Source organism: Haliotis rubra, unplaced genomic scaffold (genome assembly GCF_003918875.1).
Source record: "Haliotis rubra isolate DU_JTF1 unplaced genomic scaffold, ASM391887v1 Scf953, whole genome shotgun sequence".
NCBI classification, from domain to species: Eukaryota; Metazoa; Mollusca; class Gastropoda; order Lepetellida; family Haliotidae; genus Haliotis; species Haliotis rubra.
The window spans coordinates 147,819-205,673 of NW_025767694.1; the positions used below are offsets into that span (position 1 = coordinate 147,819).

General features: G+C 41.3%; 1 protein-coding gene across 1 annotated transcript; it reads left to right on the plus strand.

Moving 5' to 3' along the window:
• The first annotated feature begins 5,626 nt into the window (after positions 1-5,626).
• LOC124264981 (splicing factor 3A subunit 3-like) lies at positions 5,627-55,599 on the plus strand. The gene is made up of 17 exons (XM_046699763.1): positions 5,627-5,854; positions 10,669-10,716; positions 11,707-11,759; positions 17,198-17,303; positions 18,226-18,298; positions 19,578-19,669; positions 19,898-19,980; positions 21,424-21,496; positions 37,583-37,648; positions 39,209-39,277; positions 40,662-40,729; positions 42,648-42,758; positions 43,336-43,567; positions 44,438-44,548; positions 44,911-45,001; positions 54,391-54,446; positions 54,998-55,599. The coding sequence occupies exons 1-17, from the start codon at positions 5,759-5,761 to the stop codon at positions 55,073-55,075; spliced, it is 1,506 nt and encodes a 501-aa protein (XP_046555719.1). The 5' UTR covers positions 5,627-5,758; the 3' UTR covers positions 55,076-55,599.
• The last annotated feature ends 2,256 nt before the right edge of the window (positions 55,600-57,855 follow it).

Genomic DNA, 57,855 nt, shown 5'->3' on the forward strand with positions numbered 1-57,855 from the left:
TGGATGGACTGTAGACGGCTTAGACAATGATAGTAGGGATGAAGAAAGAGAATGGAATGAAGAAAGATGGATGGTAACACCATAATGAAAATATGGAATGGACAGGGACAGCCAGACCATGGATGGAATGGAAAATAGTGGACAGACAATGACATAATGGAATATGGAATAGGACAGCAGAATGGATGGAATAGATGAAATAGAAAAGGCTAGACAATGATGGAAATAGGCCAGGACAAATGAAATAGTGGATGGCCAGACAATGGACAGGTGGATAAATAGGAAGAAGAATGGACAGGGATTTGCCTGGACAATGAATGGGATGTAAATAGTGGACGGCAGACAATAATAGGAAGAAATAGTGGATGGAAGGACCATGGATGGAGGGGAAGGAATGGAATAGGAATAGTGGATGGATGGAATGGAAGGAGGAATGGAACATGGAGAAGGAATGGAAGGGATCCCGGCCAAGATCAAACGATCATAGACGCAAATCAAAGAGGACGACGGACAACGACACCCAACAGGAACGACACGACAATGGATGGAATGGACAACATGGCCAGAATGGACCCGACAACGAACCCAGGACACAGACACACCAACAGGACGGCCAGACAACGACAGGACAAAAACAGTGAGGCCAGACAACGACAGACAGCCGGACAACGAGCACAACCGGACGGCCCCGGACAACGAACAGTGGACGGCCCGGACAACAGGACGGCCCGACAACGAATACGGCGACAACGAATGCACAGACACAGAACGCCAGGACGGAATGACAACGGCCCGGACAGGACCCAACGACACACCAGGCCAGACAACGACAGGACACAGACAACGACAGGACACAGACCATGGACAGGACAGACAGGACAGACCCAGTGGACGGCCAGACAACACAGGACAACAGGGACGGCCCGACCACACAGGACACGACAACGGACCCATGACAGAATGGACAACAAAGGACGGCCAGACCATGACATGATCCGAGACAGAACAACAGGAACGGACCAGGACAATGACAGGGCAACACAGGACACAGGACAAATGACCGGACGGCCACAACGGACACGCCAGGACCACGACAGGATCTACAGACCATGACGACAGACACAGACAACGACACAACAGGACGGTCAGGACCCACAGACAGGACGTGGACGACCCACGACAACACAGACAAAAGGACGGCCCGACAACGAATATGGACACATGGACGTCCAGATCCAATGAAGGACACACAACACATGACACAGGATCCAACAGGATGGATGGCTGAGGACTGCATGACAGGACGTAGACGGCCAGACAACGAGGACGGCCAGACAATGATTATAGTAGGATGTAACAGTAGGACAGACAGACAACAGACAGTAGGACAGTAGGATATAGTAGGATGTAACAGTAGGACGGCCAGACAATGATTATAGTAGGATGTAACAGTAGGACAGCCAGACAATGATTATAGTAGGATGTAACAGTAGGACGGCCAGACAATGATTATAGTAGGATGTAACAGTAGGACGGCCAGACAATGATTATAGTAGGATGTAACATGATTATAGTAGGACAGCCAGACAATGATTATAGTAGGAGTAACAGTAGATAGTAGGATGTAACAGTAGGACGGCCAGACAATGATTATAGTAGGATGTAACAGTAGGACGGCCAGACAATGATTATAGTAGGATGTAACAGTAGGATAGGACAGACCATGATTATATGATGTAATAGTAGGATATAGTAGGAACAGTAGGACGGCCAGACAATGATTATAGTAGGATGTAACAGTAGGACGGCCAGACAATGATTATAGTAGGATGTAACAGTAGGATGGCCAGACAATGATTATAGTAGGATGTAACAGTAGGACGGCCAGACAATGATTATAGTAGGATGTAACAGTAGGACGGACGGAATGACAATGAATATAGTAGGATGTAACAGTAGGACAATGGCCAGACAATGAATATAGTAGGATGTAACAGTAGGACGGCCAGACAATGATTATAGTAGGATGTAACAGTAGGATGGCCAGACAATGATTATAGTAGGATGTAACAGTAGGACGGCCAGACAATGAATATAGTAGGATGTAACAGTAGGACGGCCAGACAATGAATATAGTAGGATGTAACAGTAGGACAGCCAGACAATGATTATAGTAGGATGTAACAGTAGGACGGCCAGACAATGATTATAGTAGGATGTAAGGGTAGGACGGCCAGACAATGAGATATAGTAGGATGTAACAGTAGGACAGCCAGACAATGATTATAGTAGGATGTAAGCCAGTGATTATAGTAGGATGTAACAGTAGGACGGCCAGACAATGATTATAGTAGGATGTAACAGTAGGAGGATGGCCAGACAATGATTATAGTAGGATGTAACAGTAGGACGGCCAGACAATGAATAGTAGGATGTAACAGTAGGACGGCCAGACAATGATTATAGTAGGATGTAACAGTAGGACGGCCAGACAATGATTATAGTAGGATGTAACAGTAGGACGGCCAGACAATGATTATATAGTAGGATGTAACAGTAGGATGGCCAGACAATGATTATAGTAGGATGTAACAGTAGGACGGCCAGACAATGATTATAGTAGGATGTAACAGTAGGACGGCCAGACAATGATTATAGTAGGATGTAACAGTAGGACGGCCAGACAATGATTATAGTAGGATGGTAGGATGGCCAGAGGATACATGATTATAGTAGGATGTAACAGGCGGCCAGACAATGATTATAGTAGGATGTAACAGTAGGACGGCCAGACAATGAATATAGTAGGATGTAACAGTAGGGCAGCCAGACAATGAATATAGTAGGATGTAACAGTAGGACGGCCAGACAATGATTATAGTAGGATGTAACAGTAGGACGGCCAGACAATGATTATAGTAGGATGTAACAGTAGGACGGCCAGACAATGATTATAGTAGGATGTAACAGTAGGACGGCCAGACAATGATTATAGTAGGATGTAACAGTAGGACGGCCAGACAATGATTATAGTAGGATGTAACAGTAGGATGGCCAGACAATGATTATAGTAGGATGTAACAGTAGGACGGCCAGACAATGATTATAGTAGGATGTAACAGTAGGACGGCCAGACAATGATTATAGTAGGATGTAACAGTAGGACGGCCAGACAATGATTATAGTAGGATGTAACAGTAGGATGGCCAGACAATGATTATAGTAGGATGTAACAGTAGGACGGCCAGACAATGATTATAGTAGGATGTAACAGTAGGACGGCCAGACAATGATTATACCATAAATATAGTAGGATGTAACAGTAGGACGGCCAGACAATGATTATAGTAGGATGTAACAGTAGGACGGCCAGACAATGATTATAGTAGGATGTAACAGTAGGACGGCCAGACAATGATTATAGTAGGATGTAACAGTAGGACGGCCAGACAATGATTATAGTAGGATGTAACAGTAGGACGGCCAGACAATGATTATAGTAGGATGTAACAGTAGGACGGCCAGACCATGATTATAGTAGGATGTAACAGTAGGACAGCCAGACAATGATTATAGTAGGATGTAACAGTAGGACGGCCAGACAATGATTATAGTAGGATGTAACAGTAGGACAGCCAGACAATGATTATAGTAGGATGTAACAGTAGGACGGCCAGACAATGATTATAGTAGGATGTAACAGTAGGACGGCCAGACAATGATTATAGTAGGATGTAACAGTAGGACGGCCAGACAATAATTATAGTAGGATGTAACAGTAGGACGGCCAGACTATGATTATAGTAGGATGTAACAGTAGGACGGCCAGACAATGATTATAGTAGGATGTAACAGTAGGACGGGCAGACAATGATTATAGTAGGATGTAACAGTAGGACAGCCAGACAATGATTATAGTAGGATGTAACAGTAGGACGGCCAGACAATGATTATAGTAGGATGTAACAGTAGGATGGCCAGACAATGATTATAGTAGGATGTAACAGTAGGACGGCCAGACAATGAATATAGTAGGATGTAACAGTAGGACGGCCTGACAATGAATATAGTAGGATGTAACAGTAGGACGGCCAGACAATGATTATAGTAGGATGTAACAGTAGGACGGCCAGACCATGATTATAGTAGGATGTAACAGTAGGACGGCCAGACAATGAATATAGTAGGATGTAACAGTAGGACGGCCAGACAATGAATATAGTAGGATGTAACAGTAGGGCAGCTGGACAATGAGCATAGTAGGATGTAACACTTGGACTGCCAGACAATGATTATAGTAGGATGTAACAGTAGGACGGCCAGATTATAGTAGGATGTAACAGTAGGACGGCCAGACAATGATTATAGTAGGATGTAACAGTAGGACGGCCAGACAATGATTTTAGTAGGATGTAACAGTAGGACGGCCCAGATTATATGATTATAGTAGGATGTAACAGTAGGACGGCCAGACAATGATTATAGTAGGATGTAACAGTTGGACGGGCAGACAGTGATTATAGTAGGATGAAACAGTAGGACGGCCAGACAATGATTATAGTAGGATGTAACAGTAGGACGGCCAGACAATGATTATAGTAGGATGTAACAGTAGGATGGCCAGACAATGATTATAGTAGGATGTAACAGTAGGACGGCCAGACAATGATTATAGTAGGATGTAACAGTAGGACGGCCAGACAATGATTATAGTAGGATGTAACAGTAGGACGGCCAGACAATGATTATAGTAGGATGTAACAGTTGGACGGGCAGACAGTGATTATAGTAGGATGTAACGCCAGGAAGGCCAGACAATAATTTTAGTAGGATGTAACAGTAGGACGGCCAGACTGTGATTTTAATAGGATGTAACAGTAGGACGGCCAGACAATGATTATAGTAGGATGTAACAGTAGGACGGCCAGACCATGATTATTGTAAGATGTAAGATTAGGACGGCCAGACAATGATTATAGTAGGATGTAACAGTAGAACGGCCAGACCATGATTATAATAAGATGTAACAGTAGGACAGCCAGACCATGATTATAGTAGGATGTAACAGTAGGACGGCCAGACAATGATTATAGTAGGATGTAACGCTAGGACGGCCAGAGAATGAGTATAGTAGGATGTAACGCTAGGACGGCCAGAGCAAGGTTCATGTATAGTGTTAGGAACAATATTTTTCAATCAACTCTTATCATGTTAACTTATTATAATAAATAAGTGCTTATATGTATTTGATTGGGTAAGATTTTTCCGAATCAGCGGACCCAATATTAAGAACTAGTCCGACTGTACAACCCCAAAACATATAGATTGCAAAACATTGAGTTATGACCCCGACGTGATTTGAACACGCAACCTTCTGATCTGGAGTCAGACGCGCTACCGTTGCGCCACGAGGTCTTGCTACCAAATGGAGTGAAATTTAAGACATGAAATTAGTATTTAAATAATTTCACAGAGTTTCTGTTTGTTTCAATTGAAATGTTTTTGAAAATATGTTAGGTTAAAATGTGGGGCTCGTTTATTCCATGAATAGGTGTAAAATGTATACGAAACTAAATCCTGGTGTCATTCACAGCTCTGCTTATTTTTACAACGTATTTTCCTTGCATCGACATTAGTACGCGCCCAAATGCTTGTACATGCTGATTGGATCTTACTTCCGTGGTGTCGAGAGTAATCATCCATCGTCTCGACGATTGTTATAATACACGTTTTGTACGGTCAATGTGTTGTTTTGATCATGGAATCCTTACTAGAACAACAAAGACGATATCACGAAGAAAGAGAAAGATTGATGGATGCGATGACGAAGGAGATGCTGCATCCAAAGAAAGTGGTAGGTCTAAACACCGATCTACTGTGTCTTATTGATCTTATTAGACAATGTTGTATCAATGCCATTTTTATGATTTAGTAGTAGAGTTAACATTGAAGTTTACCACGCCGATAACTGATAACGGGTGATAACATCAACTAACGCTCGAAACAAGGGAAACAAAACTCCAGCTCGGGAGGATAATCAACCAAGAGAATTATCTTGAATCCTCTAATTTGATCGGGTTATGCTTACCAAAATATTTCTCCTTTAACTCGTATGAGTGGTGGTGGTGGTTGTTTAACGCTGCCCTCAGCAATATTCCATCTATATGGCGGTCTTTTGTGTGTAAATGTGTACGTACAGTTATGTGCTTCACAACAATTAGGTCTGTATTATTATTTTTGCAACAATGAAATTAAATTCAGTTAATGTACTCAAACCTACTTAAAAACCTATCTTTATCAGACAAATAGCATGTAATACAACAATTATTATGTCATTCAATAACTTGAACGACTATCAATGACTGTAATAAATTTTGTATAATTATTTTCATAAATAAACACTTCAGATGCATTTTTGTGTTTCATGCCGAATTTTCCTTTCCGTTTTCAGGCGGTCACCTAAGTGAGTGCCCCCCTCTCAGGCAGTCACTTGTCTCGCATACACGTTACATCCTCTACTGATTATACACAGACTTTCTATTATTGTGGGCTCTCTATTATTGTGGCACATGAAAAGAAGGTAGAAGTGCCAGCAAGTGCTGGAACATTTTGAAACTGGTTAGGCTCCTATCGCCTAAGCATCTTGCACCAATCAAAACTTACTTTGTCAAGGGTAATCCTGCGACAACTACAAGGTGATCTGCATATTGTAATGTCCTAAAAATTAACAGGAAGTGATGTATTGTGCAACTCAACACTGCACACGTCAGTGAATTCTATGGCTCACTATAGGCTGCAACATATTTTATTTCTGTTAATGTACCCTTGTATCCAAATGAATAGAATTTTCAATTGTTTTTGTTAAAAATTAAATTACGTTACTAATTCTACTGACAGTACAATTTGTAAATTGTAATATTAACCCCCTGGATGCCACAGGGACATATATGTCCTTCCCCTTCAACCCTCAATTTCAAGTCCAATAAAAATCAAAATATCCCACGCACACAAATACACTTCACAGTTTCGAATTCTGCGGGAAATTTCCTGTTTCTTGATACCATCCACTATTATTTTAGACAAAGCTCAAGTGCTGAAAATGACCTTTCAAAATAGGCTTCATCGAAAATGTCGCCATTTTTGACACAGTACGAAATCGCGATTCACAGCGTTATTTGCTGTATGTTTTGAAATGTGAAAATCGGATAATTACTGGGAGTATTGAATTTAAAAATAACATATTAATGAACACTGATATCACTTTTACATGAAATCGCTAATGATAATTCTGAAGCGTTGCCGATGAATCTAGAATCGGTTGGGATGTTTTCGAAAATACACTTACGAACGCGTGAGAGCTCTTTCCGCCATATTGGATAGTGTTTACAAAATCACGCGTTTAGCGAAGGCCAGTATTGAGGCGCCTATTACATCGCATTATATTTCATATTCAGCTTCAAAAATGCATCAATGAATTCCCCATACATTTTAGAATCAAACTGCAACTGGTCTTTGTCACCAATGCCAACTGTCTAGATAAAATGAGGCGAAACATATTGGGTGTGAAAGCGAGCGGCTGTGCTTTCGAAAGACTGCGCTGGTTAGAGAAATGTAAACAAAGACAAAACCTATTTTACACTGTGTAACATTTTCTGAAATTTTCCAACATTCATCCGTCTATTCATTGCTTGCAATGGCTCAATACCTTTGGAATATGCATGGAAAGAGTATCTAGCAAGAAATAGGAAATTATAAATAGATACAATGCAATGATTTGATAATTCATAAAAATTGTCAAAGTTTCCGTGCAGCGTGACGCCATGACTGGCCTTAAAATCCGCGAGAGCGACAACGGTAATTATCTGCATTTCTGGCTTTTTCTCTTACTTATAGTGAAAGCGATAAAAACATATAACAATACACAGATAGTCAGAATCATTCTGATTACTTACATGTCATATTTATGTACAAAGCGATCCCTGAATCAATAGAAGGGTCCTTGCAAAATCCTGTGTACCCTTGTCAGCAAAGCCGCCATTTTGTAAGAAATCGGTCAGCGGTAGTGATGTCATCACGTCAACATTGTTGTACATATTAGGCAATTTCTTTGAGGTGAAGGTCGGTTGAACAAGAGTAAAGACAATCGCCCAATCCTTCCGATTACACTGTCAGTATTATGGTGTATTTTTAGCATTATAGTTCAGATACTTTTCATGAAACTGACTTCAGTATCCACATTTAGCCTTGTTCAATATCATATCATCTACAGCATATAGGGTTTACGGTGTTTTATTCTTTGAAAGTTTTTGATTGTTTGCATCATATTTACATAAGAAATTGACATATTTAGTGCAATACACCATATTCTAAACCTTTACACAAGTGTTAGGCGATCAAAGCGTAGCCATAATTGCAACTACTTTAGTTCCTATTCAATTTATTTGGACTAATATTGCAATTTCATATGAACTGGTTAATGAAGCGGTGATTTAATTCAACCTTATATGTAAAACTGATAATATTAATGAAAATGATTTATATATGGTATGAAATGTATATGCACACATATTTAAAGGAATTGTCTTGTTCATTGCATAAATTTGTGTCGTTTTATAGACAAAAGAATAATGCATATTGATTGGCCAGGTGCGCGTTTGTTGGAAACGTTTTATGATTCTCTATCATTGTTTTCGATAATATAATCAATTCATATTCGATTAAATAATATTGCGATGACAGGATATCAAACTCTAACTACATTTATAGGAAAATTGTTGAATATATATATACCATCTCATATACCATCTGTGTAGTTCCATATATAAAAAGCTATCTTTTTGCATCTTTCATTGCATACGTATGAAGAGAAATAGCTACATAATCATAAACAAACAAATTTCTTATCCCAAACAAAATATTTGGGTGTTGAGAAATATTATTTTTATTTATGTTAAGTTGATGCCAAACAGGTGCGCATGTTGTTCACAATAACATACACTGTCAAACCGTCTAATTGATGATATATTCAGGACACTATTTAAATGGAAAAATCAGTCATTTTATGTTTTGTTTATAGAGTGTTAAATTCTGGACGTAGAAGCCGAGACCTTTATACAATTAATGGAAATTAGGTGAGATATATACTAATCAGCATACCAATGTCGTCCTTTTCCGACGTCCCAAAAGCATAAAACAAGCAATGACGTCAACTTAAATGTTGTGATATTTTCAGCAATTTCCTTACATTTGAAGATATGGCTAGTATTCTGGTAATAACAATGCAAAATTAGTCAAATTACATCTACACAAACAGGAGAATATGGGAATCTAAGAACTAACTTATATATCGGATAGGGCCATCCAAATCGCTATTACCTGCTTTCACATGTAAGACGTTGTCATTTTTCTTGTAAATTGTGAAACTACCAAACTGCATCCGCTCACATTGGGGAACTTTGAACTGTGATAGTTTGGTTCACCATAAACATAAAATAACGAAAATATAGCGTCCGTATCCACAACAAATTCTCTCCAAGTGATCTGAGTAACATTGACCTAGTGTTACGAATAACGGAGTTATGCCCCTTATCATTATCGTGTATGACCTCTCTGTCGCCGCGTTTGACGTCATAGAAGAAAATCCATTTTGACACTTATTGTGAGTCATTTTAATGTTGAGCGTATAGCGTTATGCACAAGCAAATAAACCCAATTCATATACACTTTATGTCGTTCAGATATCAGGCTGTATTTTCTTAGCTCACACTTTCCGTAAAGATGCCACATTAATAAATTCATAGCACAGTGCTTTTATCGGTCTTGTGATAAAAAGCGGAGAAATTTACTGTTTTTAACGATAACAAACATTTGGACAACATTTAGCAGTGTCTATTTCTCAAACTACCAAGGTAGTGGCACTTATATTTATACCAACGGATAGGAAATTTAATATTCTACATTTCTGTGTAATTTTATAGCCGTACGTAGATCCAGGACCACGCAAGCGCAATTCTCGCACAACGTTCACTTTTCAAACCGTATGAAAATGTGCGCCTGAAAAAAAACTCGGCAGCCAGGGGGTTAAAACTATTAATATTTGTTATTTGTTGGATGTAAATGTTTGACAGTGTTATGTGCTTGTACCGCGTCCCATAGCAAAATATAGCAATACCGTGATAATTGACAGTTGCTTCAATTTCCGGGTCAAACAAGGCAATCTGGATTGCCACAATCATATTGGACAAGTGGAGACTATATGCCACATTATTTAAAACAGAAATGAAGATTAAACATTAATCAATGTTAATCAACTGAATATGTATACTAAAATGCCAAATGTCAGCTGGCATTCATAATCCTGACTGCGATAACTACTCCGATAATAGAGGGAATTACGATACTAATCTTTTCTTGTCATCTATGAAACTTGTTTCGGACCACCAAGTGATCCATCTCTGAAGCATTTGTGCATTTATCTATGTTTTATTTTTAATTTGCAGTGATGAGTATTGATGTCTTGATTTTTCACCCAGCAATGTACCTTTGACCTCTACCTCTTCCATTCTGGAGTCTGCATTTTCAAATCTTCCAGAACTCTTGGGTTAATGGATGTTCATATTTTGTCATCGTAATCATACACATTATGCTTTGTTGTTGTTTCTGTTACAGCTGAGGGAACAAATAAATTCAGACCAGCGCCTGAAACAACTTATTGATGTAAGTAGATTTACTCATCAGTAAATCATCAGTGTTTGGTGGAAGGTTTAACCCTGTTAACCCCTGAAATTTCAAACCAATTTATCTTGAAATTTCAATCACAAATGAAAAAGGCAAATGGCTTTTTCATGCTAAAACTAAAGGTTTCCCTTCCAAGTTGAAGTGTAGCTCTTTATGGCCATTTGCTATTTCTAGTTTGCACATCAAAATGCTACATTGAATATATTGATGTATTCCAAGGTATACCGAATGTTCAAATTAATATCTGAATATATTATCATGATTATCTTGATAAAAATAAAAAAGCAAAAGGTATCCATACAATTAGCAACAAAGCTTTGTATTAAGCTGATTGCAAATGACATTATGTTTAGGAAACCTATCATTAGAATTATGCTGTTTTTGTTTAGCCCAGTAGCTCTGTCAGCAGTAGTCCAATGTTCAACTGTTATAGGGATCAAATCCCCTGTCTTAAAGCTCCAGCTATAGCAGTTATATATGTATATGTCAGGGTAGAGACTGCGATCGCAATCTCTACTGGTAGAATCTCTGATTCTACCAGATCGCAGTCTCTACCCTGACATATACATTGCCATCTAAAGTAAATCTTTGATAATCTTTTGAGCTAGTTGAATATATTCAAGGCTCATATGAGGCTGTTATTAGTTAATGATCTAGTGATGGAGATGGTGACTGTTTGTAAATGTGTCATGGATACATAATGTGAAAGAATGGAGGCATAATGATCTGGATAATCAGCAATGGTATTCATGAGAACTGGTGATTGATGCTTCATGGCAATGGTGACAGATGCTTTTAATATCGCTCAAAGGTTTTCATTCTCTGTCAAACCACATTATTATCTCAAGTCATACATTAAAATATTGTCTTTAACAGGGATCCTCTTGAAATATTCCAACTGCTTTGTAAAGTAAACTCACAAACCTAATATGTACGAGATTTTTATCCATGTTTCTTTATATTTGTCAGCGTTATATGGACTGCACCAGTGAGCTGAAGGAGCTCTATGAAGACAAGGATGGGTAAGTAAAAAGGGGGAAACTTGAAACACAGACTTCGAATATTTTGTAATGTAGGGAACATAAAGCCAACTCACCATTATCATGATTAAGTCCAGCAACCATAATTAGATTACCACTCTTGATGCCAGGGAATGAACCTTACTTGACAAAGAATGGCTACATGTAGCCATGCTTTGACGTGTTAAAAGTGATATTTGTTGTTGTTTGACTGTTGATAGTATTAAATTTCAACAGAAAGTTTTTACAAACAAAATATGAAAACAGTATGAAACCTCAATTGTTATAGGTCAAACTGTTCTACACATAAAAAATATATGGCTGTAGCATATGAAATTGAAACCTCTGCTGAAAAATCAGACATGAAATATGTCAGTGTTAACAATATTGATAATAAAGCAAATTTCTCCATACCAGCAGAGCTCCAGATAAGATTTGATTTATGTGGGTACTGTACCCACTGTATTTTTTTTGAGTGGGTATTATGAATGTTGAGTGGGTATTTCATTTTCCGTTACCCACTGCTTTCAAATATGTGAGTATTCCAGTCATATTACTCACCTAAGTATTACGTCATTGAGTACGTTTACTAAGCAGGTATGTTCTGCCTTATGCCATACCTAATCAAAACCAACTTAAATATAATGGAAATGATTTCATAAAAAATCACTCATCCTATACTGACAGTACAACACTAGTCCTATACTAACAGTACAACTTGATAGCAATCGATGTCTTTTTCATTACGCAAGCGGTTTTTATAAATATATTCCGTACGCATTTGTTTTAACCTTTTTGTGTATTTAACATTTTAAATGCGTAATTGGTACGCAACAAAAATTTTTCGATGCGTAAATGGAAATTTTCTATGCATATTTTACCCGGATACGCAGCTTATCTGGGGCTCTGCATACCAGTATGGACAGCAGCCATATAGCTGGAATATTGCTGAGTGCAACATTAAACAAGCAACCAACCAACCTATACTAGTATGAACAAGAAAGAGAAGGGAGAAACAATTTAGCCTTCTGATCAACTACAGTCATCCCTCGCAATAATGCTCTTCGCGATACCACGGATTCGGTTAAACCGCGGGGTAATCCGTGGCTCCCATAAAAAAAGTTGCCCAGCGATCACACATCTTCACATCATCGAAAATAGCTCGTCAACAAATCGGCGGTTGAGCTCTGGTTAGTCATGTTGTAAACTAGTGAAAGTCAGTGCGGATGGCAATTAACAGTGTTTATAGTACATATCCATGTTTTTTCAGATGCTTAAAACATGATGTGTTTTCTAAATAATAATCAGATGATCAGCAAACATCGTAATAACTTATTAAAGACAACTTTATCACAAAGACATGCCATCAGCCGAGTACTTACAATGTTTGCTGTGATGCAACACACAGCGTCATTGCGCGGGTAAACACCGTCATCCGAGAACGTATGATGTCAGAAAACACATTTTATTTGATGAAATTCAATCCCATTTTCATTCATTAAAACTGTTTACAGTAACAACAGAGAAACTGTGAGTCAAATGGCATTACCTCATTCCATACAACGTCTGCTTACCGCATTCGTGAATTCGTGATAGCACCAATTTCACATTATTCTCAGCAAGCACGAACAGATTACAGCCTCAGCGGTGACTTGTCCAACTGTCTCCTACGTAAAATGTATCCTGCCAGGTAGCCCAAAGTGCTGAACCTATGTTAATTACGTTAAATATGTTCGTAGAAAACATGCATTATACCTAGACAATAGCAATATATACACAAAGAACTTAGTTAAGCACCCCCTGACATATCTCACGTTTGAATGAGCCCCGATCCTAACCCTTTGGAGCATACCTAGAACATGGTTGGTCATTGTGTGCAACAAAGGGATCCTCCTGTACAGAACCGAGCACAATTGGAAGCTGTTTTACACGAGGAATGATGTAGACTGCCCCTTCAGAGGATCAGGAGGCTGACAGGGGTTATGAGGAGGAGAGTGCTGGCTGGCATACAGTCACATGGAGGTTACACTCGGTACAGACCTTGAATCGTGTAAGACACGCAAAATGACATTTTGAATGTTCACATTCACCAATAAATTCAACATTAATCATTTCAGGGCCATGCTTGTACAGACATGGTTTTGTATGAAAATCAGTGTGTTTTTTAAATGTGCAATTATCATCATAAAATCAACATGGATTCCAATCATGTTGTCGTTTTTTATGTGTCAAAAGATCATACGGGTCAGAAAAACTCATGTTTTTCCTTCGTGGTCACCGAAAGAAGTTTTATGTACATGTGGAAAACCTATCATCGCTAAAATACAGAGGGTGCTTAATTAAGTTCTTTGTGTATATAATATCTCTGTTAAAATAACTGCTTGAGATATAAATTATTCTGAAAATGGAATAGAAGATCTTTGATGTTATATTTTCGGATCGTTTTTAACTGAATCACTGGTACACTGGACCAAAACATCTCTGCACAACTGATTGCTATTTCCGGCTTAGTTGAATAACAGGTAGCATAACACTAACAGGAACAACAACTGAATTATCATGTTTGGTGATGTTTGATTGCAAGTTTCCTGTACATCCATCTATTTTCATTTACAAAGTTTTTTTGTATTTTTTACCTCCAACAATACGATATAGTTGTGACTGGGCACAGTACACTAAATAGCAGTTTTGTTATGTCCATGAAAATTACGATTTTACTTGGCCTTTGTTCCGCGTTATGTAATAGTTGTTTTTTTTGTTTTTTTTTATAATTTTTATTCATTCCAGTGGAGCATACAGGATGGTATAATGACATTTGACGAAATACAGTAGTAGACAAACATCTCAATGAAGCATGCAGGGTGATATTTAAGTATCATTTGGTGAAGTAGTAAGACCTTTCAGTGGCAGGGTTGATATTTAAGTATCATTTGGTGATGTAGTAAGACAAACTTTCAGTGAAGCATACATGGTGATATTTGAGTATCATTTAGTGAAATAGTAAAGCAAGCATGACATATGCATCAAATATTAAGAGGGTATAGTCTTGAGCTAACACATATTACACTTGATTTTCATGGAAAATCATTATACAAAAAATAGTGTAATGAAATATCCGTGATGACCTAGTAACAATTTAATCCGGCCAGAACAATACTGTATATAGCATGCTACACTTATATAAATAAGTATTTTAATTTGAGATGTTATTTCAGTTCATAGCACACAGTATAGCTAGATATAATATAATAGGAGTAGAGCTTTTATAGTAGTTATTAGCACTTTATAGTAGGTATTGTATCATATATTTATCTAAGAAGAATACTACAGTTTCAATTCCTTGGGCCATTTTCTCTGGAACTTTGTCATGTTATTATTTTTTGGCTATATATCTTTCAATTGATAGAATTGTTTTTAGTGAGTTTAGAAATGTGTCCAAGGATGGTTTTCTATCATTAATACTAGATAAATATATGAATCTTTTTCCCGCAAGAATGATATTATCAATAAAAAGGTAGCCAGTGTTAATCCCCAGTAATATAGTAAATTTTGTAAATAGGATATTAATATTAACAGTGTTTTTAATATATGTACTTAAGTCATTCCAAAAGTCTGGACAATATCACATGAAACATACACATGTACAATGTCCTCAGATTCTTTTACAGAATATACAGTGATCATTATCAATTATTTTCATCTTTACTAGTTCTTTTCTTGTGTAGATAGCTTTGTGAATGAATCTGTACTGAAAATCCAAGAGTTTAATATCCTTAGTACATTTTCTATAATTTAAGAAAATAGCGTCCCAGGGTATAGCAATATTTATCACAACTTCCCATTTTCTACACACATCAGGCAATCTATCTGATTTGATCAATTTGTCGTAAAATATTCTACAGCCTTTTGAAGGTGTAAGAGTTAATATCGCTTCATTAATACCAAGATTTTGATTTTCTAGTTTATAGTCATTTAATGTGGCTTTCCATGTATTGGGAATACTACTCAAAACTCTATTGTAATCCAAAAAAGGTACCTTTAACTTTAAATCTATTCTTAAAGTCATCAAAAGATAGTAGTCCATCAGAGTTACATAAGTCTTTAATCTCAGTAACACCCTTATTAAACCAACTAGAGATAAACAGAGAAGAGTTAACAAATTGATGGTTTAGCCACAACGGTTCATGAAGTATTTTCTCATAGTCATGTTGATCAATTTTAAAAGATGATATATACGCGTTATGTAATAGTTACTATAATGCAGGTGTCTAATAACGCGGGGGGGTCATCCATGGCGAGGGATGACTGTACTTCTTATCTACACTATGAAGGAAAGGAGAGGCCCACTCCCAATTGGAACAGCTAACCTTTCTACTGAAGTTACAAAAAATGAGTGCATACCAGCACAATCAGACAGTAAATTCTTGAACATGGAGCAAAACATTCTTAGTGATTACCTTAAGATTACCTTATCTCCTTAAGTTTTAACCTTATGCCTTTGCTAGGGTTGAAGTCATGTTGCACAAATCTACCTTACACTAAGCTAGCCTTAGTCCAGGTGAAAATTTAAGGTTGATCCGACCCGACCTCAGTGTGACTAAGGTTGACGTTGCAAGTGATTTCAACATGGTTACATTCTTGTATAAGACAAAAATATTATGGATGTAAACTTCATGTACATCACTAGTATATATATATCCTGTATATCTGTTAGTTAGCATTCACCTGACGAAGGGGCAAGGAATAGCCCAGAAACGTTGTGTATACAATAAAGAAGAAGTTGACATCCATAATATTTTGTCTTATACTTGAATACCAACTTCTATATGCCTCTCAAGAACCTCGGCTATGTTCTTGTTGATGTGTGAGGAAACTAGTATCATATGTTAAAGATCACATATATCAGTTTTTCATCAATTCCCCAATGATAATTCTGAAATGTTGCTGATAAATCTAGAATTGGTTTGGATGTTTTCGAAAATACACGAAGGGTGAAGTGAACTTTCTGCCATATTCCATAGTGTCTTGAAAATCTCGTTTTACCAAGGCCGTTCATGAGACCCTTATTACATCACATATATTTCACACTCAGCTGCGACAAATACATCATAAACAGGTTAGTGAACAGCAATTTTATTTAGTTATATGAGTAAAGCTGACAATATTACTTTTAGATTTATTATTGTAAAAGAATTCTAAAAAATATGTAAGGCATTCCAATAATGATCGTTTGTTTAACAGCTTTTATATTTGGGTGTCCAAAATTATGAGACAGATCATCAGAGTTGGTCTGTTGATTTCATGTGACTGCAAGATTTGGTTTTGTTGCATTTATTAGATTTTGTGTTAGTGAGCAATTCATTGGTCTCAAATGAAATCAAATGGACTGTCATGTTTTAGTTACCATTTGTTACAGTGAGGATTTCATGTTATCACTTCAGGTTGCGTAAAGATGAGATTCAAGCTCTTGCAGGACCCAATGAGTATGCAGAATTCCGGGCTCGCTTAGCAGCCATAGATCGCTTCCATTCCCAGCATCCAAATGAGGTATTGTTCATTCTCAACAGGATACTTCTATCATGAGATGTATGAAAGTATGTTTGCCATTTCACTTAACTACTTTTTTCAGCAGCCTAATGCATGTAGTGGTTATATTGTTGGAACACACAGGTAGAACAAGCCCTGACATTGTGAATACAAACCTTGAAGAAGGAGGCAGGCAAAACAACCGGAGAAGCTTTTACATCTCTTCCTGCTGTAACTGCAGATTTATGCACTCAGCTAAATGAGAATTGTCTAGATGTACTTCAGAGCCTGTAACCATCCCCAATCTGACTCCACCTCGATGCTCTCAAACACTGTTTTCAAACACTTGATTAAAAACAACAAGTTCACTTGCACTCGGCTTCAAGGGCAAGGGTTGTTGAGCTGATGTTCTTGGCTAGTCTGGCGATTATTCCACTCTCAATTTATAAGGGGTGGTTGGTCAGATGTGAAGTGAACCTCAGTTAGAACACATCATGTTGTTATTTACTTTAATCAGTATCCAGCCAACCTTAAAAAAATCATCAAGACCACCCTCAACCCAAGAGACTAACCACCACATCAGCGTACCATACATCAATACAACCAGCCTTCATATCGTTAGATGAAAGCCACCATAAATGTGTTCCTCAATTGCATGAACACAATTATCCTTTGTGTATATATTCTCCTTGTGCTTAATGTTGTGTATCTGGGATCAATTTTGTTACATCCAGAGGGGTAGCCTAGTGGTTAAACTTTAAGCATTCCCTTGTCGTGCCGAGGAGGTGGGTTCCATTCCCCACATGGGTACAATGTGTGAAGCCCATTTCTGGTGTTCCTGCCATGATATTGCTGGAATATTGCAAAAGCGGCGTAAAACTAAACTCACTCACGCTTAGGGCAGTAAAGGTTTAATGATTGAACATTCTTGTTATTGTTTCAGATCAGTGTCCCAATGTCTGTTGAGTTTGAGGAATTGGCAAAGCAAAGGGAAAATCCGACTGAGGAAACACAGAGTAGGTCTCCGAGTCTACAATAATGTACTATAACACTATGATGATTCTTTCACCTAGATTATATAAATGTTTGAACTTTGTATACTCTACTACATGTATAACTTTTGAGTATGTGAATATTTAGTGTTCTGCAAAAAAGATCCACATTAGAATGGAAGAGTGAACCCCAGTTGTGGGGAATGCTAGAGCTGCAGGATTGTCTAACATTTGTACATTCAAAGATATTATTGGTGCTAACAGTCTTCAGTTGCTGCTGTTATTGGTTGGGTGCAAATGCCTCCAACCTCTTAATCAGACCTCTGAATTTGTCTCTCAGGTGAAATTTCTCTCTATCTATTCACTTAGAATATTCAAAATGAACTTTCAGTCAACGATACTTCGTCTCTTTGTATTTTGGCAATTCCAAATGACCAATGAACATAGCTGTAGCAAATTAGGAGCCATGTGACCATGTGGTTAATCGGAAATAACCGCTTTTATACAGAAATAGAGTTTTCTATAAATCTCTAATTTAAACACATTCTGTGTTTTTGCTGTTCAAAAAAGTTAATAAACTCATACACTTTCAATTCAAAACAATTTTACATGTAATAAAGCACACTTGTACTCGTTTAGTTCATGATTTCGAATTGCAGAATCGGAAAATCCATTCCGTTTTAGTAACACCCATTAGCTTTTCATGGAATTTGGCGAGAGACGTGTTCAGTAACAGTACCACAAGTGCTGAGCGCTGAGCATACGTTATACCGTCTTAGTAATCACTATGCGAAACCATGCGCGCTTTTAGACGCTGGCTCGACAGTGGCACTATATAGGACCATGTTTCCTCCGTCTGTCACTAGTACTTCATTTCCAGACATGGTTATACATGACGAAGATCTTTGATATGAAATGTCATTTACTGGAGATTAGAGTACCATATTTGCGATGCAAGGACCAATCTCTAATAGAAGCAAGTCTCTAATAGACGGAGGAATGGTCATCGTGATGCTCTTGAAATCATCTTCATCCCCCAAATCATCTCGCATCCTTCTCACTAAATTTACTCAGGTGCCTCCAATGGTGCCACTTTTAAAGGCTTTTCTTGTTGACTGTTGACTTTATGCCTAGGTGAGTTACAGTGACTTGTTTTCATCCAGTGAAATCCACTATCTTGATTTTGTGCAACTGTCACTAACACAGTTGTCGTTCTCACCTCTAATGGAATCTGGGTCCATGTTCCCTGTGCTCAACTGTTTCTATAATCGACTGTGATAATGTTATGCAACATGTGTTACAGATGCAGTTGAGTTCACTGATGAAGAAGGATATGGTCGTTACCTGGACCTGCATCAGTGTTACGAGAGATACCTCAACCTCAAAGGTATTGAGGTAAGTGGCACATTACACGTGTGTGTGTGTGTGTGTGTTGTGTGTGTGTGCGTGTGTGCGTGCGTGTGCGTGCGTGCGTGTACACAGTTGATTATTTTTATCCTGCTGTGATCATAGCAAAGAAGTTTTCGCTAACATGTTATGATTATTTTTATCCTGCTGTGATCATAACCAAAAGAAGTTTTCACTAACATGTTATAAGTGAATGTGTACCAATTGGTTTTTCAGAAAATTGACTACATCACATACCTAACCATATTTGACAGACTATTTGATGTTGCCAAGGACAAGAAGAATGCTGCATACAAAGAGTGAGTTTTCTATGAATATTTAACAGTCGTAACGCAATAGCCTAGCCAAAATATCTACTTTGACTTTCTCAAGTTTGTAGACTGAATTGCAGAAGTACTTCGAAGACATCAGTGTATTCCTGAATCATGCTTTTGACATGCTAATGATCAAGCCACACTTGATGGCATACAAGTTCTACTTATGGGAAGTGTGTCATTTGAAAGTGGATTCATTTTTGGTCAAATCATCACGTATGAGTGACGGAAAAAGGTCTACATCCTGTGCATTTTGACATTTTAGCAATGAACATTGGGTTATAAAGACAATGATGGACTACGTGTTGTTAGAAGAGGATAATCCGGATTATGCGCATGAAAGCACACCTAATGAGAAAATGAGTCAAATATATGTCTAATTTCTAAAGATAATGTTTTATTTCAGTCTCAGTTCACTTAGTATATACATTATACATTTTACAGGAATTAACAATAGTTACGTTACACAGTACTACAAAATTTTACAAAATACATACTCTTATATTACTCATTTAAGCAAATACATTTATAATTTATGACAGATGCAAAAGTTGAGGTGCTGAGTCAGCAAACTGCTTGACTGTTAATTGTCCATTTTGAATCTGGTGTCTCATTTCTTGAAGGTTCCAGGTCTGGGTATTTCATCTTCTTCATTGGTTGTCTTTGAGGGATGGCATCGGGGTGAGCCGATGATGCCTTTACCTTCAGCTTCTCCAAGGATTCCTACACCTAAAAACTTTTGATCTTATATATATGTTGATGTAAAGTAGTAGGTCAAGTAAAAAATTAATCGATCCTTGTATTATTGCATGATTGCAACCTATGCTATATAACATTGAGAAAATGTTTACCTTAATGTCGATTTGGACGTTTGGATGAGTGTGGTCATCTTTCACCATGGTGGCAATATCATTCACGGTTAACGCTGTTGCATTGCAGTCCTCTCTCCATTCTTGTTTCCTTTTGTTGATTCTGTATTTGAATCCCAGCGACACATAAATAATAACCACCACTAGATGTAGGAATAAACTTATGTTCAAGTTGAGCATTAGCTATCTCGAAATGGAATGTATACTATCATGTTTCTTCTCATTATATATCCCCATGTAGTTAGATGTGTTCATCATTGATTTATTTGATTGTGATGTGTTCACTTCATAAATAGTGTTCACGAATATTTTAATTATTTGAGTTATTTTTGAGTTAGCAATTGGTCCATCGTCCGTGTGTTATGTTTTCACTTCCATCAACCACCAACCTTGTAACAAGATGTCAGAGGAGATTAGTCATGTGCTAAACTAACACCCAAACTTCAAAGCGTACAGCTTGTTGACGTCCTGAGCCTTATAAAAAGTCCAAAAAGTTGACTTCATGAGCCAACACCTATTGACTGTCACTATGGATGCTAATGACAGACTGCTTTTGCAGGTACCTGGTGTTTTTGTTGGACTACATGGCTGACTACACCACAAGAGTGAGGCCACTCCTGGACCTCAGTGAGGTGAGTTGGCTCTTCTGTTGCATTGGTAGCCCTATCCTACAGTGATTATTGTGTTTAGTAATGACTTGCAGGGACAATTCACTTTTGTGTGAGTCATATGATAAAACATGTAAGAATTGTTCACATTAAAGATTCCTTCTTGTCCTGGTACAGACTTGATTATATCCAGGCCCCTGCCATGTAGCTGGAATATTGCTGAGTGCAGCATTATACTAACATACAGTAAACATACAGTATTTATCAGGAGGCCTGGCACCTGAAGTATCAATGAGTAGCTATAGTTTTATTGGGACATTAATATATGCTGCCTAGTATGTATGAAAGTCTTGTTATCAGCAAAATTGAAGGTAAAAATATCACCCTCAAGGTCAAAGGGTAAAATGATATATATTATTTTCATGACTGCTTCAGAAGTGGTATCTGTTGTCTGAAGAAATTACGTACATATCTTTAAGTTAGGGCATTTGATTGATTCATTCTTTTTCAGAAGAACTTCCCCTTTGAGTGCATATAAGCATTAAAATGTCCATTTAAAATCCTCTGACAGTTGTAACAATATTTTAATAAAAAATATTTACAAAACAAAAAACTCGTATTTTTAACTTATCCTGCACTTACTTACTTCCTGCACTTATTGCTTACGGCTCAAAAAGCGTGGCTTGCCAGACGATGTCAAAAAGACGTAGAACTGCAATCACTTCCTGGTCTCGGCTGCTTCTTCGTCGGCGCATGCGTCACCGGAAGGTGACGTCAGCCACCTCAGATTATTGTTTTTCGCACGCCTCGTTAGACGTGTTGTTTGCCAGCTCAACTTGTATCCTACGGGATTATATTTTTGTGAAGCATTAAAGAACCAATAAACTTTGTTTTTTGTTACTCTTTTAACCATTACATATGAAAGATTTGTGGTTAGTCTTATGCGGAACACCAAATTTATTCTTTAAAAACTTGTGGTTAATTAATACCGAGCGATTAAAAGTGGCCAAAAGTCGCCTGCTTCCCTCTCGCCGCCAACGAAACCACAGACAGGTTACGTAACTCTGTCGCCAGAGCACTGCAGTGACGTCATATGAGGAACGATTTTCAGTTAGTTGTATAGAAAGTGTGTAGCGCTCATCATTTTGCTGATTTCTCGACATCAGCGGCGACATGCCGAATCGTTGCTTTGTCGCCAATTGCTCCTAGGGTCGGGCGATGGTGTCACCATGCACAGATTTCCACAGGACCCGCAGTTAGGTGCTAAATGGGTTATGTTTGTGAGTCTTGGCGGCGTTGCGGAAGCCTGAAAGCGATATCTTACTTGTGTTCAGATCGCTTCACGGAAGTTAAAGAATCAAAACTACTTACTAGTTGTAGTAAAAATACGTATATGATTGATGACCATAAAGATTTTCCATGACACAACTTGTAACATAACGATTTCTTCCTCGAAGTGAGGTTGTGGTCGAAGTAACAATAATATTGTAAGTAGTATTATATTGACACCCACCCGCTGCCAGAGAGAAATTGTTATGTTATACGCTATGTCATGCAAAATCCTATTGGCTATCAATAAAATACATATTTTAGAAAGTAGTTTTGATTTTGTAACTTTCGGTGAAAACAAACCTAAATAGCATTTATCCTCAGACTGGCGGATGTTCCCGACTGGAAGCGGCCATGGAAATTGTAAAGTCTGTTAGAATTGAATGAGATTATAGTTCGCTTCCATCAAGTTAGAAAATCAAAACTACTTTCTACCATGTAGTTAAATATGTATTGGAATCATAAACAAAGCGGATTTTGCATGACACAACTTATAACATAACGATTTCTTCCATGAAGGCAGGTGGAGCAGTCGAAGTCACAATACTGGCGCCGATAAATTTCTTCCTACATTCACATGGTTAATGTCCACTCACCAGTATGTAGATACTAGTCAAGTAATGCGTCTTTTATATTTGGTCTTATAATCCTAATTAGTTTATTATCATACTTGTATGCATTTTGAAACTAAATAAAAAGCAGACGATCTGCTGATACTTATAGTGAATTTATAACAAGAACTGTAATATCTAGACATTTTATAGTTTGCCAATGTGAATCATAATTCGCATAATAACACCCTAGTGTATGTTGTCTGTCTCATTACACTTCACATGAAAACAATGATTCTGCTGAATGCTCATGTAACAAATGAATAAAAACAAAATGCAAATATTAAAATTAAAACAGATTAAAGTTATAGGAACAATATCAGGCCATTACCTTGTTCGAGGAATGTATCCATCAATATCCACAAAACTATTCCAAATGATGTGTCTTTTAACAGTTTAATATACCTAAAAAGTGATTAAATCTTTTCGGGTATTGGTGTATAGTCTCATTGGTCACCCAAGATAGCACACCTGGCAACTAATTGCATAATGTCCTTACTTCTTTCTTTAAAAAACAGTAATTTAGTTAGCCAATAATGGGCAATCAATCAATGTATTGCCGGGTTAATCCTTTGAAAGAAGAACGTTGTTTTTACGCGAGACACCGATCACGACTTACAGTGTGTATTCAGTATAGATTAGTAAATCTACATACATAAACACTACCTTTGACAATTCCAACTGTGTAAGATAAAAGTAATTAATCAATCAGCGTGTTATCGGTTAATCCTTTGATCGATGTTTATAATGTTGAATATTTACTCCAGACACAAGAAATGCCAAATGGGAACCTTTGTCGGTAATCTAAGTGTGTTACCACTAATTATACCTGTTATAAATTCATTAACTGACCATCAAGTGAATGATGACAAATAACATGTGTAGGTTTATACCACCTAACAGCCGGGTTACAACAAGGGAGTATTAATTGCTGTATTGCATGTGAAAACTTATGGGCCGACACTGTTTTGAGAATACAAACAGATTTTTACATGACATGATTAAATATCGAGGTAAAAACACAGAACTGGGATCAATTTGGATCAGTCATTATACAAATAGGGGCCTAATGACACCAATCGATTTTGACAGAATCGTCTATGAAAAACAAGTTGTAACTCAGAAACTAGGCAAAGCAGGAGACAAAAATTAAATGACAGTAGATTGTGAGAACATATAGCTTTCATTTTCCACAACAATTGTCACGATTTCAGGTTTTATACAAGCCTGTAAACAAGATAATTTACCCCCTAAAATGTAGATGAATTCTGCATCGGCCCCCAAAGCTATTCCTCATATGACGTCACAGAGACGCGCCGCTCTGATTGGTTGAAATTTCGTTCGCGGGTGAGAATTGTGCACTGTTGTCAAAAAGGTCGATTTAAGTCAATTAAAGGTCGAAATGAGTAGTTTTAATTACGGGGTTTCATTTATAACGATGCCAGTTAGTGATTTATGTATTTGTACCCCCTAGGGTATATGTGATCTTTAATAAAGACTGACTTTGTGTGTATTTTGTTTTTGTACCTCTACGAGAAGTGTAGGTATTATCTTTCACTTTCTCTTTTTGTTATTCAGTAGTTTTGTGTAGTGATGTCGTTCGTTTATACACGGTCCCGTCATTACACTTTCACTTCGCCATTACAACACTTCGCCGTATTTGATAAGTCGTTGTGTTTCATTTGGTTCAGGCTTATATACTATACCATATAATAGTGGTATATTTATTGTGCCTGTATTATGGTCTCTTAAACTTTCAGTTGTTTTGAGACTTTTGTTCTCAACTATGCTGTTATATTCATTACTTTGTATGTAATGGGTTTTTTATGTGCGTTTACTGGGTTTTCTGCTTCATTGCAGATCTATGTACAGCCAGTTGTATACATTGTCGGTCGGGAAGTCTCGTAAAGACCCTCATCCCGATGTTTGAATTGTACTACTCAATGTACCCCTGGCCATAAATGTGCCAGCTGCGCTTTGCTTTCACCAAAGAGTTTCTCCGTTTATCTCCAGGTTTCTAAGAAGCGCCTGGGACAACAGAGACTAAAGAGTATGTCTACTGACGGCCGGGTCTTGACGCACCACTACGCCTACATCAAGTGTTGTTGCCGCCCACTGTGTCAACGAAAGTGCGCCTGTCACCAGCATTCAGATGATAATCCTCGCCGCTTATGTCAACGGGTGTTACAGCGCTTACCGGTGCTTTGAGCTTCATCGTCGCTTGGACCGTCGGCCTGCGCTTCGGCTTGGCGCCCTCACCTCCTACGCTGTTGCCGATGTTGTCTCCACAACGACCCGATGGGCCAGCAGTTTGCGCCGTCAGACAGACTTCCAGCCAGTGTTCCCGGGCAGGCTTTATGCGTGTATCAACCACCTGCACGGGTTTCCAATGCCTCAGGCGCTCTATGATGCAGACGCCATACTGCCACCAGCAGTTTGATGTATCCACGCTTCAGCACTCTCTTGACTTTACAATCAGGTCAAGCCGGTACATCAGCCTATGCCGCTTTATGCCACCAGCAACATCGGTGCCTCTTCACCTTTCGGCTCCTCCAGCTTCCTTTGCCACCTTTGCCACCGACTTTTACGGCACTCTCTGCCTCCTCCAGCATCGGTGCCTATCCTGTCGACTGTGTTCGCTTCTGTGCCTCACGCCAACGCCTCCCGTTGTTTCCACGCCTTCGCAGGCTTTTAACATAGGTCGAGACCTCGGAGGTAGCGTCTTCTGCTAAAGCGCCATCTGCCGCACGTAGCCATTCCCTTTGTCGCTTCATTCACCGCCTCTGAGAGAGACTTCAGCTAGCAGACTATGAGGAAGACACGGGCTCTAATCACCATGGCTTTGATCACGTGTTTTGACTGGATTGTTGATCGTTTAATAGCCTCAGTCCCTTCACGAGGGACCTGATGTTGCAAAGTCCCTTACTATTTGGGACTCGGCCTTCCTTAATGTTGCCAACACATGAGGCGGTCAGAGAGATTCTCTCTACCCTTGATGAAGATTTCGCGCGGGGTTGTCTCTCAACCCAACTATTAAAGTTTCTAGAGTACGGGGTGTGATGACTATCCTATTCATGGCTTGGACTTTGCCCAGACAGTGACTAAGGTGGATGAGAGGAAATGAAACGCGGTGACAGGCTCTTCCTCTGTCTCCTCCTATAAAGTTCAGGATACAAGGGTCGCTTGCTTTTGGACTTAGAGCTTAAGCTGTATGCTCGCCTCTATATCGGCATTGGCGCCAGCGACTGATGCCATCACTCAGGATCTTAAGGAAATAAACCGATCGACTGGATCATCTCACAACTATGATGCTATGGCAGGGCAAAGTGATCACTGACTGCGTGGAGCACCTTAGGGTCGGCGCTTTGCCAACGTAAGTATGCATTCATCGGCAAGGCTTCCCTCCTTTCTTCATGGGATTCGGAATTTCAGCGGAAATTATTCCACCAACCCTGGTCATCGTCGTCACTGTTTAACGATGCCATTCATGACGTTTATCAGCAGGTGTGTGATTTTGCCAAAGGGGAGACTGCCTTGAAAGCGTTTCAAAAGGGACAACGTCCTTCCTCCACGTCATCCAACACCTGCCAGCCTCGGCGACCGTCTGTTCGGCGTGCCAGAAACTCAGCGCCGTCTCGTGGCAGGGGGGAGCCGTGGGGTAGCCTAATGGTTAAAGCGTTGGCTCGTCACGCCGAAGACCCGTGTTCGAATCCCCACATGGGCACAATGTGTGAAGCCCATTTCTGGTGTCCCCCGCCGTGATGTTGCTGGAATATTGCTAAAAGCGGCGTAAAACCAAACTCAGTCAGTCAGTCGTGGCAGGGGACGTGGTGCCAAGCCTAGATCAGACAGGGTTGGGATATCAGCTGCCGCTGCTCTTCAGAAGCGACGGGCTAAGGGGCAAGTGAAGTGAGGGACACGCGACGACTGGACACCTCCACCTCCAGTCGTCCCCAGTTTATCCTACACCGGTAGGTGGGAGAATAGGGATCTTTTGGGAAAATTGGTCCATCCTAGAGGATTCATACGCCACCGATATATTGAGGCAGGGGTTTTGGCTCCTCCCCTCCACATCCACCTCTGACACTGTTCCTTTCGGCCTCGCACAATCACTCTCAGGTTCAACAACGACCTTCTAGCGGAGAACATAGCCATTTTGTTGGAGAAAAGAGCCATCGAATTACTCCCCGTGATCCCATCATAACACCAGGGTTTTATTCTCCAATATTCTTAGTGAAAATAAGAAAGGGTCTTCAAAATGAGGATGATTCACAATCTGTGCTATTTCAACGAGACTTTCCTGGAACGGCCCCTCCGCGACTCAATGAAGTCCCTCGAATACCTTGCTAAATCTATGGTATAAGCGCCAGCGACTTCCCTCATCAGCCTGGACCTACAGGATGCATACCTCCATGTTTCAATCGCCCAGCGACAGGAAGTACCTGCGCTTTATTTTCAACAATCAACATTTCCAATGGGCTGTCCTCCCATTTGGAATTTCAACGTGACCCGTGGTTGTTCACACGTGACACAACTCCTATTTCCCGTATCTTCATTTTGAGGGGGCATCAATTTCCACTCCATACCTGGACGATTGCCTTATGCACCTGTTAGACCGTCTACTTCTTATACAACAACGGGATTTCACCCTTCATCTGTTGCGCCAACTAGGGTGGCTGGTCAACTTGGACAAATCGGAGCTTGTCCCGTCTCACACTCTGACATTCATCGGAGGCCATTTCCAGACAAACAAGAACCCAGTTCAGATTCCTCTGGACAGGTGGGACAAGATTCAGTCTCTGATTCCACGTGCGCTCTCCCAACCTCTGTCTCTCCGCGAGTGGCAGGCACTCCTGGGATTGTTGACGTCGGCGCAGGATCTTACCAGCAGAGGGCGTCTTCAACTTCATCCTCTGCAGCGCTTTCTTCAACCATTCAACTGGTCGACGATCTCCACATTCTTTTTAGAGTTCGGCATATTCCGGGTGCCGCAATATACTAGCAGACGCGCTCTCGAGACCCGACAGAGTTGCTCCCACGGAGTGGATGCTACACAAGGAGGCCTTCACTCACTAGGTTCTCCAAACATAGATCTGTTTGCCAGCAGCCAAAACCATCAACTGCCAGTGTATGTATCCCCAGTCCCGGATCCAGCGGCTTGGGCGGTGGATGCTCTCAGCCTATCGTGGGAGGGACTTCACGCAGCATGCGCTTTCACCAGTTCTATTACCCAAAGTTCGCGAAAAGTCAAGGAGACAACTTGCCACGACTGATTTTGGTCACGCGCTTGGTGGCTGGGCCAGGAACTGGTTTCCGCTCTAAAAAATCTAGTGGTAGGAGATCCCTTCCCTCTACCCACGCGGAGGAACGTTCTCTGCACCTCACAGCCGCTCTTCCGTGATCCTGCTCCAGACCGATTCAATCTGCACGATGGACCATTTGCAGAAAGCACTGAGTGCTAAGTGTTTTTCGAGCTAGAGCAGCCAAAGCCATTGGCGACAGAACACAGAACTTCTACTAGACATTTGTAGGCTGACGACAAGTGGCAGTCGCTTGAACGCTTTTGTGTTACCAGGAAGCAGGATCAGCTGAAAGTGTCTCCCTCAGTTCATAGCAGACTTCTTACTTTATCTCCGAACGCCCAGGCGCCTGAAGGGAGGCACCATTGCCAACGCATTTGGCGGCAATTAGCTCTGTTTTAGCGATTCCCACTGACAGAAGGATTTCCAAAATCCCAAAATTACAGGCCATGCTTCGCTCATTCCGACTTGAAGACCAGAAGTTGAAGTTTCAGATCCGGCATGGAATCAACACTGTTTTAGACCATCTCCGTGGTGCACCTTATGAACCTTCTTTGATAACGCTTCCCTCGCTGATTTATCCAGGAAGACGGCTTTTCTGTTGTCATTAGCGACCGCGGCTAGAGTGAGTGAGGTTCACGCCCTTGACGCGTGACTAGGATCAAGTTTGACGCGCCGCCGTCATGGTTCTGTGCACTTAGGTCTGTGTTGGGATTTCATCGCTAAAACCAACTACCAGGTCAACCTGATCGCAAGTTTTCCATCCCGCCATTATCATCTATTGTTGACTCTGAAGGCGATGCGAATTACTGTTATGTCCGATTCTGGCGCTCAAAACTTACATTGATCGCATTTCAGCAGCGCTCTGTGGTACAAGGAAACGGTTATTTCTTTCCCCGGTCCCAGGCGTCACAGTCAGATGTCAGCAAAAACACAATTGCCTTATGGTTAAGAACAACCATTCTTCAGGCATATAAAGCGCTGGGCTGGACCCTTCCCACATCCTCTCATCCCCACGTAGATTCGAAAGCACTTTGCTTCGACTATGGCACTTCACAGTTATTGCACTGTGTCATCCATTATGCAAGGTTGTTTTGGCGGTCGGACACAGTGTTTGCCAGTCATTATTTTTGATATGACTGTCAAGGGACGCTAACGATAAAACCACAGAAGCTGACCATTGGTGGTTGCTTCAGCAACTCACCATTCCTCGAAGAAAGTGACCCTCCTGCCTTGTGTTTTCCTTCCCACAGACCACCATGTGGGGAATGAGTTGTTTTTCTTCAGAAACAACTAGGTATGTCAGTTAAGGAGTTATCCTTGTTTTTCAAGTCCATGCTTTTACTGCATTCCTTAAGCTTTCAGCTTTAAAATTAGTGGTTTCTTTTCATTTAAGACGAGTCTTATTTGCGAACTACCGCTACCTGATCGCCACTTCGCTAATTCGCCTCTGTTATAGGCCGCTATCAACACTTCCCGAGCACAGGGTTACGGATTGAGCTGGCTGCTATTACGTAGTGGCCGGCGATCCCTCAGATGACTGCGCCCACCTTCCAGCCTGCCGGATAAAGTGCAGGAAGTAAGTAGTGCAGGATTAGTTTAAAATTTAGTAAAATCTAAATATTTTTATATTTGTATACTTATCCTGCACCTACTTATGCTAAGGGCCCACCCTGTGCTATCAGCTACCTCCCCGCTTACTTTTGCCATCTGTGGGATTTCTGGCAATAATCTCGAGGTGGCTGGACGCCACCTTCCGGTGACGCATGCGCAGACGAGTAAGCAGCCGAGACCAGGAAGTGATTGCAGTTCTACGTCTTTTTGACATCGTCTGGCAAGCCACGCTTTTCGATCCGTAAGCAATAAGTGCAGGAAGTAAGTAGTGCAGGATAAGTATACAAATATAAAAAATATTTAGATTTTACTAATTTTGTCTTGTGAGACCACTCCTACAGGCCCCTCAGCGCCCCGTACAGCCAAGAGCAGGTAACTCTCGCCATCTACCTCGTACCCCACTTTTCATGCTGTCGTTTCTCAGGAAGGACGTGCCTGTGTTCATTCTCAGGAATCTTTCCTTGTCCCTAAGAAGATGAGTGATAAGATTCGAATACTGTATGTATGGTTCCTTTATTTAGATGGAATTCATATGTAGGTATTTTCATTCATGAACTGTTGTAACTTTGCTGGTGGGTCGTCTGTTTTCCTGCCATGTGACAAGAAAGATGGCGGACCACACGCTTTCTTCTCCCTTCCTTTATTATTGTTAGCGCTAGGCTCACTCTATGGTAGGGAGTTTATATATAATTATTTCATATTACCGGTATATAGTAGTGGGGATATCTCAAGCAGGATTCTCCATCTAAGAAATCTTCCTAACAAAAGAGGAGTTTTTCTTTCTAAGAGGCAGGGAGTTAGTGGGCAAAGGTGGTTGAGTAAACCCCTTTTCTTTTTTGCAACTCAAACCCCGTCTCAATTTATCAGTTGCTGACATATCATCTCTTTTGGGTATTTGCCGGAGGTACTCCCAACCCGAGCTTTGGCTCTGGTAGGGGGTGGTCCTCTGAGAGCGTGCTTAACCCTAGCCTCGTCTCGGGGGACAGCCGCTCCGTGCGTGTTCTTCCCAGTCCAAGCTATGGCTCCATTTCTGGACTACTTCCCAGCGCCGACAACGTGGGTCCAGGTCCGTAGTTGTCCGGCGTTCTATCCATGGGACCTCCGAGTGTGCTGGCTGCCTCGACGTCCTTCGGTCAGCCGAGGCTACCTGGGAAACCTGCCTCCACAGGCTGGTTCCCTCGGGCCTCGGCGCCTTGGCATGGGTTGGTCAAGCTGGGAGGTTTGCTTTCCGCTCGGTTTGTCCCTAAAGCAGGTACCGCATGCCAGCGGGCAGGATCATCCCTTCTGTCGGCCCAGACCCCACGGAGTCCCTGTCTTGCTGGTGAAGCGTTGGTCCCGGGTAGGGTGGCTGAAACCCAGCTCCGCATCTTACTTTAGCTTGGGTGAGATGGGTATCTCTCTCCTATTAAGTATTCGGACACGATTTGACCTCCCAGAGCTCAATCGACGGTACCTGATGAGGGGAGGGGTTGTACTTACTCCCGTGGTAAATGACTGCATCTATGCTGTCGCCTTCAGGGGATTCGTCAGGGCACTTCCTAGTTTCGGCTAGGCAAGGATGAGTGCCGACTGAGGCTGCATGCCTGTTGCTCAGTTTTTGCTGGTTACACAACAGGCGCTCATGTCACTGCCCCCACCGGATGACACGTCATGTGCCACACCAGTGTGGCAACTGACGGATGTCCACTCACATCTGGCAGATGATGCTATCAGGTCATGTGTTAGCCAGATAGTGCGCTGACTCGGGCTGCCTGTTGCTCAGTTTTCACTGGTTACGCAACAGGCACTCATGTCATTGTACTACCGGATGGGTTCTACCCTGTTTCTAGGCCACTGACAGTTGTATGCGTGAGGCCGCGGAGGCAGTCGGCACCTTCAAGGACTCAACGGCCTTGTTGGAGCAACCCTCCAATTCTCGAGCAGTCCCTCAGGTGACCCAGCACAAGCAGTCCAACTTTCCCTGTAGGCGGTCGACTTTCCATATTCCTAAGGGAGTGGGAGAAAGTCACAGCCATGGGTTCGGTTACGCTCAGTGCCGAGGTCCAATCGTTGCTTGACGAGGCAACCAATGGGGATTCAGACCTATACTAACCTTAAGGGCTGAACAGCATGATAGAGGTTCCGTCTTTCAAGATGGAGACACTTAAGATCAGTGATCTCATCTGTAGAGGCGGGGATTCGCTCATGTCAATCGACCTCAAGGACGTGTACCTGGATATCCCGATGCTCCCCGAGTTCAGGAAATAGCTCAGGTTTTTTCCTTTGGCATTGCCAAGGGTGTTCACCAAATTCATGTTATTACAACGCAGGTCGTCAGGGCACAGGGCAAGTGTTGTCACTATATCTAGACGACTGGCTACTGAGAGCATATGCCAAGCAATCCTTTCCGTGATGAGTATTTTCACTAGCGGGATTGGATTATCAATCTCAAGAAAGCCGAACTAGTGCCTACACAAGCTCTGGTTTTCTGGGGAGAGAGAGATTCGAGACATGGTGTAGTGTGGTGTCTGTCTCCAAACTGCCTTACAGAGGGTTGCTTTGCAATCTCTCGAGTTCCCCATGGCCTCGACACGGATATGGCTCCAGTTGCTAGACAACATGGCGACAGTGGTCATAGTCTGGCGTGCGCGTCTGAGGATGCGACCTTTACAGCAGGCGTTAGCACAGGTGTAGCCTGACTCGGAGCGTTTTCCACAGTCAGAGTGGCTGGTTCCTCACTTGAAGTGGACAGACGCCGGGAATCTACCCAGTGGGTTTTCCTGGAGACACCGACGCCATCGATATCGAGTCAAACGGATGCCTCGCTCACAAGCTGGGGCGGGGTTCTGGGCGACCTCACTGTTTTCGGTCAGAGAGCGAGTCAAGACTGCACATCAGTGTGCGATAATCTGAGGCAGGGTGGTACGGTGTCTCCGTCTCTCCTGCAGGAGGCGTGGTAGTTTCTGCTCTGATCAGACAAGTTCGCCGTATGCTCTTCTAGGGGCAGTGGTTAAAGCGTCCAATCGTCACGCTGAAGACCCAGGTTCGATTCCCCACATGGATACCATGTGTGAAACCCATTTCTGGTGTCCCCCACCGTGATGTTACTGGTACATTAAAGTGGCATAAAATCAAACTCACTCACTGTTTATCTCCCGGAGGTAGACAAAGTTTGTGCAGATGCACTTCCACGGCGTATACTAGCCATGAGTGAATACTCGATTGGGGAATATTCAGGCTTGCCTCCGGGTTGTACGGGTTGTTACGGGTGGATCTGTTTCCCTCTGGGGTGACAAACCAAATACCGGTGTTTGCTCCTGGATTCCGGATCCAAAGCTCGATTGGACGGACAGGGTTCTGTGGGCATTTCCACCGATACATAAAGATTACTAAACGAGTGTCTGTCAGATACCATTTATCTTACCACGAGTTGTTTTAAAACGTATTTAACGAGCGAAAGCGAGTTAAATACGTTTTGAAACAACGAGTTGTAAGATAAATGGTATCTGACAGACACGAGTACAGTAATCTGTTTCTTACACACCATAAAATCGCACCATTTTATGGTCGAATAGATTCAAATTTCATGTTTTCTCATCGTGGAGGTGCTTAATAATACACAACACAAGCGTTTATGAATGAGTGGCGTCACTTGGCTTCCTAATCACTACTCATCCCCATGTGACCCTCCACAAAAAGGTTTCTGCCACCTCTTCGCATCATCAAGGCAATAGTGATAATGATAACTAGATAAGATCACAGAAAATTAATTAAACCCTCTAAAACGATGATGTTACCATGCAAATGTGGATGATTTTAATTCTTGAAAGCGTAAAATATTTGAGCGAGTGACGTCATCGTTATCGCTTGGTGGTTGTCGTCATCGAAAGATTGTTTTGGATATCTCTGCACATTGGGGATCTGTACTTGTGTACCAGTTTACGTTCAATGTTCTCCCAACCTTTGAGTGTGTGTAATTAGGTGCACCCAGTGTGCTTAAATGAGACATTGCTGAGGTTACGTTCACTATCAATGGGGGACTACTCTTCTTTGCCACATCCTTCTCGTTTTCCCGAGCCAGAAACTGCCACTTGGAATGTAATGGAATTTACGGAGTTTTCAGTATGAAATGTGAGTTGATTACATACTGCATGGTATCAAGACATAAACTTTTCATTATCATGCGTCGGTGGAATATCTTGAGAAATGACTTATGTGTAGATCAACCGTTCTTGTACATGTTCGATTGAATAGAAAGGGCGTGTGCGCCATTTGCACTCATGAAGCCTTGCAAAGCGTGCCATGTCGTACATTGTTTCAACGAAAGTGTGTTTTGGTTCTGATTGTCATGAGTGAATTTCACGATAACATTTGAATCACATAGTATCTCGGAGCTGGAAGTGAGTCTTCATCATGTGTATCAGTGAAAAATGTCATCTTCATCAATGCATCAAAGAAACAACGAGGCAAATCGATCTCACAATGGACAGGCACTGACGTTATCGTGTCAGGTAATTTTGCAAGACGACACATGACACTTGTCTCATCTCTCCAGTAAAAGTACCAGTGTTGTACATTTTGAATATTCGAAGGGAATCAAGGGCTTTATCTCTAACGGTTATTTTCACATAATTGTTTACACAGGTATCACTGATTGTTGGTGCCATTTTGAATTCATGACTAGGAATCAAAAGTTTTAATAAAAGGAATTAGAAAATAAATAGATTCGTGTTATATTTATTCTACTTGTGACTCATTGTATAAATACCTGTTTATGTTGCAATCGTGAAAATAACAGGTAGGGGTAAAGGGGTATTTTTGGCACGAGTAACAGGTTTTTGTTCGATTGAAGCACGAGTAACTTATCAATGAATTTTAATCAGGAAAGTAGTCCGAGATAACCTGACCCTAGGTCATCACCATGGAGTAGCCAATCACGGGATTAGAAATCGATCTCACACATATGTGTGATACCAGTTTTCTCACATGGGTTTCTCACCCACGGGTGTGTAAGAAACCTGATTCCCAGGGTTCCCTCGCAGCTTGTCACCCAACCAGCTCGACTACTGGTACTCCTTGTATATCGTTGGTCAGCGCAAGGCCGGTTTATGGTAATCATCAGGATGCTGGCTCAGCCTCCTGTTCCATTACCCATTCAACCGGAACGGCTATCCCAAGCGGAAAGCCCCACACGAATCCCAGGATTCAGTCGGTGGCTTGGCCACTGTCCGGAATCACCTCCAGGTGAGCAGAACTCCTGCACCAGTTGCAGACAAATTCTTTCTTTTCGCGGAGGGATTTGACAAACGTTAAATGTGGGAACAGATGGGCCTGTTGTGCGCGCGGGTGTGTTGGCAGAGGGATTCTTGATCCCTTTTTTTCTACACATTTAGTCAGAGTATTTGGGGTTTTGCAATCTCGATGAGAAGCCGGCTCCGCCATGTCTTCTGTCAGAGGATACTCCTCAGCCTCTTTTGTCAAGTACCTCTCTACGACATGATACATGTCTTAGATGTCCGTACAACTCTCAAGGCTTATATATATAGGGATAAACAACTGTTCTGCTATGGTTACACAATGCCATTTAGAAAGTGGTCAAACGTAACATATGTCAAACTGTACTGCTATTATGGCGGTGGTACGGCTGGCATTTCGGCGAACAAGCAAGCCATATTTAGATGGCTTGTCTCTGCCATTGTTTGGGTTATGTTCCCAAGGGTTTAATTCCCCAGAGTTGTGGTAAACTCCTTCGGTTTGGGCAGTGACCACATCAAAGGCGTATGCCGTGGCACTGCCCATTCAGGAGATCCTGCTCAGCGGTTATTTTGAGCCATCCGAGCACGTTCATCCACACCTATCAGCTGGACAAACATTCACGTGCGCGTGCTCGGTTTGGCCAGACTGTTCTCCATGCATTGGGCGGAGTTGAAACTCTCTAGCCGTTTGGGCTCTCAAGATTACATCATTCTGCACTTCCTGGTATTGGATTATGTCATTCCTCCTTTTATTGGTTATGGTATTTGGTGGTGGTATTTTCCCGCACTTCCAATTGGCTTGTACGGCGTTGTACTCGCTTCACTCATTATTTCCACCCCACCTCGCTTCACTGGCTAGGTGTATGTTACTGGGAATTGTTGTCGAGTCCCCCATATTCTTCCAAATTGTTGATTGGGAGGTGGGGTTTATTGATACGCTTCTAAGCCAATCAGCGTATGAGCTTGGCATTTCTACTCCCTGCCCTAAACCACACCCCTGACCTGATTGACATCGGCGGTCAGGTGACTGGGTAAGTGTGTTTTGCTATCTCCGATCGGTGGTACATTCCATTGGAGAATGGGTTTAGTTTTGTCAGATAGAATGACACTCCTGACTCTGTGGGAGTCTCTCTTATGCTCATATGTACCCCAAGGAGGACTTCGTCTGAAAGAGAATCGAACAAACCTGTAGAGGTTTCTGATTCTTGTCCTCCTTGGGGTACGGCCACCTGCCTCCCTTCATTCTGTCTGATCACGTTCAGCATGAAAAGTAAGGTACGAGGTAGACGGCGAGAGTTACCTGCTTTTGGCTGTAGGGGGCGTTTAGGGGCCCTGTAGGTGTGGTCTCACAATACAAAAACGAGTTTTTGTTTTGTAAATATATGTATTAAAATATTGTTACAACTGTCATAGGATTTTAAAATGGACACTTTAATGCTTATATGTACCCCAAGGAGGACTTTCTTCAAAGAATCAGAAACCTCTACAGGTTTGTTCGAAGTTTGAGTGAGTAGGTGAAGATCAAGATAGATGTGAAACAAGATCTTGTGTTGGTGTGACATGTTTGTAACAGCTGGCCCATGAAAATGAACAGGTCTTTAAAATGCCCCAGTTAGAAATTGTCATGCAATAGATATTAGGACATATATTTATACCAGAAATGATGTCATTAAAGTGGAAATGTGTATAACTTCTTTTTCAGGTAGCATGAGGCAGGGTACTTTAACTGTGCACGTCTCCAAGTTGGATATGATGTAGCAGAATGGAAATACAGGGACTTTTAAATGTCAGTAGAGGGGCTTGCTTCAAACTTTTGCAAGCTGTTTTTAGTCAGTTATTTATTGTCAAAGCCAGCAAGGTTCACTATGACATCTACCAAGATGTAACAATACTGAGCCTACTGTGATATGGGTTGATACCGAGAGAACATTGCAGACATACAGTTCAGCATGAGATCAAATTTATCTGTTTACCACGTTTATACAGATCGTCAGGTGTGCATGTACTGCTGTATCTTTGCAGGAGGTTGATGGTGTCCAGAAGGAGTTTGAGAAGATCTGGTCAGATGGGATGTTTCCAGGCTGGCCGGTCAGTTTCCTTTTGCTTTAGTAGCCAATCTCAGTCTTCTCTAAGAATCAGTGTACAAACTACACCTTGTCTAAGCTGGTTGGTCCATTTTGGTAATACATTAGTACACAAACTACACCTTGTCTAAGCTGGTTGGTCCATTTTGGTAATACATTAGTACACAAACTACACCTTGTCTAAGCTGGTTGGTCCATTTTGGTAATACATTAGTACACAAACTACACCTTGTCTAAGCTGGTAGGACCATTTTGGTAATACATTAGTACACAAACTACACCTTGTCTAAGCTGGTAGGACCATTTTGGTAATACATTAGTACACAAACTACACCTTGTCTAAGCTGGTAGGACCATTTTGGTAATACATTAGTACACAAACTACACCTTGTCTAAGCTGGTAGGACCATTTTGGTAATACATTAGTACACAAATTACACCTTGTCTAAGCTGGTTGGTCCATTTCTGTAATACATTAGTACACAAACTACACCTTGTCTAAGCTGGTAGGACCATTTTGGTAATACATTAGTACACAAACTACACCTTGTCTAAGCTGGTAGGACCATTTTGGTAATACATTAGTACACAAACTACACCTTGTCTAAGCTGGTAGGACCATTTTGGTAATGCATTAGTACACAAATTACACCTTGTCTAAGCTGGTTGGTCCAATTTTGTAATACATTAGTATACACATTAGTGTTAGCCCAATCTAACATGTAAATTAGTCTTTACATGCCCAGTGTATGTTTAATTTAATATTTGTTGCCCAGTTATTAATTGAGTCTCTCTTCGGATGACTTCATCAAGTGTAATAAATGCAGAAAATATGATATCTTTAAGTTTGACATAATTTCTTGGCAATGTTGGAGAAAGTAGCCATTGACATACCGATAAATATTCTCCTTACCAAATTTTCATTCATAGCATGAAAAATATGTAAAAATGATTTTGACCTGTATTAGACACAACATGAAAGGACTGTTTTACCATGTAAACAATTCCTTGATTGGATGCAAAACAACAGATATGATGTTCATATTAGTGTTGGGAATTGGTTAAAATCTCATAATTGATGATTGGTTCATAACCATCGATCAATCATCGAAAATAATTGGTTAGCATCATTTATAAAATTTGTTACTGCACAAAAAAATAAGGAAGAAAACCATGTAGTTATTTTGGGGTTTTTTGGCAAAATTTCACATCTTTAAAGATGTTAGTGTACTAGTATGTTAGGAACATAAATTTCTTGGTGTCTTTAAGATAAATTCAATCATGTTGGATCGAGCTTGTAGTGCTTATGAAATGTAACATACAAAACCAACCTTGTGAAACATATTGTTGATGAAAACAAGTGTTCCAGAATTGTTTGTGTTCGATTATGAGAAAACATGATCGATTGCTTGGTCGTTTAGTCACTACGACCAATCTTCGATTATTTCAACTAATCAGATCACCACTAAGTTCATATATGGTTTACACAAACAAATATTTCCAGACAGTGTATACAATACATAATGATGGACATACAAGTAATGAAGATGTCTTGGTTTGACAGAAAGAAGCAACAGGAGCCCTCACCCATTCAGGAGCACATCTTGACCTGTCAGCATTTTCGTCATGGGAGGTATGTTTGGAAGGTGGGGTTGTACAAACCCTGTGTTGTTATGTTCTTAGATTACAGAATTGCATAACAGTTGAACCCTTTCACTATTTGGCACTCACTAATCCAGGGCTCCAGATAATTTTCAACATCAGGAGTACGTACTCCTTTATTTTTCAATATAGGAGTACTCGAAAAACTTAAGAGTACATTTAGAGTACTGAATGGAAATTAGTAATCAGTATTCTTGTGTTTCGTTTGGTATATGCACCACAACATTGCTACTCTTGTGTAAACACGTCAATAAACAATAAAACAATACCTTTTCATATAAATACGTCTGTAAATGATTCGTACACCATTGCTGCGGTGCGTATCTGCTACGTTTTCAAAATTATTTCCTATCCTTATCGTGCATATTTTTTATCCGTACATACGTCGATACGGCCCTTATCTGGAGCCCTGCTAATCCCAATCTCTGTGAAAAGTGCGGCATTCTGGGAAGTTGGGCCTTTCATGTTAAAGTGAAACGCTCCAACTTTCTGACATCTTGCTGGCACCTTATAATTATCCCGCATAATCAGCAGATACCAATTAGCATAAGTAATTCACTGGATTTCAGACCAGGAAGAGAGGATTTCACTGACAGCACGGTGGAAACCCCTTGTAGGCCTCCCAGATGATGCTTACCAAAACCTTAAATGGCTGTATGGGGGTTAAAAGTTATAGGTGTTGGGATACATTTTTCCATGTGTATATTTTGAATTCAAAACCTTGATTTAGGCCTAGTGGTTAAAGCTCATCACACCAAAGACTTGTGTTTGTTTCCACACATGAGTACAAGGTGTAAAGCCAATTTCTGGTGTCCCCCACCATGATCTTGCTGGAATATTGTTAAAGCAGTGTAAAACTAACTTCACTCACTCACTCAAAACCTTGATTACACCTGTTACATAAATGTTATATTGTGGCTGTCTTCACAGTCACTTATCTGTTAGCTTTCCATTATTAGTTGGGCTGTAAATGGTATCTTTCAACTGACCCCTTGCATGCAGTCAGAATACCCCACTTCTTTCTTGTGTGTGCTAGATGCAGTGTCCATGGATTGAATGGGAATATGCATGTATGCCTTTCATCCTTGGTCTCTTTTAGAAAGAGTGATACACAAGATAGAGGACTGAATTCACACCAGCCCAGCCACGGTTTGCCAGATTTCTTTTGTTGCTCCATCAGTACAGAAGTTGCCTGCTGACCAATCCCATTTCTTTCTGACATAAATATTGTTCAAAACATGTTACGTGCTATGTATCCTAATACTTATAGTTTCCGAGGTTTGAGGAGTTTCACTTCTCTCAGGAGAGCCATAACATGGCAGCCCTAAGATTCAACTGTGAGTTGTTTGTTGCAGGAATTGGCATCTCTGGGATTGGATCGACTCAAGTCTGCTCTGATGGCCCTGGGTCTCAAGTGTGGCGGGTTAGTAGAGTGGCCCTGTTGTGTAAGGGACCAGTAGTGAAGGATCTGCTAGTTAGTAAGAAACCAATTGAATGCTGTTTGGATCTTGTTGTAATATTTGGACTGATGTTCACCTGCCTGACAGAGGAGTGTGTTCTCTTAATGAACCATCTGTTGTGTTGCCTGTTACTTGTTAAATGTTGGATCATGGTCACCAATGGTCAGTGATTAGCTTTATGCTGATGTGGGAGGGTACGGCCTGTTACATTTTATTTCTGGAACTTGGAAACTGTTTTGTGCTATATGATGAAATTTTACTTATGTATGAAATGAATGTTGAACTTGTGTCTTTGGTGTTTTGGGATTTCTACAAAAAAATTCTTTCCTTGGCCAAAAATTGGACTGGATTCAAATTTATGTGACATCCAGTTCTGGAGAATAAATTTGGAACCGTGTCTTATCTTTTTATGAATCTTTGCATATATGTATCAATCACATGCTAAATTAGTGCAATTTGATGTTTGGGGATTTCTAAAAGTAATATGTTTTTGTGTTTTCTTGTTTTACTTTGTGCATAGTGGTTACAATGGGGACTTGTTTTCTGTTTGTAACTAGTAGGTTAGTAGCCCACTAACATCTGCACACCCTTCGCCATTTAATCCACTCCTGTTCCTTGTTGTTCTGGGCAGCCTCCATAACCTTGGCCCTCCTTGCTTTGGCATATTGTGCAGTAATATGTTGTATGTATTGTTGCATGTTCCGAAACAACCATTCGTGTGATATATATATATAATATACAAAATAAATAAGAGGTAGAGGCATATATATTTCTTTCTGTTGATACTGTATTTGGCAAGTTTGCCCTTACTGGAGGTGATGTCAGTGAAGCAGTAGTGTTTTAAATTTGTTATTAAGCCAGTCACAGCTATAGGACTCGGTTACTGCATCAGACAACATTAGTTGATATTGATATTGATGAGGTCCAAATAATAGAACTTTCTGTTGAGAATGTTGTAGGGAAAATGTAGAACTGCTTCTGTTTTTGTGTATAATGTAAACACCTTTCAACATTTTTATCCCCCGGCATATAGTGTAGGGGCGGGATATAGTCAATGCCTTTTCTGCCTGTCCATCTATCTGTAATCTTTTTGTTTCCAAAAGCGTAACTCAAGAACCGTTTTTCAATGAAAATTGGTAGATAAATCAGACAGAACCTAAAGTTGTGCCTTTTGCTATTTACAGATTCTTGGAATTTATATTTTTCTTCATTTCCATGGAAACAATTTGGACAAAGGGGAGGGAGTTGGATTTTGTTTGCAGAGTACTGCATAACAATTATTACTATTTAGGAATTTTAAGAAAATGAATTCCTGTTTCCATGTCAACAAGTTTGACTTTGACTCTTGTTCAGAGTGGTGTATTTTTATGGACCATATCTCTGAAACTAATGGGTATTCTTTCATGAAACTGTGTGCACATAAAGACCAGGGCCTAGACTTTCGAAGCTCTCTGAGAGCTAAGATAGTCGTAAGTTAATGTTAATGTATGGCACTTACGACTATCTTAGCGCTAAGAGAGCTTCAAAAATCTAGGCCCAGGTTGTCAACTGCTGCCTTTTGCTATTAGGGATTTTTAAGATTTGTTTTTCTGTCCTTTGACTTTGATATTGTTGTGTACCTTATGCACTGACAGATTAGACAGAAAGTCTCTCGTCATCAAGTTGGACTTCAAGTAACTGTCAGATGATTTGTTCTTTCAAATTTGTGGGGGTGGGGGTGTCTTTTGATGACTCTTGTTACATTTGAAAGTGTTTATGAAATTCAGATATGTATGAGTGATAAGAGTTCTGCAACTTATGAAAGACTGTATCCAGGTCACACATGAGCTTGCAGTGTAACTTTCTGATGTGTAGTGATGGATAATGTCATCGGTGTTGCAGTACACTGGAGGAGCGAGCACAACGGTTGTTTAATACCAAGGGCAAGAATCTTGAAGACCTTGACCCTTCATTATTTGCCAAATCCAAGCCAGGGAAAGCTGGCAAGAACAGGTACAGTACAGAATAATTGATCAATGCAGAATATAAAGGTCTCAATGCGGTCTTCCAAAATGTCCTCATAGTCACAATAAACTTGCAAGGAGTCGCAACAATCACAACTAGTCGCAAAAACAATCGTACTACTCGTACGCAAGTCAGTCACAGATGTAGTTGCTGTGGTCTCTACCTTACCCTGATTTCTTGAAAGTTTTTACTCAAATTTCAAACTGAGTTTGACAATTTGAAACAGCTGTATTTTTAACTCAAGTGTTTTTTTAAGATAAAAAAGCCAAAATAACTTAAGTAATCTATCCACCAAACTCAAATTGTCTACTATGTTGTGTGTAATATCGATTTCAGTTTATTTTGGTCATAGTCAAATTCATACCCTGTTCGGTATAAACACAAAGATGTGATTGGTCGCCAAATAGTATGTGACCAGTGCAATCGCTGGTCACAGGCAGGTCTCAGATAAATAGTGTAAATATACCCTTAAAAACAAAATGAAATAGCAATGTGAACCAGTTGTTTCAAATACAAGTAATGATCATGTGAGATACACCTGACACAGTTGTTGCTGGTGTTGTAGGGACTCTGAGCGGCAGAGAGAGATAGCTGCCCTGGAGGCCCAGGTGTACCGCTTTGCCGAGATACTTAGTGAGCAGCGAGCAGCTACACGAGACAATGTGCAGAGCAAGCAGGCCCGCACTGGGGAGGAAAGGGAGGAGTCAGATGAAGAGGAGTTCTCTGATGATTCGGATGATGATGAGGAAGATATTCCCTACAACCCAAAAAACCTTCCCCTTGGTTGGGATGGCAAGGTAAGGCTATTTACAGTGTGTAGTTTGATAGCTCTGCTGGGGTTTTTGTGGAAGGCCTTATATTCATCTGGGCAGTAACTGAAGCTCTGGATGAGATGTACCACTTCTTATACCTCAATCAGGTGTGAGAAAACTGAGCTGTTCTCCCTTGCTACCCTCTTGTCAGTTGATACAACACTATAGGCAGCTTTCTTTGACTTCGGGACGACCTCCTGAATCCTGTCTCTGGAAGGGAGTCACCGTCCCCTGACAGTGAAGCCTATAAATATTTCCCTGTGAGAAGGTCCACTTATGGACTTTCTCCCTGCTGAACATTTCTCAACCACTGTCTCGATTGTTGCACTTGTTAGCACTTGTTAAGGTAATCAGATCTACTGTATATATAGTGTTACATGAAGTGATCAGACTGCACCCTCCATGTAAGGAGCTATTTAGTGGTTATAATGATGCATTGTTAAGATAATTATGATCAAGATTCCACCTATTATGTGTATTACTGGTTTTGAAACAAAGTCTATATATGTGTTAAGTAATGACAGTTTGCTATTGTGTGATTAGGCTTACAAAGTTTAGGCAATGTTTATGTTAACTGAGCTTTTCACTGAAGAAGTTGTAGGATGTTGTATTGTATATGAGGGAATGTCCAGTATGCCCCTAAAGGATTTAACTATAGATGGAATATTGTTAACTTGTTTTAATTGTGTTAAATCATTTTCTCATAATGTATAACGCAACATTTGCTATGGACGAAAATAGTCTTTTTTTGGTCAATGATACGGTCCTTAGCAATTGTTGATTAGGATACCCCCTGTGAGGCATGTCCTCCTCTTCTCGTATAGAGCAATGGGTGATCTATCTCTGTCCTTGCAGCCTATTCCATACTGGCTGTACAAGCTTCATGGTCTGAACATCAGCTACACCTGTGAAATCTGCGGCAACTTTCCCTACCGAGGACCCAAGGCATACCAGAGGCACTTTGCGGTGAGTTGCACACACTCTCTTCTCTCTTGAGACAGTGATCCTCTGTGGGAAAGGAATTATCATACTCAAAAATCTTGTACATAGCTACTCTTTCTGTCAAAACTGTCATTTTGAAGGACTCTTTTCGCTGGTGCATGTTTGAAAGCCGCTCCAAAGCCTCAAGAATTATGTGAGCTAAATTATTTTCAATAAAGCTTAATATCTATTATTGAGACACAGGAAATATTTAGTTATTGTGTCAATCAAAGGAAACCTGAATTTAGTAGGAGCTTCCTTGTGGGATGTTACCTTTTGAAGCAGGGGGAACATTGTGCCATGCTGCATGTGTAAATATGTTGTGAACCTCTCTTGTTATGTTTCAGGAGTGGAGACATGCCCATGGCATGAGGTGTTTAGGCATCCCCAACACAGCTCACTTTGCTAATGTCACACTCATAGAAGATGCCCTTGCTTGTGAGTGTGCTCTTTCCTTTTACTAGTTCAACTGGTCATCAGTTTCACCTTGGTAATAACTTTAATAAATAGCAGCTTGTATTTAGCAACTGAATTTGGTACATGTTCAGTAACTAGTAGAGCGTTTGAATGCTAACGAAGTCACAGCCAGATTTGTTCTACAATATATGAAAGTCAATTTTCAGAATGAATTTGTATCTTGGGACCAGTTTCTGTATTTGAAGAAATGTGATGTAAAGAATTACTACTGGTTCAGTGGTCATCTCTTCAGCTATTCACCAATAATCAACTCTAATAATCACCTGCACATGTCTATTACAAGCATGTGTGACAAAACTATTGGGGAAAAGGTTGTCACTAGATTTTGCATGGTGTATGTCATAAGAATGCTCACACATATTCTACAGAATTGCTGAATTCATTAAAATACCGAAGTAATCACTCAGCACTGGAGTACCAAAAACCTTCCACAATCTTTATCACATGCATCTGAGAAGTTATAATGACTCAAAGAAAATAGTCACTTAGTTTTCAAGAACAATGTTGTCTAAATGTTTTTCCCTGGAATGATGTCCTGAAAGTTTGGTTCACTGAGTTCACATACTCACACACTGCTGTTTAACACTATATGGCGTCTCCTGCAGGGGCTGGATCTGGGTGTCAGTGACTTGATTGATGGAATGTCATAACAGCTATTTCCTATAGTATCAGTCACTGGTTTGTTGTAGCCGATAATGTCCAAGCCAGTGTCATTCGTCATATTTCTTTTCATACTTACTGAAGTCATATTTAAAACCAGCATCATACTTCATTGCTCATCTCTCATTCTCTCGAAATGTTCCTGTGTTGTAATCACCATTAACAGGAAAACACCTTCAGAAACAATTCCCCCGTGCAGACTTACCGGAACCACATGACCAATCCGATTGACTTCTACCTCTCCTCATTTTTGCCCAACAGTATGGTTGGGGAAATATTTTTTTGTTCTGCAATCTAAGCCATCCTATCTAAATTGTCAGCATTACAACCACTCTTATTCACAGTAGACTGAGAGAGCGTTGAGAACATGGGACACGAATCTCTGTGGTCTGCTCAAACCGGATGCTCCTCCGTTCGTGTCTTGCATTGCTTTGAAACGCCTGAACGGTCATGAGAACAACCCGGTCCATTCGTTGGACTCGCAGTCGGACGTGCAGCGAGAGCGACTCGACTACAGACGACTAATGCGTGTCGGCGTCGACACCAAAGACTCGAAGCGGCTGCACGCTGAAACGTTAGCCCAAAACAGGCATGTTGTCGCTGTCATTTTCACCATCTTCAGAAAAAAATGTAAAGGAGATAGTGAGTTTATAGCAATCCATTCTCCAAAGGAAGAGAGACATATGAATAAGGAAGTTAAGTTGGAACTTATTTCTTTTCACTCTCTCCATCACAGGATTCAACACAAGAGTATGTAGAAATTGGCAACAATGAAGAAGTATTCATCTTCAGAGAAGTCTTCTTCCAGCAGTAGAATTGGGTTTCGTGAAGATCACAAGTTATTGGCATGGATCATAGATGGTTTACTTCACCTTCAAGGGATTCATCTCCTGCTGATAATTACTGCATGAAAGGGACACTGACAATACCACTGATGCAGCCCATCTTGCAGGTAGCAAAGAATAGGGCCTGTAGGTCTTGCAAGGAGCTACTTCCGGTACTAAGCTGGTTCCTGGGACCCTTTGTGTGCGCCAACTTCCGATATGTGAGATGGAACCCAGCTTCCTTTTGGTACCAGATTTCCTGTACCATGTGTATATTCTGGTTCCAAATTGCGTGACCACCAAATATGACTTTACTAGAAATGTCCAAGTGTACAACCAAGCTTGGCTGTCACAGCTGTTGACAGTCATAATAGTTGGCTACTTTGAGGATGGTTAGATCGGAAATTTGTTATTCCTGCAAGGATTACCAGTTCCTTACTGTCAACTGACAACCATGAGACCATTCGAAAAAGGCGTGAAACATTTGCAACCGGAAGTACTAAGGTCTCGCGAAGTGCTGTGACCTACTTACAGGTCCTATTTGGAGAATTCCTTTGCAAAGGCTGCAAGAACTCAAATGTTATTGACACCAGCACTCAATCCCGAATGCTTCTTCTTCATCTTATGTAACATTTTACAGAGCTCCAGATGTAGATGAACATTATCCTTTCACATTATATTCAAAGACATAGAAAGAAAAAGAAGTTAGCAAGACTTAGTACTACTACCAGAAGATCTTTCTTCAGGTTAGCAGTGTCTCGTGCATTCAATGAATAAATTTTTAACTTACCTTACCATAGGTCTTATGCATATTACCTTAAGCTCCGCTTAGAAGAGATCAGACAGTCGTTCATTCGCCATTCTCTAGAATGGTTGCCTCAGGTATCTACGAGTGTAAAGGCACGGAAGGGACATTATCTCCCCTCTCGCGCAAGCGCGGTCTATCCAAAAATCACTTTTACTTTAAGCGTGCTACATGTCAGATGTTTGTTTTCGCTAGCTCGTTACGTACTTTCTCTTTCAGATTTAAGTTATTGATTGCTTTTTAGTAGGTATGGTTTTTATTTCTTATTCTTCTTCTCTGTGAGGGTGAAGAATATAATAAAAGTAAACTTCACCTACCTGGGTGCCTCGTGTTTCTCACTTTGGTGTGGGGTGTGTTCCCACGCTGCGAGTGTCTCTCCACTTAGCATGTTTGATGTATTGCATACTCCTATGTCTCTTTCATCATAATGTTCATGCTTGGTGTTCCTTCATATTTTTGCCTAATTTTGTGTTCTTATCACCATTTTACCTGCAGGGTTTTTTTTCGTCGTGTCTGTTCTTGCTGTTTGTGTGTTTACGTTTTGTTACGTTTCGACTTTTTTTGTGTGTTACAGCTTTTGCATGACCCAGCAGTTTTGTAGCATCTGCAGGGTGCAGAAATCTGCCAAAGATCCCCACCCGTGGTGTCCGGACTGCGCCACTGTCGTCTGTTCCCCTGACCAGCGCTGTCAATTTTGCGCTGATTTCAAGGCCTACATAGCAGCCAAGAAGAAACGGTTATCACAGCGCAAGAGGAAGATGTGGTCTCCTGGTTCTTCAGTGGGATCCGATCCCCTCTTCCTCGGATGCCGGATGGACGTTCCTCTCCTGCAACAGTACAGACGCCTACCCCTGCGCCGCATCTGTTGACGCCTGAAGCCCAACAACCGTCTGATGCTTTTGTTGATTTGTCCCGACCAGATGCTCTATCACATCTGGAGGTTCAGAAGCTTTTGAGGACGCTTCTCTGCCGGCTGCAGTAGAAGCCCAAGCCAGCGCCGTGCCAGCGCCTAGCGCTGCCCCTACGCCTAGTGCACTCCCGGCATCGACGACTGCAGCACTTAGCTCTGATGTTGGGTTGTTTTCTCAACCAGCGCTTTTGTTTTTATTCCCTAAGAAGACACCTGTCTCTACGTTGTCTAGAGAGAAAGACTTGCAGCGGCAATTAGTGGAAGACCGTTCCCGATGCCAGGAGGCTGAGCGTTCGGGCGTTCTAGGCATTCTCGCTCTAGGTCTCCTCGTCACCGCCGTCGATCCAGGAGCAATCGACTTAGCTCTGATTCTTGTCATCGCCAGCGTTCTAGGTCGCCGACTCGTGGGAGGCGTTATCATTAGTCCTGTTCTAGGTCTCCTCCTGTGCGCCGCTCGCCACAACGAACACGTTCTCCGACAGTTACTTTTAGCACTGATTGTCAGGTGTCATCAGAGCGCCTGACGCCTGCTGCCTTTGGCCAACGATATAATGCTCCGGACGTGTCTTGGGACAACAATGATGAGCGTTATTTCTCTCCCGACTATATTGAGGAGACGTTACCAGAGGAAGAACATGGGGGTACCTACCTCCCCCTATCCTCCGTGTTTGAGTGGATTGCTGTTAGACTGCCGGACTGCCCTTCTCCCTCTTCAGGTGACAACTTGAGAGCTATTAGGATTTCTCCTGAATTACTCCTCCCGCCTCACCCGATGGTAGCCGATGCTGTGGCTTCTTTAGATGCGGATTTTGCTAAGCTTTCTCTCAAAACGACTTTTAAGGCTCCTAAGTCACGGAAAGGAGACTATAAGATACATAGTTTGGATTTTGCCGATGGAGGCGCGGCTCACGATGAATCTCTCTGACGTTTATCGGGCTCTCCACAGTCGTCTTATCGTGTACAGGATTCCAAGATGTTGGCCATTGATGCAGAACTTAAGAGGATGTTAAAGCCCGTTTCGGCGTTGCTTGGGATCTTACTGAAGACAATACGTCGAGGATTGAACACCTTACCACCCTGTTCCAGTGGCAGGGTAAGGAACTTCATGATTTGCTGGCACACCTCAGGACAGCGTTGGCCATAACTACAGCTGTTAGGCGTACAGGTTTCCTCGAGTCTTGTTCCTGGCAGTAGAGTTTAAAAGGAAACTCCTGAGAGCTCCTTTTGCGTCTCGCTTATTATTCGATGATAGGATTCCCCGAAGTCTATAAAGAACACGCAGAGCTTACGAATACGGAGGTGTCCTTATCTACATTTAAAGCGTTGAGTTCGGCCTTTCGTGGCAGGTCGGCTACGAGGGGTAGGGGAAAGCGTCGATACGTCCCCAGAAGAGATACCCCCTCTGACTACAACGCCCCTGTCACGCGTGTATGCTCCAGACCAACAGCTACTGCTTGCAGACAACATCCAGACTTTGCTAGAAAAGCAAGCTATAGTGCTAGAACCCCCAACAGTCCCCGGGGTTTTACTCACCTGTCTTTCTTGTTCCCAAGAAAGACTCGGGAAAAATGCGCATGATTCAAAACAACCACCTTTACCTGCTGGAACAGCTTCATGCCAAGGTTGCGCCCGGGACCGCGATCCTCAGTTGCTTCGCAGACAGATGACTTTCGCTATGCATCTTCTGGAGCAACTGGGGTGGATTATCAACACGGACAAGTCGCACCTGGAGCCGTCCCAGGAACTGACATTCATAGGAGGGTTATTACTGACTGCGACCTAGTCAGGGTTCCGCAGGATCCCTGGAGGAAGATTGTCAATTTCGCCAGCCGGGGTCTGTCCCAGCCACTCACGCTCAGGGAGTGGCAGTCCCTCTTAGGCCTCCTCACCTCAGCCCAGGACTTGACGCTCAGAGGTCATCTGATGCTCCGGCCGTTACAGCGCTTCCTCTTCCTTACATCCACAGGCAGACGATCTTCAGTCGAGATTCCTCCTGCCTCTACATCTCCATGCTTACCTCCGCTGGTGGACTGTAGAGTCGAACATCTGCGTAGGTGTCTCCTTGACAGAGTTTGTTCACGATCACGAACTTTTCGTAGTCGGGGCCGTAGACGCGTCTCTTCAGGGCTGCGGTTCGACATTGGATTCCTCTGCTGCGGAACACCAGGCTCCTGATAGCGAATTCTATGGTGGTGTGGTTGATTCGCAACCAGGGAACAACCAGGTCCAAACGGTGTTGGAGCAGACCTTCCTGTTGGCCGATCTCCTGGACAACAATGGCATCAGAGCAAGAGCCCGGCACATCCCAGGTTGCAAGAACGTACTAGCAGACGCTCTCTCAAGGCCAGGCAAGCCATCGCCAACAGAGTGGATGCTACATCCAGAAGCGTTCAACCTTCTATGCCACAGTCACGGTCGCCCTCTGATTGACCTGTTTGCGACCCAGTTCAACAAACAGCTGCCGTTGTGCGTGTCTCCAGTTCCAGATCCGGCGGCATGGGCAGTCGACGCCATGTCCTTGTCGTGGGAGGGTCTGGACGCATACGCCTTTCCACCTCCAGTTCTGCTGCCAGCAGTATTAGCAAAGGTCAAGCAGACAGTGGCGATTCGTCTGCTTTTGGTTGGGCTTTGGTGGCCAACCAGAACTTGTTTTCCAGATCTGCGCCATCTCGCCGACTCGATTTCACCGACTGGGACTCCGCTTTGGTCGACCGCACTCGATTTCATCTGTTCGGTTGGATCATCTGCAAAGGGCGCTAAAGGCTAAGGTTATTGCTCGTGCTCATCGAGTTTCCACTAGATCACTCCATGATGATAAGTGGAATTCTTTTAGAAGTTTTGTGCACAGAAATCTATGTGGCATAAAAGCCTCTCCTCAGTTTATAGCAGAGTTCCTTCTTTTCCTTCAGAAGTCCCGGCGTCTCAAGGGTAACACTATAGGAACGTATTTGTTGGCTCTTAACTCTGTGTTGGCAGTCAAGTGTGACAAGAAGATTTCCAAGGTGCGGGAACTCATCGCTTTACTTAAAGCGTTCAAGCTGGAGGACCAGAAGGCAAAGTTTCGTCCTCCTGCTTGGGACCTTAACATCATTCTTCGGCATCTGAGAGGTCCGCCTTACGAGCCCCTAGACTCTGCTTCTTTTGAGAATCTCTCCAGGAAAACAGCTTTTCTCTTGGCCCTGGCTACGGCGGCTAGGGTCAGTGAGATCCACGAGCTTAGGATGTCACCAGGGTGCGTTTTGAGCAGTCGCGACATGGTCCTGTTCATCTGGGACTGCTTTGGGATTTTGTGGCTAAGAATCAGCTACCAGGACAGCCGGACAGAATGTTTTCAATTTCTCCTTTGTCTTCCATTTTTGGACCACACGAGGCTGAGGAAGAGCTGCTTTGTCCTGTGAGGGCTCTTAAGATGTATCTTGCCAAGTCATCATCCAAGAGGCAGTCTCGTAAGAGACTGTTTATTCCCTTTTCCTCGGTGGCTAAAGGGGAAGTTAGTAGGAATACTATTGCCCTCTGGTAACGTACGACCATCCTGGCCGCCTACGATGCACAGGGTCTACCTCATCCTACAGCCAATAACCCGCACGAGATTAGAGCCCTGGCGTCCACTATGGCTCTCCATAGGAACTGCACCGTTCCAGCCATCATGGAGGGATGCTTCTGGAAATCCTCTACTGTCTTCGCTAGCCACTACCTGCGGGATTTGGCTGTTGAGGATGTGGAAGGGCTGCAATCCTTTGGTCCTCTGGTGGTTGCCCAGCAACTCACCCGACCTACCGCCCATTAGGTAACTTCTTCTTCTTACCTTTTTGGTCTTAAGGTTAACTTACGCCCTGGGTGTGTTTGTTTTCCTCAGGGTTTCCTTGGATTACTATCTGTTTCCTGTTACAGGCGCCTCCTGATTCAGCGTGTCGACTCAGTTAGTTCTCTTTGGTTGCTCTTGGCATGTGGTCTTAGGATGGTCCTCTGGAGCCCGACACTGCCGTCCTACTGTCCAATCCATATGCATAAGATCTATGGTAAGGTAAGTTAAAAATATATTAAAATCTAAATATTTTAGATATTTAAATACTTACCTTACCATAGGGCGGTAACTCCCTCCCAACGCTGGATGCTCCTCCCCTCTCTGGGCTCTTCGGACCTGGTCAGTAAAAGTGATTTTTGGATAGACCGCGCTTGAGCGAGAGGGGAGATCACGTCACTTCCGTGCCTATACACTCGTAGATACCTGAGGCAGCCATTCTAGAGAATGGCGAATCAACGACTGTCTGATCTCTTCTAAGCGGAGCTTAAGGTAATATGCATAAGACCTATGGTAAGGAAAGTATTTAAATATCTAAAATATTTAGATTTTAATCATTTTCAACACTTTAAAGAATCCACATACAGACAAAGAGAAAATGTTTCTGTCTGCTATGGTCGCTCACAAGAAGAATCAAGAATTTGTCTCTGATCACACATCATCTCGGCTTGAGGTAGGATTTAACCACAAGGAAGGAAGGAGGACAACTAGACAATTTCATGTCACACCCATGTCATCGATCTTAGGATCAGAAGATACTGGAGATTTATCCCTGTGCCCAGTCAGAGCTTTTTGTATTATTTGAGAAAAAGTTCATCTAGAAGAAGATGTAAGAGTCCACTTATACCTCTGTCACCGAATAATTCCAAAGAAATTTCAAGAACAACATTCTGGATGAGAGCAGTTACTCTGAGAGCTTATAAGGCAGCAGGTTTGGATCCTCCTTCAGCTTATAATCCACATAGAGTCAGAGCTTTAGCTTGGATATTCGCTTTTCATTGCAATTCTTCCATTCCGTCAGAAAGGGAAGGCAGTTTCTGAAGGTCTGGAACCATTTTTGGTATCTATTATCTCTGGAGATTCTGCTTCAGAAGATGATGCTGGCATTATTCTTCAGTTTGGTCCATTGGAGCACAACTAACAGTTAACCATTTAATTCAGAGCATGAATGATATGATTCTAAGATGTTTAAGGCCTATTTTGAACATATAGTCCCTTAAGATCAGCAAGTCTGATCAAATCCACACAATCACAAAACATTTACGCCTTTTCACCAAACAGAAGATTGGTACCCCACAATATAAACCTGAAGGGTGCTTCTCCCTATATATTAAACATGGCTTCTTTTCCCGGAATAACCGCATTTGAGGTTTTCGTTTGCTCCCAGGTTTTACTTTTTGTAAGTAAGACTAAAGATATTCATTTATTCTTATCCTGATTCAAATGCTAAACTACCCATCCCACCATCCCCACTCCACTAAATTGTGATATTTCAACCCTTGAAATACGAAATGCGAGACTGACCAGTCAACTGGATTGCTCATGTCATGCTATTGTGCCAGCACTGGAGAAGGGTGAATTTTGGGAAATTGATTGATTTGTTGAGGATCACAGCACAGAAAGTTTCCACTACATTTTGGGTGAGAGAGAAAAGCAATTGATTAGGAGTCAGGATATAAGTATAAAAAACAAGTGTAGAAGTGAGCACAGCTCACATACTCCCGCTTCCCACTTTGGGACATGGAAATGACTGATATTGATATACTAGTATATAATGTGACAAGGATCAGCAGCTCACAAGACTTTCTCCTTGATTCTACTAAACTTTATATACATGTTAGATAATTGTTTTGCCATGTACTGATTACAGTAATAATTTAAGGAAATTTTTTGTGTTTTCCGTGGAAACCTGACATACAATTGAACTTGTTGCACACAATGAAGTGGACGTAGATGAAGATTGTTATTTTTTAGCACATAGCATATCTGTGGGTCATGATTAACTTGTGTATTAAGTTTGGTGAACCTAGCATGTATAGTTTCGATGATATGCTGTGGCCAGGTAACCATCAAACACATTTTGCACCAAGTCATGTTTACATGGAAACAACAACAAAACAAATTCTGAAAAACTTTAAAATAGCAAAAGGCACATCAAAGGGTAATGATTAACATGTGTGTGAAGTTTGGTGAACCTAGCATGTAAACTTTAAGAGATATGCTCCCGGACAAAACCATCAAACACATTTGGCACGAAGTCATGTTTCCATGGAAAGCTATTTTGATGGCTGCAACAGTTTTCCAATAATCCATATATGATGTCCAGTGTTATAACTTGCTATGTTGTAGTGTGGCAGAAGATAAAGTCAGGGAAGGAATCAGACCGATGGAGACCAGACACAGAGGTAAACTAGACCACTCCCTCTTGCCTCTCCACTACTCAGTCTCAACATAAACATATTTTATATGTGCACTGCATTTGATTAGACAATGTCACCATTTGCTGTCATAATAGTTAACAGTTTCTGTGTGATAAAACCTGATTCAGAGTCGTCCCACACTTGTATACATTTGACAAAGAGGTCCTGGCTCCCCTCAAACTGAAATGATACAACTAGTCCCAGTGATTTGAACGTACTTCCTGTGACAACTTCAGTATCCTCATCTTATCAGATGTGGATAGACCAGCTGAATATCCAACCAGTCGATCACTATGTCAGTTGTCGCCTGCTATCCCTGATGGTGGCTCCTGTACCTGTTGATACAAAGTTAGTCTGAAATCGTCGTCTGCTGGACCATCTATTTATGACCAAAGTGATATTACTATGTTCCTATTACTTGTGAGTCCCAGGAGATAACACCCAGACAACTTCACTTACTCTGAATATTACTGTCCTGTTCAGTCAATCACTATGTTTTTCTTGTGTGTGATTTAACTATCTTCACACTGCTTCAGGAAGAGTATGAAGACTCCCAGGGGAATGTCGTTAACAAGAAGACCTTTGAAGACTTGAAGAGACAGGGGCTGTTATAGCCAGGAGTTGGTGCTGCCATCACATATGTACATACAGCTACTGTAACTGTCTGTAGCCATCATGGAGAACGTGATGAAGATACTTGATGGGACAACCAGGTAACAGCAACACATATTTGATGTTGTAGTTGATTGTTACATCGGTATGGGGTGGGGAGGGTCTTAAGTGAAAATGAAAAATCTGAAGTTATCATTGTGTTGTACTTGCGGAACAACTAGAGGAGCAACAACTAGAGTGATTCTCAATGTTTTTCAAGTCTGAAAACAGTTACATCAAAGGATTCTGTTGATTGGTAGCTCAAGGACATAACTAGTTAGGCTTGTGTCATGCCCAATTTTATTTTAATGAGATACTGAAAGTCTCGCATGAAATGGTATTGATATCAAGCTACCAAGGACATAACTAGTTAGACTTGTGTCATGCCAAATTGTTTTTAATGAGATACTGAAAGTCTCACATGAAATAGTATTGATATGAACTCTCCTGTCTCTGTATGGCCAAAATAAACCAATGTGACACTTAATTTAATTGTTCTGTATCGGTTGTATTTCATTATCTGTTATTTTTTAATATGCCTTACTTTTCTTGGAGAGAGTATAACTGACAAGTCAAACATTCTTACAACTGGCAGTCCTAACCAGGACATAATATACACAGCCACTGCCATTCTATGGATTCCAAACAAGCCCCATCTGGAATAGCAAAGCCTTAAGGTTGCCTCCACAACATTTAGGCATGTATCAGTGACCTGAAGTACTGTACTGCCTGCTGTATACCTAGATCAGTAACCTGTACCACTACTACTGGAAATGTTACTTCTGTTCATAACCAGGCCACTTGTCACATGTGAAACTTGGTATGTTCATGTGACTGATCACACAAGAATGTAGTAAAAGATAGGTTAGATATGCAGCTCTCTTCCCTCCTAAATGCAAGAAACATTTATTAAATCCATAATCAGGCTGTCATGGCTGATGTCCGAAGTGCTGTCTATATTCATCTCTGATCTGTAATGTTTTCTGATGCAGTATAATGTGTTCAATGCCTGTAGCTTGTCTATTGGCATCACTGCCAAATGCAGTAGATTTTTACTTTATAGTTTCACTTGGTCATGTGAAACCCTGTCTCCCCAGCCCATACAACAGTACGTGTACACATGTGTTACTGTTACCTGGTTCTCCCATCAAATATCTTGAGGCTTGTGCACAATGATGTTCTTCACTATCACATGCTAAATGCATCATAAGTTTTGAAACAGTCTCATGCTACTTGCTTTACTTTATGAAAAAGACTCTCCCGCGTCTCTAGATACACTAATATGGAATTTATTTGCACATCCAGTCTGGTCAAGGTAATTAATCTTAGCCCTGATCTGCCAGAAAGTCATGAAAGGTTACTGTATCACATCTTATCCAGCCATTACCATCACTTGATACCTCTTGCTATTTCTTATATCATTTGCTGTTTTCAAATTTCCCCTAATTTTGAAGGAAGGGTTTATATGTTTCAAACATGTCAACTAAATGTCTGTTACACAAATAACCATTTAATGTATGTTAATATACCTGAAAGTCAAGTGAACTCATGTCATGGCTCCATTTGTCAACTTTTACATTTCTCAAATTACAAGGTCAGGTGGTAATAAATTATTTTCAGAACAAATGAGCTATTTCAAGTTTGTCATATCTCTATCACACTTACACTGCACCTTTCCTTTAAGTAAAGAACCCATTACCTAAATCTGAAAACAATCCATCATATGATTTATGAAGTTATTGGTTGAGAAGTGGGAATTTTTCCTTAAGATCAAGAGATGTACATTGTGATAATTCTTGATTTGACGAGATTTTGGCCAATACTTTTCAAGTTATAAATTGCTTTACAGTAATTCTTGAAAAAGGTAAAATATGGTGCTCTGCACCTCCCCTGTAGACAAAGGTGTAGACAAAGGTGGTACTACTCAAATTGAAAACGATCCAACGAATAGTTTTGAAGGACAGATGGAATTCATGTATTCAATACATGTATCTATAACACTTCAAATACTCATAATTTAAATGAATTGACTTAAAATGACGAGCAGCATATCCATCAATCATCCTTCAGACAAATATAGCAGGTCCTGGTCTTGTGGTAGTAATATGCAACGCTCATATCGTACCAAGTGCCCTGGCAATTTATAGGTGGATTGACAGGAGTGATTGAGTTCAGTTTTACGCCGCTTTTAAGGAGCATTCCAGGGACACCAGAAAAGGGCTTCACACTTTGTACCCATGTGGGGAATCGAACCCAGGTCTTCGTGCGTCAAGCGAACGCTTTAACCACTAGGCTACCCCACCGGCCCGGATTGGCTGGAACTGCTCACTGAAGATACATAAATAGAGATTCGTGATGACTAAAAATAAAAACAAATTTTTCAAGTCACATGAACTTTTGTTAAACCATATTTATTGACAATTGAATAACATAATGTGTTAATGCTGTCCCACAGAGTAAGCTAGATCCAGTGGTTGCACAAAGTGGCCTCCACAGACCCTAGTCTCTGCCCTGGCTCACACAAACTGCCACCACACAATCAGCACACAGCTTACACAGAAGCACATCTCAACCCTGTTGTGACAGTTTTATCAAAACAACCAATAAACACCAAAACAATTAAACAGTAATCAAACATAACTTGCCTGATTGCCTCATGTTCTGGCAATCAATAAATATACATTCTGTACTAACAAATAAGAAAGGATAGAGCTAAGTGTTCAGGATCTCACCTGCATCACAC

Bases quoted from the DNA above. Each gene is read 5' to 3' on its own strand.
- LOC124264981 (XM_046699763.1), top strand. From the start codon at position 5,759: ATGGAATCCTTACTAGAACAACAAAGACGATATCACGAAGAAAGAGAA. The intron at 37,649-39,208 runs GTCAGTTTCCTT...TTGGTTTGACAG, and splicing joins GGATGTTTCCAGGCTGGCCG to AAAGAAGCAACAGGAGCCCT. The intron at 54,447-54,997 runs GTAAACTAGACC...ACACTGCTTCAG, and splicing joins GATGGAGACCAGACACAGAG to GAAGAGTATGAAGACTCCCA.